The following is a 72,089-nucleotide window of genomic DNA, read 5'->3' as shown; positions in this document are numbered from 1 at the left end:
AAAAGCGGACCTTGAAACCCCCAAGGCCTCCAAAAAATAAATCTAAAACCTAAAAACAAATTCTAAACGGATGGAAATGCAAGGGAGGATGTTGTAGAATACCTGATGAGATGGCGTTCGATTTCGACGGTCGGATTCTCCGCAATCTCCACGGGAAGTTTCTTGCCAAAAGCCCTTTTTCTCTCCTCAACAGTAAAATGGTAAAAATGAAATGGTAAAAGCCCTTTTTATAGGTTTTTTGAGTAAATAAATGTCAAATTTGTTTATTTTCCACCATGAAAAGGTATTTTTCAAGTATTTTTAACTATCTTTAAACAGGTATGAGTAATGTGTTGGTTTTTGCGTAGAATAAAAGGATTTTCAGGGAAAAATCATTTTTCACAAACAAAAATATCAGAGTCATCTTTTAAGCCCTTTTCTGACTCCTAAAATATGAAAAGATTTCCAACCGTTTCTTTTACACTCGTTAAAACGGAATTAAAAGACAGTTCCCTTATAGCCCTTTTCTGACAGTAAAAACGGGAAAAGATTGTCGGATTTTTGTCGTTTCAAATTCGATACTGGAAATAAAACAACGTGTCCTTGATCGCTTTTTACTTTTCAGATCAAAGACACTAATCATGAAAGTACTCCTTGGTCGTAAGATCAAGCGGTTCTCTCAAGTATAATTTTATACTTTTTCGGGCTTGGGAGACATAACTTTACGAAAAAGTTCAACCTGGAGTCTTCTTAAGTTTTTTCGAACTCTCTAAAATTGAAAAACGCCGAGCTTCTCCTATACTGGACTCGTTAAAATTTCACAGTAAAGGACCTGTTCGATTACAAACAGGAACGGACCACTCCTTCTTAGGGTTCGAATCAAAACTAAGTTGGACTCATCCGAAGGATGAGCTTATAATCAAGCATATGTTATCCTCCTCAAGCTTGTAAAAAATAAAGAGGTACTTACTAGAAATGGTGGGAGAAAAGAGAGAAAAATGAGCCTATTTGTTATCCTTTGTCTCAGAAGAAGCCTTATCACCACTCTTGAACACGACACTTTGCATTCACCTGGGTTGGGAAATCCTTTGCCTCACAGTTGATCAAACCACATTGAAAGTCTTCAGCCGGGTATTAACTTTGGGTCAAATGTCACCAAGCCATCTTTTGTGTTGTTATGTGTTCAAGAGGTCTTTGCAAATAAACCATTCATCTGCAAAATACCCGTCATCCATCTCGACCATCCCTGAGTCAGTCCTTACAGCTACATTTCTTCAACTTGATCTATGATTTCGTGTTGTGGGCTTGCCTGCAACGGGTCTCTTTCTATCGACATCAGCACATTATCTAGAAAGATGACCTAGAAATCGTCAGTACCTTGAAGTCTGCATGCATCAATGGCAGGTTTCTCGCCTTTGACGACGGTTTACATCATTGACTTTCGATCGAAGGATTCCGTGAAATGTTCGACATCAACTCATTCGTTCACATCTCATGGATTGTACTCGGTACTTTGAGAACCATTGACATCACTGGTGGTCTCTCTCACACTTGTTAACAGTTTACATCATTGACTGGTAATCAAGTGGTTTCTACCATGTTCGACATCAACTCATTTATTCACATGGATAGAATCGTACCTTTTTGGGAAGTAGAAATGAAGACCCTGGATCTAGTTTCTACCATCCAGGCTGCAAGGAGTTTTTTATTCATTATACAGTAGACCAATCATAAACCGATGGCTGCGCCCATACTATGTCTACAAAAGTCTATGATTATGATGTACTGCGAAATCATTCCTGTATCAGAGCAGTAGATAGTTTGCTAGTTAAAGATTTCAATCTGAGTATGGGAATGCCTACCTCAGCGATGATATGATCTTATATATGTATTTTGCGTTGAATACTTGCAGGTTCCGACTGGGCTCTCCACAAGATAATGCTTGAAATGATAAAGTACTTCACCCTTCCTAGATGATATGAAACCCTTATCTACTACAAGCTTCGCACTTTAGGGGGCAATCTGTTACACTAAAAATTTTCACCATGACTATTTGCAGTTAGTATGGCTCCATCAACTGTCATACTATCCTCCTTGGCAAGTCTCATACCTCTGCTCTCCATGTCAAACTCCAAGAAAGAGAGAAAGTCTTCAAAAATCTATATATCTCTGGGTACGCAGTTTCTCTTAGCCTTACCTGCGTGTACGCACCCCAAGTTTACAATACCTGCGTACTTGTACGCTCTGTCTGTAAAGGGGAGGGTGCGTACTCCTGTAAAGGTCAAAAGGCGCAAGTTTCACTCTAAAAAAGTTACTTGTAGTCATTTATAGAGCATTCTAGAAGCTTGTTTGACGTGTATGGAGCGCCTCCAGATGGTTCATGTATCCCTATGAAAGAGGAACTTATCCCATCAAGAGGGGAGTTATCCCATCCAAAGAGGGGCTTATCCCATTGATGGTGGACCTGAATAACTTCCTCTAGAGCACTATAAATACAGGCATTGGGCCAGAGGGAGGGGAGGTTGAAAGCTGAACATTCCTAAGTGTAGATGCTGCTGGAATTATGACTCCCTTGTAAAGCTTGAGAGGAGAGATTCCCATCCTTTCCTAGCCTTATTTGGAAGTGGGTGAGCTGATCAAAGTAAAGGAAAACTCTTCCTGGACCCTAGGAGGGACCTGCACAACACCAAGGCTCAGGTTGTAATGGTTTCTTTTGTTTCCACTTAATACAAATGAACTCATTTTTCTCAGCAGATTGTTATTCATGATTTGTTTCATATACTCCTTGGTCTGTATGATGGATATGTGTTATTTTATAAGTTTATCAGGTGCTATTTAATCTTTTGGTTTGTTAGTGAATGCAGGTTTCGAAGAGAAGGAGGAGCTCATCCAGATCGGCGAGGCTGGACTACTACAAAGCGTTGGACTAAAGGTATGTTAAAATCACCTGATTACTTGTATTCTAAATGCATGTTTAGAGAAAGGTAGTGTTTATTTGTCTTGTTTGTCACTAGAAAGGCTTTTCTTCTAGGGAGGTCGGTTTTGTTCGCATTATCGACTCTTTCCGCATGACAAAATGGCAACTCCACTGGGGAAGCAAAATTTTTACGTCGATTCATTCCTAACTACGCCGAAATTACCAAGGGTTTTACCCTGTTGTTGAAACAAAATGCTCAATTTTCTTGGGATGAGATAGCACAGAAATCTTTTGATGCGCTTAAGCACGTGTTGACCCATGCACCGTCGCTGCATCCTCCCAACTACAATCGGGATTAATTTTTGTACCTCGCCGCCGCTCATTCCACCATTGGAATGGTCTTAGTACAGGAAGATGAATTCGGAACGGAACATGTGATCTATTACCTTAGTCGGACGTTAAATCCCACTGAGCTCAAATACTCACATGTGGAGAAATTGGCCTTGGCAGCTGTTCAAGCTGTCCAACATTTTCGTCACTACATTCTTCTCCGTAAAACTACAGTCATTTCGGATTGCAACCCTATGATATACATTTTGACTAAACAATTGCTAGGGGGCAAGTACTCTAAATGGATCGTTATCCTGCAGGAGTTCGACTTAGAATTTGAAAAGTCTAAGTCTAAGAAATCTTTAGTTTTTGCAGAGTTGATGTGTGATTTCCCGCGTGCTGACACAGAAACTGTGGCAGAGGAACCCATTGCGGACGAATCTCTGTTTCTCATCAGCACTTTAGATCCATGGTATGGGGATATAATTGCCAATCTCCAAACCCAATCCTTTCGGCCCGAAGTTTCAAAGTCAGAACGTCGGAAAATTCGATTCCAGTCCCAACAGTACAAAATTATTGGAGATACTCTTTATCGCCATGGGGCGGACTTGGTTTTTTGTCGTTGCTTAACTCATGAGGAAGCTCAAAGGGTTTTGAATGACTGTCACTCTGGAGCGTGTGGCGGTCATATTTCTGGGTATGCCACAGCCCAAAAGATATTGTGCACTGGCTACTTCTGGCCGTCTTTGTTTAAAGACTGTATTATTGCGGTCCGGAAATGCCACAACTGTCAAGTGTTTGATCGCAAGATGCGCGCACCACCTGCTCCTCTCCACCCTATAATTTCCGTTGGTCCTTTTGCTAAATGGGGTATCGATTTTATTACATGTAACCCTCACTCGGCCGGGGGGCATGCGTATATCATCCTTGCGGTTGATTATTTTACTAAGTGGGCCGAGGCGATGCCTACATTCGAGGCAAACGGCAAGACAGCTGCAATTTTCATATTCAATCACATTATTGCTAGGTTTGGTGTCCCACAAGCGATAATCACTGACCATGGGTGCCATTTTCGAAATGTTATGATGACAGAACTTACAGGCCAGCTTGGTTTGCGTCACGATAGCTCAACTCCTTATTATCCACAAGCCAATGGCCTGGTTGAGTATATCAACAAAGTTTTAGTTATCATGATTCGATGAATCATTGGTATTCATCGGTCGAATTGGCACAACATGTTATTTTCCGTGCTTTGGGCCTACCGAACCTCGGTGAAAACATCAACAGGGTTCACTCCTTTCCAACTAGTTTATGGTTTGGAAGCAGTGTTACGCATTGAATGCGAAATCCCGTCACTTCAAATGGCTGTCGAATTACTTCCAGCTACTTCCAAAGAGGAGAAACGTCTATTATACTTAGCTCAATTAGATGAGACTCGACGTGACGCTGCATTGGCAATCGAGACTCACGCAAAACAGATGAAAGCTCAGTATGATCGCAACGTGACCCCTCGAAATTTTTCGGAAGGAGACCTAGTGCTATTATATGATCAAGCTAACGATAAATTAGGTGCTGGAAAATTCGTTCCTATGTGGCATGGGCCCTACATTGTCAAGTGAAAGCTAGCAAAAGGGGCCTATGTGCTGGTAGATTTTGATGGGGACTCTTTGGGTAAGCCCAGAAATGGACTTTACCTAAAGAGGTATTATGCTTAAATGATGGGTATGGAGATTTAGTTAGATTAGTTTTTTCTTTCTAGCTGGTGTGTTTGTTAGTATAGACGGTGTGCTTAGCTTAGAGAGTGTGTTTTTCGTCGTTATTCTGGCTTATCTTGGTTTTACTCTTGATATTGCAGATGTCGACGCCTCTCCAAACGTACATTGGATTCGCTGATGGTGCTTGTCGTAGTACACGGAATATCTCTTCCGCAACTTGGGTTATCTATTCGCCCTCTGACGAGTTAGTTTCTATGCATGGGGTGAGCCTCGGTCAAACAACAAACAACATTGCACAATACAGTGCAGTGATTGAATTATTGTCTGAATCTATTTCGTTTGGGATTCAGAGTTTGATAGTGAGGTTAGATTCTGAACTCGTTGTATTACAGCTTAATAGAGTATATGCCATTAGAAATCCAGTGTTATTAAGGTTATTTTTGAGAGTGCGCCTCTTCGAACGTGAATTTGATTACATTGAATATCAGCATATTCCAAGGTCATTAAATACATTAGCAGATGCAATTGCTTCTCGAATGTTAGACAGACATTTGCGATAATCATACATGTAAATTTAAAAAACATTTCATCACACATGTTTAGCAAGATAAGCCGGTAATAATGATATATATAGATAGGAGTGTGTCAAAAAATACATCATCTTCGATCATAGGTGGAAAAACACCTTATGATCGGCAAAAATGATAAGTACAAAAACCAAAATGTCACATGTGTCTACAAAAGTGACCAGCCAGTCACTGGTGGTGCTCTCTATACGACACCACTGCACGTGCTACCCTACACAAGAACCTCCTAAAAGGTCTTGGGACTGCGACCACGTAGCGCTGAAGTCTGATAGGGATATCATCTATAGTCGTCTCGGGTATGTCTGCCGTAAGATGCTCTAGGTCCTATTCCAACTCGGCTAAGGTCTCTGTGGCCGCATCCTGTGGGGCCGGTGCTGGTGCAACTGGTACTCTCCTCTCGAAAGGCCGGAGATTGGCCGGACGCTGTGGACCTACATCTGCATTTTGAAAATTGTCACTGTTAGTTTTGAGACGATATAAAAACAAAAAAAAAGTAAATAATTTAAAAACTTGTGGAAAATGAAGTACCTGTGTCGTCCCACTGTTCTCCCGGTGGAAGAATCATGTCTGGATCTCCGCGAAAATCAACTCCGACATACGGAAAATCCTGAATCGAGAAGACCTGGTTCTCTAACCAGTGAAAATACTCCGGTCTAAATCGGACAACCTCCGTGCCCTCGTCAGGATGACGGACCATCACCGCAACCCATCCCATCAACTTAGGCTCTCGGGGAGGCCTAACCTCAACAGTAAGCTACTGTGGGATCAGCATCGGAACCCTCTCTAGCGAAAAACTCACAACTAAGGGCCCATAACCAAAAGTCTTCAGTTGTCCGTTTTTGGTCCTAGTCAGTTGGCCCTTTAAGTTGGCCAACACAGCATCGCACCAGTTGAAAAGGGTGCCCTGATAGCAATCAATCACCATCCGCATCTGGGATCCAGTAGCATTGTGTAAAGCGGCAGCCCCGTAAAGTCTGGTAACTGTAAAGGCAATTACCATAAGTTCAGGTCGGGATATCTTTTTGATTTCTATTCCCTTATCCTGGTTCTGGTTATTACACCACTCTATCCGGAGGCTAGCAATGGACTGGCCACCCGGCCTAGTCCCGGACAGAGTCAATTGTTCGCCCCTCTTGGTCAAACCAGTGAGAAAGTAAATATCAGAGGGCTCTATCTCAAGCTGGTGCCCTCCAATGTAGAAACACTGATCCTGAATGTTCCACCTTTCGACCAACCACTCTAGAAAGCGCACCTGGGCCCTCATGCCAGGTATGGCCCAGTATTTGTAAAGACTGCATGCCTTCAAAGCATCAATGGAAGGTTGGTGATTAATCGCGGCCAAATCAACATCTTCGTGCTCCCTCTCGCGCCAATCAAGCATGGTGGGCAATCTACACACCATAAAACATCTGTTAGAGTCCATAAATTTGAAAGTTTTTGGTTCATTTTGGAGAAATTGGAGTTTAAAAATCCACTCCGCGGTGTACGCAGCCAGCCCTTTAGAGACAGGGCATTTGTACGCAGGGTCTCTTTAGGCAAGCTGCGTACGCCCGGCATTTTCCCAACTGAGAAAATGTCGGGGTACGCAAGTCGCCCATGGGGCACCTGCGTACCCCGAAAAGTGGACCTTGAAACACCCAAGGCCTCCAAAAAATAAATCTAAAACCTAAAAACAAATTCTAAACAGATGGAAATGCAAGGGAGGATGTTGTAGAATACCTGATGAGACGGCGTTCGATTTCGACGGTCGGATTCTCCGCAATCTCCACGGGAAGTTTCTTGCCAAAAGCCCTTTTTCTCTCCTCAACAGTAAAATGGTAAAAATGAAATGGTAAAAGCCCTTTTTATAGGTTTTTTGAATAAATAAATGTCAAATTTGTTTATTTTCCACCATGAAAAGGTACTTTTCAAGTATTTTTATCTATCTTTAAATAGGTATGAGTAATGTGTTGGTTTTTGCGCAGGATAAAAGGATTTTCAGGGAAAAATCATTTTTCACAAACAAAAATATTAGAGTCATCTTTTAAGCCCTTTTCTGACTCCTAAAATATGAAAAGATTGCTGAGCATTTCTTTTACACTCGTTAAAACGGAATTAAAAGACGGTCCCCTTATAGCCCTTTTCTGACCGTAAAAACAGGAAAAGATTGCCAGAATTTTGTCGTTTCAAATTCGATACTGGAAATAAAACAACGTGTCCTTGGACCTTGATCGCTTTTTACTTTTCAGATCAAAGACACTAATCATGAAAGTACTCCTTGGTCGTAAGATCAAGCAGTTCTCTCAAGTATTATTTTATACTTTTTCGGGTTTGGGAGACACAACTTTACGAAAAAGTTCAACCTGGAGTCTTCTTAAGTTTTTCAGACTCTCTAAAATTGAAAAACGCCGATTTTCTCCTATACTAGACTCGTTAAAATTTCACAGTAAAGGACCTGTTTGATTACAAACAGGAACGGACCACTCCTTCTTAGGGTTCAAATCAAAACTAAGTTGGACTCATCCGAAGGATGAGCTTATAATCAAGCATATGTTATCCTCCTCAAGCTTGTAAAAAATAAAGAGGTACTTACCAGAAATGGTGGGGGAAAAGAGAGAAAAATGAGCCTATTTGTTATCCTTTGTCTCAGAAGAAGCCTTATCACCACTCTTGAACACGAAACTTTGCATTCACCTAGGTTGGGAAATCCTTTGCCTCATAGTTGATCAAACCACATTGAAAGTCTTCAGCCGGGTATTAACTTTGGGTCAAATGTCACCAAGCCATCTGTTGTGTCGTTATGTGTTCAAGAGGTCTCTGCAAATAAACCATTTATCTGTAAAATAATCATCATCCATCTTGACCATCCCTGAGTCAGTCCTTACAGCTACATTTCTTCAACTTGATCTATGATTTCGTGTTGTGGGCTTGCCTGCAACGGGTCGCTTTCTATCGACATCAGCACATTATCTAGAAAGATTACCTAGAAATCGTCAGTACCTTGAAGTCTGCATGCATCAATGGCAGGTTTCTCGCCTTTGACGACGGTTTACATCATTGACTTTCGATCGAAGGATTCCATGAAATGTTCGACATCAACTCATTCATTCACATCTCATGGATTGTACTGGGTACTTTGAGAACCATTGACATCACTGGTGGTCTCTCTCACACTTGTTAACAGTTTACATCATTGACTGGTAATCAAGTGGTTTCTACCATGTTCGACATCAACTCATTTATTCACATGGATAGAATCGTACCTTTTCGTGAAGTAGAAATGAAGACCCTGGATATAGTTTCTACCATCCAGGTTGCGAGGAGTTTTTCATTCATTATACAGTAGACCAATCATAAACAGATGGCTGCGCCCATACCGTGTCTACAAAATTCTATGATTATAATGTACTGCGAAATCATTCCTGTATCAGAGCAGTAGATAGTTTGTTAGTTAAAGTTTTCAATCTGAGTATGGGAATGCCTACCTCAGCGATGATATGATCTTATATATGTATTTTGTGTTGAATACTTGCAGGTTGCGACTGGGTTCTCCTCAAGATAATCCTTGAAATGATAAAGTACTTCACCCTTCCTAGATGATATGAAACCCTTATCTACTACAGGCTTCGTACTTTAGGGGGCAATCTGTTACACTAAAATTTGTCACCATGACTATTTGCAGTTAGTATGGCTCCATCAACTGTCATACTATCCTCCTTGGCAAGTCTCATACCTCTGCTCTCCATGTCAAACTCCAAGAAAGAGAGAAAGTTTTTAAAAATCTATATATCTCTGGGTACGCAGTTTCTCTTAGCCTTACCTGCGTGTACGCACCCCAATTTCACAATACCTGCATACTTGTACGCTCTGTCTGTAAAGGAGAGGGTGCGTACTCCTGTAAAGGTCAAAAGGCGCAAGTTTCACTCTAAAAAAGTTACTTGTAGTCATTTCTAGAGCATTCTATAAGCTTGTTTGATGTGTATGGAGCACCTCCAGATGGTTCATGTATCCCTATGAAAGAGGAACTTATCGCATCAAGAGGGGAGCTATCCCATCCAAAGAGGGGCTTATCCCATTGATGGTGGACTTGAATAACTTCCTCTACAGCACTATAAATACAGGCATTGGGCCAGAGGGAAAGGAGGTTGAAAGTTGAACATTCCTAAGGGTAGATGCTGCTGGAATTAGGACTCCCTTGTAAAGCTTGAGAGGAGAGATTCCCATCCTTTCCTAGCCTTATTTGGAAGTGGGTGAGTTGATCAAAGTAAAGGAAAACTCAGGTTCAGGTTGTAATGGTTTCTTTTGTTTCCACTTAATGCAAATGAACTCATTTTTCTCAACATATTGTTATTCATGATTTTTTTCATATACTCCTTGGTCTGTATGATGGATATGTGTTATTTTGTAAGTTTATCAGGTGCTATTTAATCTTTTGGCTTGTTAGTGAATGCAGGTTTCAAAGAGAAGGAGGAGCTCATCCGGATCGGCGAGGCTGGACTACTACAAAGCATTGGACTAAAGGTATGTTAAAATCACCTGATTACTTGTATTCTAAATGCACGTTTAGAGAAAGGTAGTGTTTATTTGTCTTGTTTGTCACTAGAAAGCCTTTGCTTCTAGGGAGGTTGGTTTTGTCCGCATTATCGACTCTTTCCGCATGACAGTCCAATGTGGCAATACCTTTGAATACAAAAGATAATCAGGCTCCACACCCAACACACTAGACCCCATGAAAAATTGTGCAAGGAAATAAGAGGCTCGGAACGTAGAGGAGAAGGTTTTTGAGAAGCCTTTGACTGTCTATGAGCAACAGAGGGATTGTATTGAAAGCACGATAGCTTGTGAGCTAATGCTTTGTGCAATCTAGACTATTTTCCACTTTATGATATTATAGAGATTGGGGTTTTAGGTTGAGGCTTTCCCTAGGATTATTGTTCTATGTTTCATGTGTATGCTTTCTCTTCATCTGTTATATGTGTTCCGTTTGGTATTGCTCATATTCAATTAAGCTTTTGCAAAGTTTGTTGTAGAAGTAGATCTATTATATTGCTTTAGTGCATTGAATTATCAGTTGATCTACAGGTGAATTATACATGGTATCAAAGAAAATGTGATCAAAGGAGAGAACTATATACAAGAAGGGAGAAGTTTGAAGTTTGAGGTTCCTGAATATAGAAATCGAGTTCTTATCACATCTCAATTTCACCAATTGCGTTCAACGGTTTAAGACTCGAGTATGCCCTTGATGGTAGCTCGAATTATATAGCATGTAAGGATTGCATGGAATCAGTATTAGAGGATAATGGACTAAAGGACTTCATTGATCAAAAGTCCCCAAGCCTGCAACGTCTAATGCTACAAAATTGGCGGAATGGAAGAAATGTGTGGCTAGAGCAAGGAGAATCCTTTTGGAGGGAGTTCGAGACCACATAATCTCAAGTCTCCATGGGAAGGAGACAACATTTTCGATGTGGGAAACATTGAAAGATCTATATCAGAACAACATTAATCAGAGGAAGTTGGTGCTAAAAGACAAGCTTGAGAAAATCAAGTGTGAAAAGCGTGACACGATCTCTACATTCCTGAACAAGCTCACGACCTGTGGGGATGAGCTTGGAAGTGTATGGATTATGACAGTTGATGATGACATGGTGTGTCTTGTGCTCAGTTTCCCTAAGAGCTACCATAGCTACCAAGACTCGTAAATGGAAAAAAAAACATCCAGATTGGGAATGACTTTAGTCAGATCTGATGCAGAAGGAGATAAGAAGAAGCACCATAGATGGTTCTTCATTCAAGGAGGATGAAGAAAATTGCACCTTAGCGAGTAAGGAGAAGAAAGGGAAGGAGAAGGTTTCTCATCCCAAATCGAGTTCTTCCCATGGTGGGAAGAAGTTTGACAAATCGAAAGCGTGATGCTTTTATTGTCATGAGGTGGGCCATTTTGCTACAAATTCTCCACTGAAGAAATCCAAGATGGGATCCAAGGAAGGATCTGAATATGAGGCATTGGCCTCACAATTCGAGTTGGATTTCACCCCCTTTGCATGCATGCTTTCATCGATGGTGGGACGTGGTTGGTTTCTTGTCAGTGGATCTTCTTTCCACATGATCGGCGACAAGAGTTTGTTCAGTACCTTGGAGGAGAAAGATCTCGAGATACTCATAGCGATGGGTAATGATGAAAAGTATAATGTCTCAGGTGTAGGCATGGTTGTTTTTCAGAGGGAGCATGGAACTCGCATTACCTTAACTGATGTCAAGTATGTACCAAGAGTGAGGAAAAATTTGGGTTGATCGCAATACTGGAAGACAAAGGCTATGATATAGTCTTGAGTAAGGGAAAGGTTTTCCTTCAACACATCACCGCGATACTGGTGAAGCAGATCGGTTCATGAGTCAAGAACCTGTATGATCTTGAGGTTAAACATGCATGCAAATCCTTGAGGAGCAAGGCAACTGTTGGAGACTTGGTGGTTGAGAGGGAGGGTACTCTACCTCTCAACATGCAGCCACAGGAGAAGTCTCAGACAATTGTGGAGGAGCCATGATTGGTGAAGTATCTTCAATAGGTTGTGGAGTAGCCACAACTAGAGAAGCCAAGCGGAGACTAAGTGGAGGCATCCAATCATGTAGAGACCTCCAATAGGGGGAAATTTTGAGCCAACTGGGCATAAGGATCACATGCATCCATATCTTCAGGTGTTAGGTGGGGCGATGTGAAGTGATAGTCCCAAGAAGGCTGAAATAGGGGCAAGATCCTTGAGGTGCCAAACCTCTTTGACTAGACCTTGCTACGGGAGCCCCGACGAGGAGTAGCGGGACTGGCTGAGTGGGTAGAGACAGATGCAGATGTAGCGACAAAGAGAGCTATAGTGCAGCAATCCCAACACTGTGCAGAGCTAGCAAGTTGTAGCAATGCGAGAGGCACAGGAGTGTTGCACTAGTGGAGGATGGCACAAAGAGGTGTGCAATGGTGCGAGATGCATGGAGTGTTACAGTAGCTCAGAGGTTAGAGTGGGATCACTTGTCAGTGAAAGAGGGAGCTTCAGCATCAGAGGGTGTTTCTAGCCCAACAGAGAGGTAAATTGGGAGTTCTTTTGTTTCTAGAGTTGTTGGAGCAACAACACTTGGGAGAAGTGTTGCATGTAGAACATTCCAAAGGTTTAGGATCAGGTTCGAGTTGAATGCCTTTCTTGTTGAGAGGGAGTGTTGAAAATGGAAACAAGAAATGCTAAAAATTACATTGCTATAAATAGCAGTTCGGGTACCAGTGTTGGACATCGCAACAAGGAATGAAAAATGGAAGTGCTAAAAATAACATTGCTATAAATAACATTTTAGGATGGATTCCACTTTAGGTTAGTCCTTGAACTAAAATTGAGAAGTAAAATTCTAATTTTTTCTTAACAACTGTTTGATTAACAATTAATTAATTCATCTTGAGTTAATTAGTTGTAGGAAATCAAACATCAAGTCTATGTGAAGACATGCAATAGTTTCTCCTTTGATTGAAGAAGTTATCCCTTGATTAAAGGAGATCAGAATGAGTTGTACTTTGAGTTGTAATTAGTTAGCAACGTTATATGAGTTAAGTCCAGTTAGATTAGTTCCAATAGTTTGTGGAATTAATTGTGAGTTTAGATAGTTAATGCATACATGCATGTACTGTTGCACTTTAAATAACTGAATATTCTCTCATAAATAACTCATGCACGTCAATTCAGTCAGAGACCTAGTTGAGATCAAAGGAAGCGACAATGTACTATTAGTTGGAGGATTTTTCCTATATAGGAAACTCATCCATGCAGAAGGAATTATCTCCTTCAGGATTGCGCAATTACTACTGAGCCAATTGAGCAGTGTGAGGTGGGAATTCACACAAGTGGAAGCACTCAACCCTAGGAAAAATTGTGCAAGGAAATATGAGGCTTGGAGGGCACAGGAGAAGGTTTGTGAGAAGCCTTTGATTGTCTATGAGTAGCAGAGGAATCATACTGGGAGTAGGATAGCTTGTGAGCTAATGCTTTGTGTAATCTAGACTACTTTCCACTTGTATGATATTACAGAGATCAGGGTTTTAGGTTGAGGCTTTCCCCAGGATTATTCTTTTGTGTTTCATGTGTATGCTTTCTCTTCATCTGTTATATGTGTTTCATTTTATCTTTCTCAAATTCAATTAAACTTCCGCAAAGTTTGTTGTAAGATTAGATCTAGTATATTGGTTTACTACATTGCATTATCAGTTGATCTACAGGTGGAATTATACATGGTATCAAAGAAAAGGTGATCAAAGGAGAGAATTATATGCAAGAAGGGATAAGTTTGAAGTTTGAGGTTCCTAAATATAGAAATCGAGTTCATATCACATCTCAATTTCACTAGTGGTGTTCAACAGTTTAAGACTCGAGTATGCCCTTGACGACAGCTCGAATTATATAGCATGGAAGGATCGCATTGAATCAATATTAGAGGATGACGGTCTAAAGGACTTCATTGATCAAGAATTCCCTAAGCCCGCAATGGCTAATGCCGCAAAATTGGCAGAATGGAAGAAGTGCGTGGCTAGAGCAAGGAGAATCCTTCTTGAGGGAGTTCGAGACCACATAGTCTTGTGTCTCCATGGGAAGGAGACACCATTTTCGATGTGGAAAAAATTGAAAGATCTGTATCAGAATAGCAGCGATCAGAGGAAGCTAGTGTTGAAAGACAAGCTTCAGAAAATCAAGTGTGAAAAGGGCGACACGATCTCTATGTTCCTAAACAAGCTCACCAACTGAAGGGATGAGCTTGGAAGTGTAGGGATCACGGCAGCCAATGATGAAATGGTGAGTCTTGCACTCCTCGATATTCCTAAGAGCTAGCATAGCTACCAAGACTCAATAAATGGAAGAGAAAAACTGCCAGATTGGGAACAACTTTGGTTGGATCTGATGCAGGAGGAGATAAGAAGAAGCACCAGAGATGGTTCTTCATCAAAGGAGGATGAAGAAGATTGCACCTTAGAGAGTAAGGCAAAGAAAGGAAAGGAGAAGGATTCTCATCTCAAATCGAGTTCTTCCCATGGTGGGAAGAAGTTTGAGAAATCGAAAGTGTGATGCTTTCATTGTCATGAGGTGGGCCATTTTGCTACAAGTTGTCCACTGAAGAAATCCAAGATGGTATCGAAGGAAGGATCTGAAGGTGAGGCATTGGCCTCACAGTTCGAATTGGATTTCACCCTCTTCACATGCATGGTTTCATCCATTGGAATGCGGTTGGTTTCTTGTTAATGGATCTTCTTTCCACGTGACCGACAAGAAGAGTTTGTTTAGTACCTTGGAGGAGAAAGATCTCCAGATACTCATAGTGATGGGTAATGATGAAAAGTATAATGTCTCGGGTGTAGGCATGGTTGTTTTTCATAGGGAGCATGGTTCTTGCATTACCTTGACTGATGTCAAGTATGTACTAGGACTGAGGAAAAAGTTGGTGTCAATTGCAATGCTGGAAGACAAAGGCTATGATGTAGTCTTCAGTAAGGGAAAGGTTTTCCTTTGACACATCACCACGAGACAGGTGAAGTAGATCGGTTCACGAGTCATGAACTTATATGCTCTTGAGGTTCAAGATGCATGTAAAGCCTTGAGTAGCAAGGAAACTGTTGGAGACTTGGTGGTTGAGAGGGAGAGTACACTACCTCTCAACATGTAGCCACAAGAGAAGTCTCAGACAATTGTGGAGGAGCCATGATTGGTGAAGCATCTTCAAGAGGTTGTGGAGTTGCCACAACTAGAGAAGCTGAGAGGAGACCGAGTGGAGGCATCCACTCATGTAGAGACCTCCAGTAGGGGGGAATTTCGAGCCAAGTGGGCAGAGGGATCACATGCATCCATACCTCCAGGTGTGAGGTGGGGCGATGTGAAGTGATAGTCCCGAGAAGGCTGAAATAGGGGGAAGATCCATGAGGTACCCAACCTCTTTGATTAGACCTTGCTATGAGAACCCTAATGAGGAGTAGCAAGACTGGCTATGTAGGTAGAGACAGATGCGGATGGAGCAACAGAGAGAGCTACAGTGCAGGAATCCCAAGAGGTGTGCAATGGTGCAAGATGCATGGACTGTTGTGCAGAGGTCAGAGTGGGAGCACGTGTCAATGGCAAAGGGAGCTTCAGCATCAGAGGGTGTTTCTAGCCCAACAGAGAGGTCAGTTGGGAGTTCTTTTGTTTCTAGAGTTGCTGGAGCAACAACACTTGGGAGAAGTGTTGCATGCAGAACATTCCAAAGGTTTAGGATCGAGTTCAAGTTGAATGCCTTTCTTATTGAGAGGGAATGTTGAAAATTGCAACAAGAAATGCTAAAAATTGAAATGCTAAAAATAACATTGCTATAGATAGTAGTTTGGGTACCAGTGTTGGACATAGCAACAAGGAATGGAAAATGGAAGTGCTATAAATAGCATCTCCGGATGGATTCCAATTTTAGTTATTCCCTGAACTAAAATTGAGAAGTAAAATTCGAATTAGTTCTTAACAGTCGTTTGATTAATAGTTAATTAATTCATCTTGAGTTATTTAGTTGTAGGAAATCAAACATGAAGTCTATTTGAAGACATGCAATAGTTTCTCCATTAACTGAGGAAGTTATCCCTTGATTGAAGGAGATCGGTATGAGTTGTACTTTGAGTTGTAATTAGTTAGCTCAGTTATTTGAGTTAAGTCCAATTAGATTAGTTCCAATAGTTTGTGGAATTAATTGTGAGTTGAGTTAGTTAATGCATGCATGCATGTAACTGCTACACTTTAGATAACTGAATATTCTCTCATAAAGAACTCATGCATGTCAGTTCAGTCAGAGACCGAGTTGAGATCAGAGGAAGGGACAATGTACTATCATTTGGAGGATTTTTCCTATATAGGAAACTCATCCATGCAAAAGGAATTATCTCCTTCAGGATTGGGCGGTTACTACTGAGCCAAGTGAGCAGTGTGAGGTGGGAATTCACATAAGTGGAAGCATGGGACCCCAGGAAAAACTGCGCAAGGAAATAGGAGGCTTGGAGGGTAGAGGAGAAGGTTGTTAGAAGCCTTTGGTTGTCTATGAGCAACAGAGGGATTGTACTGAGAGCAGGATAGCTTGTGAGCTAATGCTTTGTGTAATCTGGACTATTTTCCACTTGTATGATATTACAGAGGTTGGGGTTTGAGGTTGAGGATTTCCCCAGGATTATTCTTCTGTGTTTCATGTGTATGCTTTCTCTTCATCTTTTATATGTGTTCCATTTGATCTTGCTCATATTCGATTAAGCTTCCACAAAGTTTGTTGTAGAAGTAGATCTAGTATATTGCTTTAGTACATTGCATTATCAGTTAATCTACAAGTGGAATTTCTCCACATAAGGTAATAATTCACTATTTTTAAGATTATCTTGACAATTTACTTCATTTCTGTTTTATAAATCTATGATCGGTTTCTAATTTCAAATGTCACATCTTAACACACATTAACAAGATAGCGATAGAATCCCAATAGTGCCACTATCTGTGCACTCTACACACAATTTAGACAAAGCACGCAATTATTAAAGATTTGATGTTGACATGATGGAATTTCTTGTTGTTTAGGGGTGCTTTAAAACTTACATTGATCTCTAGTCTTAATGGAAATTTGTTCTAAATACATAGTGGTTAATGTGTTCACACACTAATAGTATTTCTCATGGTTCATTAGTTGTAATTACACACTTTGGAATGTTACAAATACATCATTTAGGTTAAATGGTGATAAATTGATGATAAATGGATGACATTTGAATGTACAAATGTGTAAGTGGTCCACATTCAACTTCGTTGTCTTCTTTTTCATTAGTAACAATGAAAAGTTTGAATATTTCCTTTATTTATCATTGCAAACACATAACTCTTTGACATCTCAAACATAGTTAATAATATTGGTGTATGATCTCTTGATGATGATAACAAGCTATCAATCTCCAATGCTTATGAATATGATGAATGAATGATCTAATGCCTTACTTGTATAGACACAATCTGTGATTCATTTTCTATTTTTATTGTGCCATTGTATATATATGCTTCACTAGCATCTCATGTTATATGGTTAATTGAGGAAGTTTTATTTTACATTTTTCAAGTATAATTTTATTGCATGAATAAGCATAGTCTTTTAATTAAAATCATTCAAAATTTGTTCATAATTCATGGTTTGTTTGACTATTCGCACACTTATCCCTAACCTTTTACCTTGAGAGTGAGTAGTGTCAAATCACTAGTCTTTGTTAAGGAACTTTCCTTCATTACTCAGTGACCTAGCTTAGCTCGATCTTTATGGATTCCCCCATTAGACAAGGATATCCTTCAGTGTAGTCTAAAGAGTGAGAGAAAGCCACCAATGTGACATTGGGTGGCTTTCTTGAGAGTTGTCCTTTAGGCATTCTAGGTGGGGTTAAGAACTTTTTTTTCTATGAGAGTGTTTGAGTGACGACACAAATTAGAAAATGCTTACAAGAAAATTAGTTTACCTTATTTCCATCACCTAAACTACCTCAAATAAAATCATCAGATTTTAATAACATCTAATTTGAATAAATAATTAATTCAATAAAATTAAAAATATATATATTATTATTATTATCATTGTTATTTTTTGAATATGGAAAAATAGACAACTATAGCAAGCTTGTACTTACAGTGATTGATTCTATCAACTACCACAATCACCTCCAAGCATACCCATATTACCTCACACATGGTACACTAAGCTAATCTAGTTTAAACCAAGAACATTATAAAAAATGCCTTAAAAACCCATTCGATCATCAACTAATCCACACCATGGAGAAAATTACAATTAACTTATAATATTAAAAAATATAGCCATTTTATTTTATTTGAAAATCAATTTTAACACAATCACCTCCAAGTATACCCGCAATACCTCACACGTGGTACACTAAGCTAGTTTAAGTTTAAACCAATAACATTATAAAAAATGCCTTAACAACCCATTCCATCATTAACAAATCCACAACATGGAGCAAATTAAAACTAACTTTTAATATTAAAAAATATAGCCATTTTATTTTATTTTTAAATCAATTTTAACACAATCACCTCCGAGTATACCCACATTACCTCACACGTGGTACACTAAGCTAATTTAAGTTTAAACCAATAACATTATAAAAAATGCCTTAACAACCCATTCCATCATCAACTAATCCACACCATGGAGCAAATTAAAACTAACTTTTAATATATTTTTTTCCTCTGCAAATACTAACTTCTATTAACTGAAAGGAAAAATATTTTTACATATTATTGAGGCATGACAGCACTCGACAGAACAGAACTGCCCCATTACAGACATAAGCTGGGGAAACCAGTTACTAAGTGCAAGAAACCAGATATCAAACATAGAGAGAGACATGTGTTGCTGAGAAGGAGAACTGAGCCAACACATAAACAACAGAAAACAATGCAACCCAGCATATAAAGTGTCACCAAATACCCATCTGGGAGCGAAAAAACAGTAGGACAATTGCATAGAAACTTGACCACGAGCCTGAAACAGAAGCCGAAACAAAAAGAGACAGTCCCAAGTGGCGCTACTTCTCCTTGGCTGGGTCACGGTCCTTCTTCTCATCTCGACCAATATCACCAATCTTCAAACCTTCATTACCGCTTAAATCGCTGTCAGGGATTGCTATGGCATGATCTACCTCGCCATGAGTCCTGTCCTCAGCTGCAGGTCCTGTATCTTCAAGGGGAGGAAGATTTTTGAGAAAAGGCTCCTGTTCAGCTTTCTCTTTTTCCCAATTCTCCATACTATCTTTGTCCAAGGAATTCTCACTGCTTGGAGAAGGATCAGTGGCGATGCAGGCCAGAGGGGAGACAAGGTTTTCCTCTTCCGAGAGAATAAGGGTGATGTGGGCAGTGACCAGCGGCCTATGCATATTACTTTGAAATTTAAAGTGTGTTGTTTGGAAAGCACTGTTCGGCAGAGGTTTATGACCAGAACCTACAGAAGGCCCGACTTCATGGATGGGGGAGGGATTGAAACGTTCCGGTGCCGTTTCCATGGCATGATCGACTGGAGGATGCAAGCGACTATCACGACGCCCCCCTGAACGATGCCTCTTGCCCGAGTGAACCATGATGACAGACATGATGTAGGACAGAAATGGGTTATGGACGACATGACCAATAGAACGGAGTCGAATGAGGCAAGAGGGATGCCCAACAGAGCTTGTGACCGACACCATAGTATAACAGAGCTTATATACAACCACAAAACTTGTAGACAACAACAGAGAGCATGAATCCATAACAGGGGAGAAATTACCCTTGAGAGAGATGGCTTGGAGCTCGCGGCAGTGAACCAAATTTAAACCATCACCCACAACCTCCTCAAACTAGGTTCCATAACCGCGCGATTGAGCACAAGGCTTGGTGAGAGAACAATGGAGCAGCATGATTATAACAGAAGGAATGTTGCGTCGATCAACGCAGAACATAAATGCAAATCCGCCACCCGATCTCACATTAATACTCTTTCCCTGCTCGCACGAGCTTACATCCCGGGAGGCCACGCTGCTCTGTAGCTGGCAGTATTGGGCCTTAACTTCTTGCATGGAGAACTGTGGAGTCGGTGATGCCACCCGGATCCGGGAGAAACTAACTTTTAATATTAAAAGATATAGCTATTTTTTTTATTTGAAAATCATTTTTAACACAATCACCTCCAAGTATACCCACATTACCTCATACCTGATACACTAAGCTAATCTAAGTTTGAACCAATAACATTATAAAAAATGCCTGAAGTACCCATTCCATCATCAACTAATCCACACCATGGAGCAAATTAAAACTAACTTTTAATATCAAAAAATATAGCCATTTTATTTTATTTATAAATCAATTTTAATATCTGATTTTAGGAAACTCGGCAAAATAAATTTTTATGTGAAAAGTGTAAGCAAATAAAATTTAGTGCGTGAAATGCTATGAAAATAATTTATTATAATCCACTAGCTTATTATAAATTATTTAGGCTCGTGTACACAAATCGGCTCAAATAAAATGCTTTTGCAAGTGAAAAGAGTATTATGAGAATTCTTCGATTTAAATCACATGATAGTACATTTGTCGACGCATTTCGAACTAACAAGTGTGGTTCATCGTTAGGACAAGTTGAAACACAGGGTTAGATTATATATTGTAAGATATTTAAATAGCTAATTTATGTTCTAATAAATTTATCTTAATTAGTTACCCATCCCTTAACTTAATTCTATATAACTATAATAAATCCTTACAATTACTAATTTCCCTAAAACTAGTAACTGAGGTTCCTAATAGATTACTAAGAAATTGATACCCTAACCATTGATAGTAAGATACATTATCATATTGAATTTTACTTTTAATACCAATAGTAATAATATTAATATAATAATAATTGTGATAGCAATACGAATCTGAATGATATATTACAAGATCATTTTAGTTAATATTAATAATATCCAAAAATTTATTTAAATTTAGTTTAAGTAGTTACACAAGTCATTAAAAATAAGGTTAACACATTAAATTCATTAGAATAATAGTATATTAATTATTATTAGTTATTATTAAATCCTTTCAATTATTGTCCCTAGATATATTATTTCTAGCAATTTTCACCTAATTCTATTATTATCTTTTCACATAAATTACATATGATAAGTATTATAATAATATTTTAGCATAATAATATTATATAATTAAACAATTTGAATGTCAAATCTAGCCGTTTATCAAAATCTGACCTAATATAGCCATTTTTTAGTCAAACCTAGCCGTTGGATGATCTGCTCTCCCTATTTAATATGCAGCCATGATCTGGTTCTTCAACTTGTCCTGACGATGAACCACACTTGTTGGTTCGAAACACGTTGACAAATGTACTATCATGTGATTTAAGCCGAAGAATTCTCATAATCTAAATATAAATATTAATAAATTAGAGGTATGGTAAATAAATAAAACAGTTTTTTATATGTACTTCATAACTCACTTTATATTTATGAACACTCAAAAAATAGGTTTTATTTAGGTGAACCCTATTGGCCAAATACCATGGGCCAAATAATTATTTAAACCATGCAAAAAAAATTGTTAATCCTAATATTAATATTAATAAAAATAAAGATGGCACATGGTATTGATCCATGGTATTGACACAAGGTATTAGCATGGAATGTAGCCTATTTAAAGGGGGAATTAAACCAACATAGATCCATCTTTACTCTGATCTACTAAGAGTATAGACTGAAAAATTATTTGATCCCTATCGGGACTTGTTAGATCAAAAGTAAACATGGATCTATGCTAGTTTACTTATTACTATTTATTTTTACTTATTTTCTATATTTAAATTTTAAAACATGTGGTATAAATTACATATTTATTTTAAGATTTTTTAATTTTAAAATATGTTGTATAAATTACGTACTTCACATTGTTCATATCTTCAAATATTTATGCATGTTTCATAAATTGTATCTTTTAATTAGATTATAGTTGTCATTTAAGCCATAATATACATGCCCTCATTTGAGGCTAATAATGGATGATTGTAATGACAACTTTGAAGGTTATGATTTTAATTTAGAATTGGGTCGTTATATAAGAAGAATTATTTTTGTGATGAAAAATGTGAGGCTAATCATATTGATTATAGTCCATGATATTAGGATCTTAAATTAGAAATTTAGTGGGATATGATGAGCAATTCCTTAAAATTCATTATGCAAGATGCACCTTAATATTTGACTATAGGAGTTATCGTTAAATTTTGATCTCTATTTGACTTTATGACATCAAGTTGTCTATGATGATCATTGCAAGAAACATGTACCAAGAATGAGAATGAGAAATTCCAGTTACCAAGAACATTGTTCTAGGTAAGCAATGTTGGCAAGGAATGTGAAATCTCAATGTCATTTCCATGTTCATTGGTTTGACCATGAATATCAAGTTGCATGCATGCTTACAGAAGCTCTATTCTCACTGTGCTTAAGCTCTCAGATCGAGGGTAATGTATAGTAAGAGGGTAGAAGATGTGTAGGATTTCATCGAATAAGGAAATTCCTGTACCAATGAGGAGCATATGTTGATACATGACATCGTTTCGACTGTTGTGGCCAATGAAAATTCCATTGGAGGAAACAATGCTCCATTATTCTTTTTTATCATCTCCTATTTCTGAGTTAGCATGCTTCTATTTTACCATTTCATTATGCCTATGCTATGTAAAGATCAAGTTGAGTTAATTTTACATTTGATTTCCAATATATTCAACAACTGAATATATTTTCTTTCCCTATGTAGGTTCAATGATGGGATGACATACTCAGAAATAGGGTCAACGTAAAAGCAACACTCCCAAGACAAAGAGGATGAAAATAACAGTTGCTTATTTAATTCAATCGCTAGAACTACGAGTTACTTTGTTACCCGATCTTTCGAATGCATGTTGAAAGGTTCTACGAGAAATAAGTATGGAAATATTAAAAAGGCTCTTAGATCATGCTTGGGTTGGTATTTGGTCCTCCTTTAAGTTCTTAAAAATACTCTTCTTACTGGTAACATATTGTTTATTCAATGGTATTAGTGTCCATATGTATTTCACTCTTAATTTCTCAGTATGTTTATTAAAACTATATCTGATTTTCCATTTAAAGGGTGTAATATGTTGTTGAATTTTACTAAATACAGGTGGCATATTGCAGATAGTCCTAAAAGGAGTATACAAAATTCTTCAAAGCTTGTATACAAACATTGGGAGAGTTTGTGCCACTAAGGATTTTTTTGTAAGTTGTTTGAGATCAGTGTTATATCTTGTTTCAATTATTTTTTAAGTGAAAAAATTAAAAATTATTTGAGCATAGGTTGTCCATCGATGTTTTTAATGTTGTGATTCTTTCACCTCATGGTTATTTTGGGTAAGAAAATGTTTTAGAAATGTCTAACAATGCATCAATTGATAGGTAAATTTTTTTTTTTTTTAATTGCAATGTACATTCCATGATATACTATCTTTATTGTTTGATTATATTTTAAGCGTCACTTTTGATTTTTCTTTGTATATTAACTATGAAATTGAAAATACTTGGTATCATGTCCATTTAAACAACAACCAAAGCTTGAAGATGAAACTAGTATTACACGATATTGATTGAAATTATGTTAATTGTTTTGTGTTGAAATATTTTCATGACTATTAGAAAAGTTTACTTTCATGTTGTTATTTGATCACATGTTGTTTATATACTTGACCAAGTTCATGTGTTAGAGAATGAGATGTTGAAAATAAAACAACAAATATTAGACATCACACCTCAATTTATTTGTTTTCAAAAGTTATTTATAGCTTGAGATTTTTAGAATGTATCTTAGTTAGCATGATTGTGCCTAAGCTTTCCCTGAAGGTTGAATACTAAGTTATTAAGGTGTTATTTTCTATGGCGGAATTTTATTTTCTTTCTTTATATAGGTCATCTAACCACATAGTGGCCACTATCTCTCAATGAAAGAAATCTTGTTCGAGCTTCTTGCTTTTATGGGGGAAAATGACTTTAACATTGTTGATGTTGAGGTATATATCATATAAATCCTTTATACTCTACTTTAGTTTATATTCAAGTGTTCATCGTATTTCATGTATTACATTTTGCACTATATGTTCTTTTGTTTTTAGAAAAGGAACTCAATATTGATGGTCAGCAGCAGGATTTGAAGAAAGAGGAAAACAATAACACTTGGGCGAAAAATGAAAAAAGAGAGAGAAGAGAACCAGTCTAGTGATACCCTTAAAGCCAATATCCTGCATAAGACACACACATAGAGATTGATGGTAAAGTCTTCAGAGTTGGTGAATTCACTTGCAATTCTTTGGCAACATAATGAAAATGTTTTGTAGTGATGAAACAACATTTCATGTGTAAATTGTAGTCTAGCCAATATTAAGTTGTAAACTCATTTTGTAATACTTGACATTTCATATAATATAATTTATGTGCTTGAAATTATTTATGTTTGTTCAACCAGGAGGTAACTCCTCAAATCAAAACTCTATATTAGTCATTCAGGTTGTTCATTATTATATACAAGAGGGAGTGACAGTTTGATTCATCTCCTGATGACTCTCTATCTTCTCTATTATTTATTTACATTAATTATATTTGTTCACCCAATCCCTATGATTAGGTGTCAAAAATGGTATGCTCCATGATGTTTTTCAAAAATGTAAAATTGATGTTTTGGACTGATGCAGTTCTATGTGTTGTGTATGTAGAGAATAGATGTCCATCTAATGCTATTAGAAACAAAACTCCTTATGAAATTTGGTATGGGCACATTACTTCGGTAAAGCATCTTAGGGTCTTTGGTTCCACATGTTATGCCTTGATACCAAAGGTACATAGAAACAAACTTGGTGCAAGAAGTCGTAAGTGTATCTTCTTAGGGTATTAAAACACCTCCAAAGCATACTATCTCTATGATGAAGTTAATAAAAATTTATTGTATCTAGAGATGTAATCTTTCTTGAATCATCCAAAACTTACAATGTTGTTGAGCGGAAACTTGATCGCTTGGATAGATTCACAGATGCAAAAACATTTCAAGAATTTGATAATCAGATTCCACATCTTGAAGGGGGGATTCCTATACTAGATCAACCTGTGGAATCTTCTTCTGAAGCACTCTCTCCCCTGCATGAAACTCCAACAATGAATGATAATTTAAGTGATGTGATTGATAGAATTGGGAGACTCAATCTTGATTTAGTCCCAACTCAATCAACGGAGCAGTCTGGGCCATCTGAGAAAGGTCCCCCAAAAGTGGTTGACAAAGACACTTGAAAGTGTTCATCCTGATGAGTTTGGAAAGATAGGAACTAGAAATTCAAACCAGAAAAATGGAGGTGATGTAGATGAATCTGATTCACCTGTTGATATGGATGTTTCTTATGATTGTGAATTGAATTTGTTTGCAGATTTTGAACCAAGTTCCTTCAAAGAAGTGGCTTCTCATGATGAATGGAAAGAAGTGATGCAAAAGGAGTATGATGTCCTGATAAAGAATGGCACTTGGAAGCTAGTTGATCCTCCATTGGGAACCAAACCAATTGGTTGCAAGTGGGTCTACAAGAACAAGTATAAAGCTGATGGCTCACTTGACAAGCACAAAGCCAGGCTTGTGGCAAAAGGTTTTTCACAGAAGGATGGGGTCGATTATGAGGAGACTTTTGCCCCCACAGAAAAATGGGCTACCATCTAGACACTCTTTGCCCTAGCAACTCAAAACGGTTGGAAAGTCCATCAAATGGATGTAAAAACTCCTTTCTTGAATGGAGATCTAAAAGAGAATGTTTTTATGTCCTAGCCTGAAGGATTTGTTGTGAAAGGAAATGAACATAAAGTATGCAAACTTTTGAAATCCTTGTATGGCCTCAAACAAGCACCATGAGCCTGGTATGAAAAAATAATTGATCATCTTCTGAAACTCAATTTCAAACATTATGATCTTGATGATGCAACTTTTTTTGTTAAGAAGGTTCCCAATATAGTTGTATATCTTGTTGTATATGTAGATGATCTTTTGATCACAGGGAACAATGAAAGGTACATTGCATCCATAAAGAAGGAATTGAGAAAAGGTTTTGAAATCCCTGATTTGGGCTATGTTCATTACTATCTTGGTATTGAAGTAACTTAACATCCGAAGTCCATATTACTTTCTCAAAAGAAGTACATTGTAGATATGTTGAACAGGTTTGGCATGACTGAATGCAATCCTCTGACTACTCCAATGGAACTAAATTTAAAGCCCACATCCATTGAAGGAAAATAATTTGAGGATGCAACAAAGTATAGACAGCTTGTAGGAAGTCTCAACTACCTAACTACTACCAGACCAGACTTTTCGTTTGTTGTTGGAATCCTCTCCAAGTTTATGAAAAAGCCTTGTGAGGGACATTGGTCTGCTACAAAAAGAGTTCTAAAGTACTTGAGGGGAGCTTAAGACTTTGGAATCAAGTATAAACAGGTGGGCGACTTCATCTTGATTGGATACTCTGATTCAAACTTTGATGGAGACAAAGAAACTGGGGTATCTACTTCAGGTTATGCTATGAGTCTTGGATCAGGAGCTATCTCCTAGATATCATGCAAACAATCAGTTCCAGTAGATTCCACAACAGAGGCAGAATATGTCGCAGCAGCTGAGGAAACAAAAGGAATTGTTCGGCTTAGGAAAATTCTTGAAGATTTGCAAGTAAAACAAATGCAATCGACTCCACTCATGATTGATAATACCTCTACAATAAAGTTGGCCAAGAACCCAAAGTTCCATGATCAAACAAAGCACATCGATACTAGATATCATATGATTCGACATCATGTTGAGGCCAAAACAATCCATCTCCACCATTGTTCCACTAATGAGCAAATTGCAGACATCTTCACCAAAGCACCTGGAAGAGAAAAGCTTGAAATATTCAGAATGATGCTTGGACTCACCAACATCCCTTAAAATTAAGGCGGGGAATGTTGAAACCTAATCATAGGGATTGGGTGAACAACTGTAATTAATGTAAATAAATAATAGAGAAGATAGAGAGTCATCAGGAGATGAACCAAATAGTCACTCCCTCTTGCATATACTAATGAACAACCTGAATGACTAATATAGAGTTCTGATTTGAGGAGTTACCTCCTGGTTTGACAACTTTTGCACTTGATATTGTTTAGTGTTGTAATTAATATATGCAACTTTTCATTTTCATATAAGATGAATCAGTGAACATTGTATAACATATTTTTAATTTAGTCAGAAAATAATACTAAGTAATTTGTCTTGATTAATAATGAACATATAAAATCAATCGAAAACCATTAAATTAGTAGTTTATATTGATTAATTATGAACACAAACAAAATGAATATACAACTAAATTAGTCGTTTACAATAATTATTAATGAAAATAAATGAAATGAATATAAACTACTAAATTAGTCACGAATATAAAATTACTGAAAAGAGATAAATGACTAGTGCAAATGTTAAATTTGTGATTCTAAATGACAACTAAATTTTGTAGATATATGACTATTAGTAGCTAATTTACAATATCTTATAACACGACCAAAATTTAGTTGTATTTCTTTGGTCATTAATTGGTTTCAAATGATGACTAAATTTTTCATACATATGACTGTTAGTAGCTAATTTACAATATCTTATAACACCACAAACATTTTGGTCATATTTATTTGGTCATTAATTGGTTTTTTTGGGTGACCATATAGTAATATATTTTGTTGTATATTTGGTCAATAATTGTGGTAATTAATGACTAAGTCAATGACTAAATTAATGACCAAATTTATGACTAAATATACTACTAGACAATGAAATTGAGACAACCAATTAATGACTAAGCTAAAAATGACTAAAAGTTGGTTGCGTTATAAGGTACTATAAATTAGCTACTACTGGTCATCGATTGAAAAATGGTCATTGATATGCAAATTTTAGTCATTTTTTTAGTAACTAATTAGCTATTTTGTACTACTGTATATATATATATATATATATATATATATATATATATATATATATATATATATATATATATATATCCCTTGGAAAAATCTAGGCATATCAACCCCAAAGGGAATCTTTCAAAGCCCTTCGGCTAGACTAGCAGGGCCTAACCATAAGGGTGTCAAGGAGAAATGACCCTGTGACATCCCGATCGACGAGGTACTTAACAACAGGGACTCAACCAATTGAGCTAACCCTTGGGGCTTATATATATATATATATATATATATATCTTTGTGTGTGTCTGTTTGGTACAAATCCATCGCTCACATGGTTTTGCAAACGGTTATGGCTATAACCACCATAACACAGAGTTTGGAAATATTTTGATTTTTAATGTTGTTGTGTATCATGGTCCAAAGTTCAAACTCGTGGGCCCTTATCTATATATATGTATATATATATATATATATATATATATATATATATATATATATATATATATATATATATATATATATATATATATAGATATACATATATGTATATATATATATACATATATGTATATATATATACATATATGTATATGTATATATATATATATATATATATACACACACACACACACTCGTATTTACATAAGTACTGGCCTCCACATTATAATTTATGACTTGTGGTGTTGGCATAATGGTGTGATGTCTGATTTTCTCTGCTAAGTCTTGGGGTTTAATTTTTTTTTATAATAGGGTAAACCCATCTAGTCATCTGTAGGGTGCCACATGGTTCCCAATAATTAGGCCACATGACACTTATAGATTGCTCCACCTCAATTCCCAATCAGACTTGTGTCCTTCAATGTGAACCACCACTGGGATGACATGTCATGCAACATGGTGCATCTGGTGGGTGGGTGACCCGTGATACCTTATTTTTGGTGCCATGTGGTGCTTTACGGTGAGAACATGTGGCACTATTAGTGCACAAATTTTTATTGTTTTCCAAAAACTTCATATGAGAATAACTTTGTCATACAAACTTTGTTTGAGGTATCGTTCATGCCATTGGAATCATCTAGATAAGATCTATGACTTGATGTCAATTTTCTGGAGAACTGAGGACTTCAACTTTTGATCCATTTTGGATCCTCCTAAATCAATCCTCCTCATAGAGAATCCTTTGGGCCTGAAAAATACTTATCAATAAATAGGTAAGTGAATGGATTTGTCCCTCACTTTCTCATTTTTAATCCATCATGCCTTTCTAGGATGCATTGCTTTGAAACCCACTTGAAGGTACTCCACATCTCCCCATCGTGAATTCTTGGTTCTTTTGTCCAGTATTATGTCTTCTAGTATATTTTCCAAATACTTTGGAGAAAGACCATTCACTGATGGAACTTAACCACTCTCATCTAGATCCATGATCCTGATAGGTTCATAATGTTTCGAGTTCTCTATGTTGATTGCATAATAAGTTTTCATATAAGATGAAAGATCAAGGTGGAAATAATTTCTACCAATATTTTCTAAGATGGTCAATGCAGCATATTTGATTGGTTTCAACTTTTTCCTTCACCATTCATCCTCCCCTTCTCGATGTTAATCCATACTCAGTCTCCAACCTGGAATTGATGATCAACCCTATGTTTTCCATATCAGGCTATATATCGTTCCCAACTCTTCTCTAAATTTTCTTTCATTGCTTCATATATCATTCGAATCCTATTAATGAACTTAAGAGCCCTATCTTCATCACTTCATTAATTTGAATGATCATCTTTCCTAAAGACCAAATGTAAGGGTGAATTTGGCGAGTACCCAAAGCATGTATTAAATGGTGAAATTCTGGTGGAAGAGCACAAATTATATTGGTTGTATGCATGTTGAACATAATGTATTTGTTAATCCCACAACTTAGGATGATTTCTACAATACCCTCAAAGAAAATGAAATAGTATTATGTTGACGAACTCTGTTTGCCCATCGGTCTGTGGATGGGAAGTCATACTCCTCTTTCGCTTGGTATCCATCATTCTACACAAGGTTGTTCAAAACTCTTTAAGAAATATATAATCTCGATTTGAGACAATGGATGTGGGTAGTACAAAATGGTCCCATACATGTTGAAAGGAAAGATGAGTAGCTTTCTAAGGAGTAATCTTTTTTTTTACATGGCATCAAGACACACATCTTGCTAAACCTATCTACTATTACATACAAGTAGCCATGACCCATTTTTGACAAAGGAAACCCCATACAAAAGCCATGGTGACACTCTTCCAAGGATGAGAAGAAATAGGCAGTGGTCTGTACATCCTTAATTTTCTATCAATGGGCTTATAAGTAAAACACCTCACACACCCCTTTACATACTTAGTTACAATTTCTTTCATCTGAGGCCAACAAAAAAACCTCTACAAATGATCCAAAGTATTTCCTTCCCAAAAATTCCTAGACACATGAGAAGTGTGAGCTTATTGAATCACATGGACTCTTTCGCTTCTAGGAATACATAACTTTCCAAGATGGCAGATTAACTTTCCTTGCAAATGATATTTCTCCACTTGTGATCCATCAATTATCCTCTCATAAATACCTTTAAAATATTCATCGATAGTGAACTATTCAACATAGCTATCATGAGATAAAGAAGCATTCTTCAAAACAATAGATGTAGAAACAAGAGGTCTAGAAAGAATATCTACCATTTGTTCACTTATACCCTTCTTGTTCTTGCTTATCAAATAGAATTGTTGAAGGTTCCCATCCAAGTGAAGTGATGAGATTGTTGTAACTTGGTCTATGAAAAGAGGTACTATAAGTGATACTGATATGTATGTATGATAATATCCTTACCTATCAAGTAATGCTTCCATTTTTGGAAACTTTGAACTAAGGCATACAACTCTTTTTCAAGTGGGATAGTTAACAATAGCTTGAGAGAAAGTCTTAGAGTGGTAATAAATAGGCTTACGATGTTGCATCAATACTGCACACATGGCATATCCACTACCATCCATCTCGATCTCGAATGGCTGTTTAAGGTATGGAAATACTAGTACTGGGATTGTGGTTATATTTTCCTTCAAACGTTTGAAAGCCTTATGTTACTTTCAACCCCACTGAAATGGATTCTTTACATTAGTCAGGGAATGAAAAGGATATGGGATGAAAAGAAAGATAGTTATGAATCTTCTCCAGTAATGAGCTTCTTTGAAGAAGCTTCCCACTTCTGTTGCATTTAGAGGTTTAGGCCATTTTACAATTACATTAACTTTGGCAGGATCAATCTTCAGTGGACCTCCTCCAACAATAATACCCAAATACACCAAATAATTTTTTCCAAATTGACATTCTTAAAACTTAATATACAATTTCTCCCTCTATGAAGTATCTAGTGTTGCTTAACATGTTTGCCACCATCATCCTAAGTTCTACTAAAGACAAATATATCATCTAAGTATACAAGCACAAAATCATCTAAGGATAGTCAAAATACATAAATCATTACATGAATGAATGTAACCGAGGAATTGGCAATCCCAAATGGCATCACCAACCACTCAAATAGTCCTTTCTTGGTCTTCAATGTGGTTTTTGACACATCATTTTCTACAAGCTTGATTTTAAGGTAACCACTCCATAAATCTAACTTAGTGAAATAAACAACATTATTTCATTGATAAATCAAATCATATATACATGGGAGAGTATATCATTTTTTTTACCATGATCTTGTTGAGGTCCTGATAATTGACATACAGTATCCGTGTGCTATCGTTATTTGGCACCAACACAACTGGAGAACCACATGGGGATGAGCTTGGTTTGATGACTCCTTTTCCAACAACTCTTGCACCTACTTCTTTATTTCTTTCATTTCCGAAATTGACATCCTGCACATGCCCACATTTGGAATGGGAGAGTCTTGTTGAATATGGATCTCATGCTAAATTTCCCTCTTGAGAGGAAATCCACTTAGTTCCTAAAAAATCTTATCATAGTTAGAAACAATATCAAACATTTCTCTCATATGAGAAGGATTGCAACCTTTGAAAGCATCATATACCTCAACATATTTTTTCCCTCACAACCTTGAGTGTACACTTATTACTAGAGTTTATTCGTATATTCGTTTGTCCTCCATTGACGAGAGTTGAATTGACTTTCATGTGGTGAGATTTGACAATATATTTCACCCCATCTTTTGTAAGATGATACTTGTTCTCATGATTGCAACAGACTGTCTTCCTATCATATATGGACTCCCTAAGACTATTCCACAAATGACAAGTGGGACAATATCAAAATGAACCTAATATATTAACTTTGAAGCAATAACAAATTTGACCCTACATTGCATGGTGACATTGAGTTTTGCATTGTCACATGATACCCAACCAAGAGGGTAGGGTTTCAAATGAGGTATCATCTCCAAGCCCATCTTATTAATAATTGGTTCTAAGATAAATTTAACTTGAGAACTCAGATCAAATAGTGGAACTATTTTTGTCTGCTTATATACAACTCTTATATGAAATAATTCACTTCGTTTTCTTTCATCATCATGAGATTTATTTTCAAAACGTGAACTAGCATCAAAAGGAAATTTTACCTTGTACCCCAATGAATATGATCTCCATCTCATCACCAGAATGAGAACCTAAGCCATGTTTCATTGTAACAATCATCTTTTGCTTCCCTTTTCCACCAAACCTCTGAGGCTTTAACTATGGATGTGTTTTCCAGCAATGCTCCTCATTGTGCCCATATTTCTTGCAATGAGTGCAAGCAGTATTTTCTTCCTCTCTCTTTCTTTTTGTTGTCTTCTTTCCCTTTCCTTTCCCTTCATACTTCTTGTTATAGGGCTTGGATGGAGGCTTCTTTGGGTGATATTTCTGGCCTTTCTTTCCCCTATTTTCAAGATGAATTTATTTCACACTTGCTTCATCTATATTAGTGGTATCAAACAACAAAAATGAGTTATGAAGATAACTATGTAAAGCACCAATGTATTTCATCAAATTTTCTTGTGAGTGTAAAGGAATATTAAATGCCAATTCTTTTCTCCTAAAGCCTATTATAAAACCTTGAACATTTTGAACTTTACCATGTCTCACATTTTTCCACTCCATCATGGATTTCTTCCTTTAAACTAATAGGTAAAATTGGCGTTCTAATGTAAAACCAAATTGAGACCATGATAAAAGGATCTTATCAATATGCTTACTACTTTTTCGAATTTTTCCCTCTCACCTTACAAGATTTTTTGCCCCAAGCTGAAGCGATGCCAACTAAATATTTTCTTTTTCCTATTCCATCTGTTGTATGCAACAGTAGGCATCAATTTTTCTAATCCAATTGTTTGGATTATTTGCATTCACTTCCACATTAAACATGGGGAAATCAAATTTCACATCTATTTTTAACAATGGATTTTTAGAACCATTTTTATATGACTATTTGAATTATGTGAATGAGGGGAAGAGGAAGAGCTTGAACTTTAATATGGAGATTTAGAGGGTTCTCCTCCACCTCCTTGGTGTATTAAAGAATTTTCTTATGATGGTGCTCCCTATTTCTTGCCCTCTTTTTCCATTCTCCTTTTGTAATCTTATGACACCTTTACCACCCTATCTACCATCTCGTCCAAAGGCCTTCTAGAAAGCATGCTCATTCTTTGTGTGCATGTCATCATCCTCCATTTTCTTTCTTTGAGTTACATGTCTAATCTCAAGGTTAAAAGACTTTATTTTTCCTTCACTCCCTTTAAGTATGGACCTAGTAAGCATCCACACTCACAATTCACATCAAATCAGACCACTCTGATACCAAAATGATTTATGATCTTTCCTTTGGTGATGTTAAATATAACTGTTTAAAGAGCATAAAAATACCATAAATTCAATATCCATGCAGAAGAAGCACAAAAACAAGAAAATATAGACAATTCACCAAAAATTGTTAATGAAGTTTACTCACAATATGTGAGCTACATCTCTAGACCTAGCTTCAAAGTGGAGAGGCCTCCCTATAATCTCAGCAAAATAATGGAAAATATACGGTAAAATACATGGAAATACCCCACTTTTCGAGATGACCCAAAAGTCCCCTTTTCATATTCTAATTCTTACTATACCAATGGATTGATCTTTGAATTTGCTGAAAAATGATTGTAAACTTCATAATGTTTTGTCACCTTCGTCTTTGGACCCCTCAAGGAATTTTCAAGACTACCACCATATGAGAATATTCCTTGGAATATGCTCCAAAATATTCTTCGAATTATTTCTTACTTGATTGCAGGTTCCCTCTTGGCTTGTATGCTAAGTTTTGCTACACCCAACCTCTACGTCGTCATCCCCATATGAGTGAAACAAAACATGCATGTGTGTTTATTTGTGTGTGTGTGTGTCACCCTTCGGTCACTTGGTTTTGCAAATGGTTATGATTATAACCACTATAAAATATAGTTCAAACATATTTTTATTTTTAACGTTGGTAGGTATGGGCATACCAGGGTCAAACACATGGACCCATATATATATATATATATATATATATATATATATATATATATATATATGTATGTATGTATGTATGTATGTATGTATGTATGTATGTATGTATGTATGTATGTATGTATGTATGTATGTATGTATGTATATATACACACACACACATATTGCCATATGTATTGGCCTCCCCCTTCTCATTTTCACCTTGTGGTGTTGACATAATAGTGCAGTGTCATATTTGTTCTATTGAGGTATAGGGTTCAACCCTCGACCATTACAATATTATCTTATAATAGGGTGAACCCATCTAGCCATCCACGGAGTGCTACAAGGCACCTAGTGATTGGGCCACATGGCTCTTGTAGATTGGTCCACCTTAATGCCTAGTCATCCCTATGTCCTACCATGTTAACTTCCATTGGGATGCCACATCATGCCACAGGGCGTGTCTAGTGGGTGGCATGTGGCGTCCTATGGCTAGTGTCACATGGTGCCTTCTGGTGATGCCACATCACACTACCAATGCTAAAAAAAATTACTTCTTTACAAAAACTTCATATGAGCATAAATTTGTCATACGGGCTTGGTTTTAGGTTTTTTTCACGTTGTTGGATTCATCTCAATGAGATATACCACTCGGTGTGGTTTTTCTAAGATTTGAGAAATTCAAATTTTGAGCCTTTTTGGATCCCTGTCGATCATTACCCCCATTCGGTGGAATTCTTTCACACTTTATAATAAAACTTCTCATGAAGAGATAACTTGAATAATTTATTTAAATGACAATGATTGGCTATTATGTTACATCTCTATTACTCTTTATGTAATATTTGATAATGCTTATTTAACCATATTTTCTATATACATATTAACTAAAAAAACAGAAATTTGACATTTCACATTAGAACTAAGGAAAACTAATATACAAATCAAATCAACATCTATTCATTTTGTAGCATATTTGATCATATTAGTGAAAACAACCTCACGAAAGATAACATAAATAAAACTAACGTTGTATAATGTGTTGCATGCTAGTTGCTTACCTGAGCACTTAATCCTCCATGTTCTCAATAATGTTTTTAGAGACTGACCAATTTGTCTCTCTTAAGAATACAACAATTTGATAGAAACCATATTTTTTTATTTTCATCTACTTTATTCCAATTCTTGTGGTTTTCATGAATGCATAGCTTACTAGCTTATTGGGGTCTCTTTTGGGTTTATAGATGTAGATTTTCTTAATATAAGAGGGCATGTGGCATTCCAAATCGCTAATATCTTTTTTCTTCACAGACAATCTAGCACGAGACTTTGAAATCATGGGAATACATTAAACAAATCCCTAATATGTTTAAATAACTCTATGAGCTTCTTGAGAACCATACGAAACTCACCAAAGTTATAAATGCTTCAACCATCATTCCTCAACCCTAATTTATAGCCTAGCATATCACTCTCTATTTGTTAAAGTACTTTGACATAATCCATAGTAATTAAAACCCTAACTTTGGAGATACTTAAATAAGTAAATTTTTGGCCAATGGAATCATAGGAGAGGCATGCCCCTAGCTACAAGTTCACACCTATAGTAAAAAAAAAAATCTATAGTTCACCCATCCATTTCCTATTTGAAGTTTTACAATGAGTTACAACATGTCTCCAAGAGCCATTTAGGAACACATTTTGAATTACGTATGATGTTTTAAAAATAAAACTCAATAGCATAACTGAGTTTCATCACATGTGCTTTGATAAGGCCCACGTGAACACTTTACCCACAATGACACATGCCATTTTTTTTCAAAATCTACTCCCTTATACAAAATTCACATTGGCCTTTGCCAAGCATGTAGATCCAAAGACTCTAAGATAAACTATCTATGGAGTCCTAGGAGGGAGGTTTCCGTAGTTGAAACTTAGAGCAAAGGCCACAATGGAATCAACAATGCTCCCTTAAAATTCCTAGTTTGAGTTTTAGGGAAATTCCTTTCATTCCCTGGAGTTGTTCGTGGGCATGTACTTACTTGTATTTGGGGGTATAGAAACCAAACCAAGCATGAAAAATGAGATTCATAGGCTATGGAAAATCTTTTTGGAAATTCCCATGTGAGCATGCTACCCACAATCACTCAAGACAATATCTTACGAAATCCAACCAGTTTTGTGAAGTTTCCTTTGACCTTTATTCAACAAAACCATAGCTATGATTTTCCTAAAGTGGGTCATTTTCCATAGAATGGTAATGTCCCTAGGTACAACTTAGTGCTTGGAATCCAGATATATCAATGGATTTCCCATTCAAGTCCTAGTTTGATTTTTATGGTGAGTTACAACTCATTGCCAAGAGTCATTAAAGAACACACTGTGAATTTGTTCTAGGGCTATAAAAACCAATCCAAGTCGCATAAATGAGTTTTGTAAGCTTCAACATGTGTGTTTTGGATAGGTACCAGGTAACCACACTACTTAAAATTACTGAAGTGTAGGTTATTTAAAATCCACCCCCTTTTGTAAAATATGCATTGGTCTTTATTAAGTGAAATCGTAGCTTCAAATATTCTCAACAAATTAGTTTTATACCTATGGATTCCAAGGATGGTAGTGTCCCTAGCTATATCTTATGTTTGGATTCTAATGGAATCAATGATTTGTCCATCAGAGTCCCAGTCTAAGTATTATGGCAAGTTGCAACTCATTTTTGTTGGGTTGTGTTATATTCTTTCCACAACTAACCCACGTAGTTAACCGGGGGGTTAGAAGGGGGGAAGAAGCCCCCCCTTCGTTGCACTGATTTCTTAGAAGGGGGACTCACGGGGGGTTTGAGGGGTGTAGGTAACCCCACTCTATGGGGTCTGGGGCAGCGCCCCAGAAAATTTTGGTTTTGGACCCTATATTAGGTTGGGCAGACCTACCTATGGTTTTGTGCATGTTTTTCGCACATGGTTTTGGACGCGATGGTTTTCGGTCCATGGTTTTGGACGTGATGGTTTTCGGTGCATGGTATTGGATGCTTCGGCATATATAAATATGTATCGTAACATTGAAAGGAACATAATGAAAAATCAAGTTGGTAGTCCCAGTTTTGTGATCCAGGGAAAATCTCTGTGTATATGTGTTTTGTGCTCTTGCATTGTTTATTTTTTGTGTTTTAGAATTCGTATGCAGGTAATTTCTGTATGGGGTTAAAACCTACAATTTGTTCGATCCACTCAAGGACATACTGTGAAATTTGTTCGATGGTATAAAAACCAAACCGAGTAGAAAATTTTAGTTGCATAGGCAATAGAAAGTGTTTTTTTGCCAAGGCCCATATGAGCATAGTTACCCACAATTACTCAAGCTATGGTTTTTTGAAATTTTTTCCCTTGTGAAAAAATTGCATGGGTCTTTATTGAGGAAAAATCTATATCCAAATATCCTCAAATAAGTCAATTTTCATCTTATGGAGTCCTAGGAGGGGTGTGTCCGTAGTTATAACCAAATGTCAAGAATCTAACAGAATTGATAGTTCACCCATCCAAGTCTCAATTTGCATTTTATGGCTTAGATGCATCTTGCTTCCTGGAGCCATCCAAGGGAATGTCTTAAATATTTTATGGCGGTATATAAACGAAAACAAAAATATAGAGAAAATATATGTCATCTAAGGGAACAACTAATATGCTACAAAGACACTAACGTGGATGATAAGTGATGTGAGGACACTAATAAATAAACTAATCATTAATGAAAATGATGTATAATAAATCTAAAGAATGCATACTAATCAAAACTAAGATGCATCATTTCTCTTCAAGCCTCTCTTGATTATTTGGATTTCACAAAAGCTTTTCCTAATTTATTCTGATTTTAACATGCAAAGAATTATTACAAAAGTGATAAAATGGTAATTAAAACAATAAGAAAAAAAAGTGTAGTATGTATGACATTGAATCAACACTTTTGTGCTTGCAATATTGAATTCTACTTTGCATACATATGGCTTTTTATATCATAGTTAAAATAAGTGTGAAAATTTTGCATAAAGGTGGAAGACCTCATTTGCATATAAATTGTATGATGCTATTGGAAAACCTCATTTTCTCTTAGGAAGTGAACATACACTTTCTTTTATGCATGTTCCTTGGTATTTTATATTTGTTCATTGTATTTGTGAATGTTATGAACTAATGAAATGTTATATGAACATAGTTAACCATCAATGCACTCAAGTAATGAACACAATCCATGATACACCATATTAGGTGTCACATATAAGTGATGCACCATCAACACATATTTATTTATGCATATATATGATGCACCATAAGTGACACATAATATAAATTGACCAATGTACATAGTGGTTACAATATATGAAAGGATATGTAAGGAAAATTTACATTCTATTAACCAATCACCACTTTTGACAAGAGGTTGATGTCTATCTTATGAAAAAATGTAGTATAAATGTGAAGATGAGTAGGTGGAGTGAATAGTATGTAGACTGCCAAGAGTTGGGTACTAAAACTCCAACATAGTGAATTGAAATTTGAGTGCATAAGTAAACAACGTAAGTAGACACACAATAATGACATAATATCACAAGTTAGTAATGTCCGTCGATGAATATTTAAGTGGGAAATGTAATTGGTGGCAATGGCTAAGTGTCAAAACCTAACTGTTGATAAGATAAGGGTGGAACACCTCACTTTGTCTTAAGAAGTGAACAAAAGATAGATTCTAATATAGATATGTAAGTCATAAAATCAATATTTAGAAATATGTGTTAATGTATATTGAAGTGGAAATTGGAAAACCCTAGTTTTGTGGAATTTGAAAAATTAGTAGTTTTGTGGAAACTTGAAAACCCTGGTAATTTGAAAATTGAAAATATTAGTTGGTGGCTAAGGTTTGTTATTTTTGTGGATTCCTATCAAGGGTTTGGAGAGTCTCACTCGTCCTGTCTTGTACTAAAATATGGGAACTAAAGATGAGAATAAGAAGGAAGAATAACACTAACTTGAAAAATTGAAGAGAGAGGAAAATGTTGTAGAGATTATGGCTAATTATAAGTGTGGAAAACCATAGTTTCACTAACATAAGAGAAACTAATTTGTGTATGAGAAGGAACATGTAAATGAAAAAATTGTGGATAATTTGAATGAATTGTATAAGGAGAAATTGATAACCAATGAAGAATACATTGTAGGAAAACTACAAAAGGGTTTCCTTAAGTAGATTGGTTGCACATTCCCAATAATATGAACACATGTGAATTCCTAGTAGTAGAGCCACACATGCATTTCTAACACTAGAAATGTGTTTGATTTTAATGTTACAAATGCACATGCAGTTTTTTTAATTTAAATTTTGACGCAATGGCAAAATTTAGTTGCATATTGATTTGGTTTCTTTGGATATAGGTTTGGAATCACAAATATAGTAGTTTGTTTGGCATACCTAGTTCCATCAATAACTTACAGAGGTTATGGGGTACCCATATTTTTCTTTTTCTTTTTACTACCTTGTTAATAACATTTGTTACCACTTTGTAACATAACCCTTCTAAATTTATTAGAACAACTTGTAACACCCTCTTCCCTCATCTACCTAAGTAACTAGCCAACTGGGGTAACCATGTGACTAAGAGTGTGATATGATTCAACCTCCTAGATCACCTTAACGAAGTTGAATTGATGCAAGGAAACCTTACTAGCCTTCCTTAGGAGCTACACAACCCACAAAAGCTAAACCACCCCTCCGAGCGCCCAAGCCCTTTGTCAAGTTCCATTTTCTCTAAGAAACCCCCATTCGCTGCCATCACATGGGCCTACATGTGATAGCAGCCCTCTTGCCATTCCCATAATTCCTATAAGGGGGAGACTATGGTCTTTTTCAGCCATTCTTCCACCAGAGACTGCGATATTTAAGCTACTTTTTTATGGCTATCCTCCACCCACTACCCGAAACGTGATGAGACTTTCCAGGATAATAGATTACACCAAGAGAAAGCTTCTAACAAAAAAATATGAAATCTACAGGTCATGATAACATATTTGACCATAGGGGTCTCATACTTATCTGAGAATCGCTAAGAAGAATTGATGCCTTATAATGTTAGCTTCATTATAATATATTAGGTCACATATTAATTATTCATTCATTCACACATCAAAACATGATGAGATCCATACATCATCACTATCATAAAGCATGCTTATAATCAACAAATAAACATAGATATATCAATGAGGAAATAACCATTAAAGCCACATAGCATAAAGTACCTTTACTCATAAATATACGAAGGGAAGAAGCTCTTATTAACATATGCATAATGAAACTAGGTCTGGGACTTCCACATTCCACCCAACCATAGATTAGATGAACCAAATCTCTCTTCATCCAATCCATTCCATAGTCCAAGAATGAATGTGGGACCTCATGAGACAAATCCATCAATACTGAACCAGGGCTTCCAGAGGCAAAACCACCTTAACCCTCAACCAGTGATTCCACCACACAGTCAGACATCACTATCCATCACCAGATTGGTCTCTACCTAAGCTGTTCAAGGCTCTAGAGTGTTTGTTCCAACCTGGGTTCTAGGACTAGTAACTCAGCACACAGTCGTTGTCAGGCTCCAGAGCATTTCTCCAACCAAGGCTCCAAGACTAGTAGCTTAACCCACAACTGATTCCGGGCTCCAGACCATTTTTCCAACCAAGGCGCCAAGACTAGTAACTCAACCCAGCAAGGGCTCTAGAGCATTTTTCTAGCCAAGACTCCATGACTAGTAACTCAACCCAAATTGTTACAGGGATTCTAGAGCATTTATCCAACTAAGGTTCCTAAACTAGTAAATCAAACCAAAACGTTACAAGGCTTCCAAAGTGTTTGTCCAACCAAGGCTACAACAACTAATAACTCAACCCACAACCAAAGGAACATGAGAACCAAATAGAAAGAAAAAGTAAAATCCACAACACCATGGTTATCCAGGAAATGGAAAGGCTAGGAAAATCCACCGTCAGTTCAGACATTCCTCCATGCCCATGATAGATCATAACCAAGAAACCACATGCATGCCAAAACTAGCAAAGAAATCATACCTACAACTCAATACATATAAACAAAACCTGTTGTCGTTGTTGATCCCAATGTCCTCTTACAATTTCCTTCTTTTCCTTTGCCTTCTTGCTCCAAATTCCAAGTATGACACAGTACTCCAAGATTTCTCCAAGAAAATTCTAAGAGTCCAAGAGTATCAAAGAGAGAGAGAGAATAGAAGAGAACTCCACCGAAACCTGTCAAAACGTTTCCAATTGATCCTAGAAATGAGGCCTCTAATTTCTCCAATTTTCAATTATTTTCCTTCAATTTCCTCCTAACCTACAACATGTGACCTTTCACCTTCCTTTTCTCCTAATTTCCTTTATTTTCTTAAATAAATTGCCAATTAATGCTTCATGCCTTTTCAAAGACTCCACCTTTGCTAATTTCCTTAGCTATAATAAGCCAAATGAACACCCTCTAAGATTTTTTTCCCACCATTCAACTTGGAATACGTGACCTGTGACCAAAGTCTTATATATTTTCCATGATTTTTTCTAACCAAGGTTGTTACATGCTACTTGAAAAAAATTCATTTTCATCTCTCATACACTTTGTCAAACACTTTACATGTGAACATTTCTTCAAATAATTTGTATAAAACCAATTGAGTAGTTTTCTTTCTTTTAGACATTTTTTTAAACATTTCGTATGAAAATAAGAAACATTTCTCTGATTCCACTTGTAACACATTAATTGAAATATATCACTCAATCATGCAACCTTTTATTTCTATCTTTGAGGTATTTTATCAAATAGTTTGCATGAAAATTGTAATAAAACACATTTAACACATTTCTTCAAATTATTTGCATGTAGATAAGAATAGATCATCTACAACATTACATTCTTTCCATAATGCTAATTTATAGCAATATTATCCTCATCCACAAAAAAATTCATTTTCATTGGTGCAATTCATCAAATAGTCTACATGTATCATTAAACCATTTATGCATTTCTTCAAACACTTTGCAAAAAAGAACTAATATATTAGATTCCTCATGGAACATCTTCTAATTTATATAATTCCAATTTTTGAAAATTGGACCAAATGATAAATGGGAGTTCCGCTCACCATGTTCCAAGTTTAAGCCTCTGGAACCTCCCATATGAAATGTTATAGAAACAATTCCAACATGGCTTGTTTGATGCATGATTTAAGGATCATATAGGAATCTTGAATTCCTCTGATCATATCTCCTAAAATATCATGACCCAATATTTGAAAGTTAGACTAGATAATCAATGAGATTCCCCTCACTATGTTCCAAGTTTCAGTTTTGGGAACCTTCCAGGAAAAATGTTATATCATAAATTCCATCATGACTTGTTTAATGCATGATTTTAGGAGCATCCGTGAAGCTAAAATTCCTTTGATCATATATCCTAAAATATTGCGACCCAAAATCTAAAAGTTAGACCAATTATTAGCAGGATTTCCCCTCACTATGATCTAAGTTTTAAGCTTCTAGAACGTGCCATATGAAAAGTTATATCAAAAATTCCAACATGACCTATTAAAGATGAATTTTGGGAGCCAAACTTACTTTGATCATATTTCCTAAAATTTTGTGATTGAAGATCTCAAAGTTGGACCAATGAATCCATGGTAGTTCCCCACATTATGATCCAAGTCTCAACTTCTAGAACCTCCCAGCTAGAAATTTATATCTAAAATGCCAACATGACCTATTTAATGAAGAATTTAGAAATCCTATCTTCCTCAATCAGTGTTATTACAAAAGATAATACATATAAAAAGATACAACCAAATAGTATAATAGCTACAACCATGATAAATTTTCTAACGGATAAATGCATGTACATGTAAATTGGTTGTAAAGAGAAAGTAAATAATCATGCATGTCAATAAAACATCTATGCCAAAAATATCATTAACTCAAAAATAAATATAAATCTATTGAAACAAAAAAATACTAGAAACTGAAGTACTGTGAGCCACATTCCACCCAAACATAGGCTCAAATATTTGACAATTTTTCTCACAGTTGGCTATCCCCATGCAAGATCTTGATGCCTTGTGGAGAGCTTAACTCAAGGGTACACTCGTATTCATACCATATTTTAAGACTAGAAGTGAAGGCCATTGTACTTGATACACACATAGAAAAACTCACTGATCAATCTTCCAATATTTATTTAGGCTCACATTCACAAAAACACCATGCAAGTCTGCATATCACAAGGCAGTCATTTTATTATCTCTACAATCCCTCGTCCATCCCCTATTTAGTGTTACATGTGCCACACACAAAAATGACCATTCCCAATCCTCAAAGCCATCTAGTCCAAGGAATAACCATTGCAACAAATTCATATTTTGTGACATAAGTTGTCACTCACATCTCTTAACCAGTCATTAGGTCCAAATCTCTCTAGTATCTATTACCAATCCTTTTTCCAATTTGAATTTTCTTTCAGAGGGAGAGAGATTTATGAGATAGTAATATAAGAGAGCAAATTAGAAGCTAAAAAACCAAGAACAAGAACCCCTTGATCACTCCTCCCTCTTAATTTTATAATCAGACTTTAACTTTCCATCTTCCCAACCTTTGAGATTCTTTGGAAGACTAATGATCACATCAAGGGAAATATTCAACCGAGGTATATTTTTCCTGTTGATTCAAATTTCCCCCTCCCCGAGGAATCATAATCTATTGGTTGTCCCCTTTCTTCAACTCTTGCGTTTTTATAAATAAAAATGAATTTACATCATATAATATAGTCTCACATTGTAGATCAATTTTGGCACCCCAAAATTACATGTTCTTAATTACATTACAAAATTTGGGGTAATGAAAAGGATGTCACAATCCTCTCCCCCTTTCAGGAACATTGTCCTCGATGTTCTACTATATGTAGAACCATTCTATGTAAAACAAAGGATATGCCACTTTCATATCAACAACATTTTCCATGTGCTTAGTTTCCACTTCAAGCAACGTAATGATTTTTCTTCGACTATTTACCTCTATCCCTCCTAGAATTCCAACACATTCATGCATGGTTGTTCATTACTTCACAAGGCTTCCATGGGGAACAATATCAACGCATTGTTTTCTTAGACACACCCAATCCATTCATGATACCAATAAGTATGTACATGAATATTTGAAAAAAAAATTATTCAAGTCTCCCCTTCCTTGCAGTCATACACCTTCCAAGTTCATGCATACCCCTCTTTTCCTCCATAGTTCCTTGGTATATCTATTCCTTCATAAAACATCCTTGCACAAGAAATGTCTCGAGACTTATGGAGTCATATATCCAAGGCATCCCTCTAGATTTTCTCTAAATAACAGAACACATTTTTCATAACATAGGTCATGGTGATCAGTGTATGAAATAGGTAACTGGTGCCACCACAATGGACTCGTCCTTTTGAATTTCAACTTTAAACTATCATATATCCTTCCTAGATGTATCATCATCTCACCTATATCACAAGCATACAATTTCCATGAGATTAATCATAATATTTTAAATCAAATATGCTTTGGTTTTCTTTTCTTTTCCAAACTTGCTTCATATAGAATCAAATTTCATAATATGATATTCTTCTCATGATGTTTGGATTTTGCATATGGTAGTACTAAACCTTAATTACCATAAGAAAATTCATTTCCACTGAAATCTATACTTTCAATCAGCCAAACAGTGGTAAGATCTCATACACAAAATATTTTCATTGCAGGATTTATAACATCCCTTGAAGTGATCTTAGAATTATTATACAAATAATAATTCAATCACTTTCAATTGATTTAAAATAAATTGAAATGAAGCTATCATTTGATTGTTTATTTTCTTCACAATGATTCCAATCTACATTCCATAATGCATTAAAAAATTTATTCCAACAACTAAAGGGTAAAAACTAAAATATGCATTTCTTTAAATTCATGACTAATTGGCTTCCACTTTTCTTTGCAGGATGAGGGATTCATGTCTCTCATTCCACTACTCAACAATTCCTCAAAATTATTAGAATTTATTTATTTTCATGACATTCAATCATGCATGCACTCAATCCACCATGTATATGTACCATAACAATTCATAATATGAGTTTCATGGCCAAATCATGCCATAGAAACTCATGGACACATCACAAGTATTCTACCATTATTTCCAAATGGAAGGCCTCTTTCCTTTGTTAACACCCACTAGGTGCTAATGAAAAACTTTCTTTCATATATCAATAATTCCATACAATTTTCACATTAAATGGGAAAAATAAACCCTTCAATTTACATGATCCTTATGAAAAATCTCAACATTTTATGATAGAATCACTTGTCTCAGTATTAGAACCGATTCCTCCAAATACCCATGGACTCATGCATGCAATTTCATATTGTACATTTCCTTCATACATCCCACATTTTAAGTCATTCTCTAAGTGCATTACTAAACATATTTTATCTCATCAATGTATTATTCATTCATTTAATCTTTTCTCAACATGGAAAATCAATGCATGCACACATTATTAATATTTTACTAAATATTTTTGTGTTTACAATTTTATGCCTTAACCATACACCTTGTTTGGAATCCATGCGACATATACATTAATTTTTAAAAAATAAGATATCAAAGTCAACTAAAAGGAATTCTTACCCAATTCCTTTACCTTTCTACCTTTGTTTTCTACTTTCCCTACTTAATTGGTTGTCATCAAATGCAATCTCAACTAATATATTTTTAAGAAATTCAACTAAATTCTTAGCATACTTGATGTTACAACATTTAGCAACCCATTAAATGATCTCAATCTCACATATTATTGACAACCCTATCGTTTCATTTGATTACATAAAATTTTCAATGAATATTCATAAAGGGAATCTGAATTATGTATCCAATTTACAAATTCAAACAATGCATTCAATGATGCACCCAAACATGTGTATATACACCTTGTCATGCACATGGAATACTTGCACATATTGCATGCTATTCAAGCACATACATTTTTAAATTTAATTCTCAACCTCTCCTGTTTCAAATCATTCACATGAGAAGTCTTATAAGCATAAGCACACTACTTTATTTCATGTGGTAGTTAATAACAGGAGATCCCTCTTACACATTTTCCATATGGACATTCCATGTGACATGGAACTCATTATGTAACCTTAATATATTACCCAAAACATAACCAATATTAGCTTTTATTTGCGTACCATTCACACATTCATATTATGTTCATAAATAAAATATATGATCCAAACCGTTAAGCGAAACTCCCTTCTTAAGCCATTTTCACAAATTTGACTTCATTATCCATCTAGCTCATATTGACCCATTCAAGTCCTCCTTTACTGGTCATTTATCCACATATTCCCTCCAATAAAACTCTTCAAGGTGGGATTTCAAGATCATTAGGAATTTCATCACATGAATAAACATAACAATTTTATTAAACAAATAAATATTTTTTCTCAACTTCTTATCAAGTTCACATCCCAAATTTCTTCCTCGTGACAACTATGTGGTCCCTCCCCGTTGCACTCCTATGCATATCAACTATCTCAACACACATTATGTTAGTATAATGTCTTAAAACATGATCATTGATTCATGAAATCTCACAAGACTATACTCATATCATGCACTTAATAAAATATTTAAACAATTAACTAAGTGTGAATAAAATTCAAGAGTCATAATTAATAATTTTCATAGCACATATCTAGAGAGAACCACTAACCAGAAGCACACATGTCCTGTTCTCTTAACCATAGGCTATGTTGCTATTGTCTTGTTCAACATTGGTTCATTCTTAGGTTGGGCCATGACTCCAGAAATAAAAGATGATACATATCCAATATTAACACACATAAGGTTAAGGCACTAACCCTCATAACCTCCGAAGAATAGTCTAGCATCCCTCCATTAGTCCACTCAACTTAAGGTAGTGCATAACCCTTCTCTAATCAAAACAATCCCTCGTGTTGTGCCACTATACTTCTAGGGTCTCCAACATGGGTTGATCAGGGATGTCTCAAATCCCTATGGCTTATAAGACTTCCATCAACCTTTGGGGCTTTAGGTACTCTCTAGATCCTACAAAATAATACTTCTCCCTATACTCCTCCCTCTAGGGCACCAAGCGTCCACAATGAAACCCAACGAGAAGTGCACTCACAACACTTTCACCACATGAATACGTTCCACTTGTACCATTCTCTCATCAACACCTTATCTCCCATATCCTTGATTCCAAAATAATACTTGCCACACATTCATTGGGTTCCCAACAAGGAAAATTTTAGGAACCACCCTAAATTTATATCTATAATAAATGGTCTAATCCCCATGATACATAGGAAAAATGGGAGGCAATTTTATCAATAATATAATATGTAATATATTTTTTTTGGCAAATCTCTCACTAGATAACTTTATATTATAAAGTCATGGAGAATCTTTCACTGAATAATAAAACATTGTGAAGTGTCAGCGAATGTTTTGTTAAAGTATGAAACCATATATGATAATAGGAAAATGTATTCATTAAAATTTAATATAGTAACATACATGTTTGGAAAAAAGAAACATAATTTTCTCTTCCTACAAACAATGTTGCATGTTACAATGGCTATGAACTTCCCAATCATGATATCAACCCATTCCTTGTTACATGTTCACCATTAACCACTATTAGTCATTTCAATCATGTTATGAAAACATAGTAGTCTGAGTCTTTATCCATGTAGATCCATTGGTGTATGCACTTGACATATCTTAATGCATATAGCATATCATTATTTAATATCTATTCCAATGACAAGAAACCTCGAACTATTTCACCTCTTGCATTTTTATCATGACTATGCTATTATTTATCACCATATGGCAACTTATCAAAACATTAAAGAAAATTATTAAAATTGGCAAGAGATATGTTAAGTGATTCCCCCTAATAGTTATGGTTGCTTCACTAAGCCATAAACTCTAACAATTATGTTGGGATTCTCTTGCGAATATTGTTAGCATCCTACATGTTTATCTAATTGCATTAAACTTAAGTTAGTATTCAATTTAAATCATCGTATTCACATATACAACGAAAAAATTTCACATAAGTACACATGCATGCATAGATATTAATTTAAAACTTAAATTGTTTCCTATACTTGAGCCTATCCAAGTTCACTACTGAACCTTAGCTCTAACACCACTTTATAACATAGTATCAGAGCTCCCACTTAATATGTTCTTGAGCCCATCCAATTCTAGTATTGAACCATTCTCTAATACCACTTTTTCGCATCCCCAGTTCCCTCAATGACTTATGGAGGTTACGAGGTACCCATTTTTTTTTCTTCTCACTACATTGAAAAAATGATATGATACCAGTTTTTCACACACCCCTACTAAATGTATCCTATCCACAATTGCAAAAACTTGATTTTTATCTCTCATAGATTTTGTTAACACTTTACATGCAAACCTTTGTTCAAATACTTTGTATACAACAAATGAAGTAGTATTTTCTTGTAGACATTTTGTCAGAAAAATTGTATGAAATCAAATAAGAAACACTGATTCGATTCCACTTGTAACACACTAACTAAAATGACGAGGGCTTCCCTCAATGAACCTACAACATATCACGTGCGTTCATGGCATACTAAACAATACCCATAACTTAACCACATATTGGAAAATACCCCTAAAAATCACATTATTGAACAATATACCAATATGAACCCAATACACCTTCTCAATTTAAAAAACCCCTACTTTCACTAGATATTATAGGTATCCAATAGTTTATTAAGATTTTTTATACCCATTTATATTTTTTCATTAACTTTGAGCTCTATTTTTTTATACCTATCAATATAAAAACCCTTTACCCCATACTACATGCTCAATATATTATATGATTTTTTCCTCACTATATATCCCAAAATATGAATGCACTTGGTATGGTATTACTACCCTCGTGAAGCCACTGTGAGTAAAATATACCACTCAGTCATGCAACTTTTGATTTATTTCTTTGATATATTTTATCAAATAGTTTGTATGCAAATTGTAATAAAACACCTTAACACATTTCTTCAAATTCTTTGCATTCAAATAATCATCTATAAACTCTGATATTACAAGCATACAACAATACTATCACCATCCACAAAATAAAATTTTCATCAGGACATTTAATCAAACAGTTTTTTATGCAATGATTCATTAAAGAATTTAGACATTTCTTCAAACGCTTTGCATGAAAACTAATATAGAAGAATCCCTAGGGAATATCTTCTAATTTATAGAATTAAAAATTATGGGATTTGAACCAAATGACCACTGTGAGTTCCCCTAAAATATTACTACACAAGATAGGAAATTTGGACAAGATGTTCAACAATATTTCTTCTCACTGTGGTCTACATTTTAGCTTCTGAAACCTTAGGAAAATGAAGTTATAACATACATTCCAACATGATTTCTTTTATGTGTGATTTTAGGAGCATTAAGGGAGATCAACTTCCCTTGACCATATCTCCTAAAATATTGAAACACAATATTTGAAAGTTGGACCAAATTATTAGTAGGATTTCCCATCACTATGATCCAATTTTTAGCTTCTAAAACCTCCCTAAAGAAATGTTATATCAGAAATACGAACATGACCCATTTAAAAATGCATTTAAAAATAACAACTACCTCTAGTTCTATTTGTTACAATTTCACAACCCAAGATCTGAAAATTGGATCATAGGATCAACAAGATTTCCCCTCACTATGGTATAAGTTTTAGTTTTTGGAACTTCTCAAAAGAAAAGTTATAGTATAAATTCCAACATGACCTATTTAAGGAAGAATTTAGGATGATTATCTTCTTCAACTAGTGTTGTTGAAAAATTTATTACATATAGAAATCTAGATCCAAATATTATAACAACTACAATCATGATAAATTTGTTGAAGGGTAAATGCATGTACACATAAACTTTCCAAAAATAAAAATTGAATAATATTGCATGTTACTAAACCATATATGCCATAAATATTTGATTAACACAAAATAAATATTTATCTACTGCAACCAAAAAAATACTTGAAGCTAAAGTAGGGTGAGCCACATTCCACCCCACCATAGGCTTAGCTCTACTACAATATTTCTCAGTTAGTGACCTCCATGCTAGACGTTGATTCCTTGAGGAGAACTTAACTCAAGGGTATTTCACACACTTAGATTTAGGTCATATTCTAACACTAGAGGTGAAGGTCATTCTCCTTTAAACACACATAGGAAAACTCAATGATCATCCTTTCCATATTTTACAAGGCTCGCATTCACAAAAATACCATGCATGTATGCATAACACAAGGGAGCCATTCTCTAATCTTTGTAGTCCCTCGTCCCTCCCCTCTTCAGTTCTCAAAGAAATCTAGTTTGGAGAAAAAGTGTTGCAACACATTCATTTCCTATCACATAATATGTCACTCATAACTGTTAACTAGTCATAAGGTCTCAACCTATCTGGGTTTTTTCAGCAATCCTTTTGCTAATTCATTTTTCTAAGTGAGAGAAAGATGTATGAGAAAGTAATAGAAAAGAGAAAAACTAGAAGCTTAAGAACTAGACCCTTCATCTTGGCTCTTATTTTTACATTCACATTTTGACGCTTCATCTTCCCAACCTGTCAACTTCTTGGGAAGACTAACCATCACATAAAAGTCAAATATTCGCCCAACATATATTTTTCCTCTTAAGTCAATTTCCCCCCCTTCCAAAGGAGTCATAATATGTTGTTTGTCCCCTTTCTTCATCTCTAGAATTTTTATTAATAAAATTATACATTACATCACATAATAGAGTTTTACATCATAGCAGCAATGTCGAAACTCCAACATTACATGTTCTTATTTACATTGAAAATTTTGGGGTAATGAAAGTGGTGTCACAATTTGGCCTACAAATACATGAAAGCATCAACTTTTCAGAAAATATATATATCTCTTTATTTTGACAATATTTTTCTATACGCTAGACAAAGTAATTATCCATGAAACTATAGACATATAGATTCATCCATGCGTATTTCAAATATATAATTTTAAAAATGGTGTTTACTATTTTTAATACACTTTTATCATAGGATTTATCAAAACGTTAAGTTGCATCCCTCATATATTTCCTTTTTTTGGGTTTAACAATTTGGGCAAAAAAATAGCGTGGTGCAGTAGAGGACATGAGACTTGAAATCTAGAAAAATGGGTTGTTAGATAATGTTAAGACCCTTTTAGGTTGCACTAACAGAATTCCTTGTAGTTTCAAGGATATAATGACTTTCACATACACACAATAGTTGTGCATAAGAATAATCTATTGTCTACAATATTTTATAGCAAGATCCATTATTTAGATCCTCAAACCTTGAAATAACATAAACATATTCATTATATTTTGCATAAAAAATAACATACTAGTGTTATGAAAACTCAATATTCACACAAGCACATTTTTATAAATGAAAATTATATATCTAGAAAGTTAATTCATTTTCCTAGATTTCACCTATTTAGATCATTTTCAAATTGAGACTGCAAGTACCTCTAATCATCCCTTCAATTTAAGATATTGTTGTTTTTTCGAGTTTGAATTGCTACTAACTCATCATGATAGCCCATCATTACCTTGCACCCACCTGTTAACATTTATTTAACCCTAGAGAAAGTGTTATAGATATTCAACTTAGTGCATTCATATATTTATGAGCGTATAGATGCCATCTTCATTGTTCATTCTTAATACTCTACCACTTTTAGAAATGGAAATTTTAGCAGAGAGACATGGATTGTGATTATGATTATGAAAACTATGATATTTACAATCCTTCATTATCTGAATGTAATCATAGACATAAACTGATGTAGAATTGATTAGCCATTGATAAATTGAATGTAGCCAAAAGTACAAAAATCGAGGAAAACTGCTTGAGAAGAAGACTTCACAATAGCTGATTAAACACAATTAGGATGCATAACAGAACTGAAAACAATAAAAGAATAGTGATACCAGACATCGATATTGATGACGGAGTTCATCCCTAAAGGACTGCGTTTTCGGGTCCGCTTTCAAGATGGGAGATCATTTTTATTAGGAATGAAAAGAAGGAGTTCATCACATAGATATTTGATGAGTCTGAATGTGCATGCAGGAACTTCTAATCACTGTCAATAGATAGCCCTTTGAACCATCTTTCCAATGCCTATCATGGTTCCCAATTACGACTCTGGATGCTCTTGTTACATTGAAAACAAAACTATTTATGACCTCCAGAATCTGCATACAAAAACCAAAAACTACTCTTCTCCATCGATGAAGCAACACTGCCTTTTAAAGGCCTGTGGATATATTGAAACATCCTTGGGCTGATTACAATATGAATTGGTTGAGTCTGGATAGGATTAAAAGTTCAGTCTAGTTTTTTTTTCCACTTAGGATAAGTTGTTCACCGCATTATTTTTAAATCAAATTGAATAATAAAAGCCCATAAATAACCATAGGATAAGTGATAACCACAAGTGGTTAGGCTAACTGGGCAGATGCTAACGGTCTCATGTGAACACCGGTGGTCTAACCAGAAGATGCCACCTAGTGGCTTATCCTCAGTAGTTTCAGCGACGGTTTCACTAACCGCCCGCATGTGAAAATTACCTAGTGGTTCACGAAGACCTCGCGGTTATGTCTTAACTCCACTTTAACGTTAACTATTCCATGTGCCTACAATTTCCACTACGGTCTGCTAACCCTCCGCGGTTTTGGACTACGGTTAAAAAACCCCAACTATGACTGTTCACATGTGATTGTATCTACTGACGGTTCCGAAGCAGTTTCTAGCTGAAAGTTTAGTGACTGCGGTTTTCTCCACCTCCAGCTTGTTCACATGGTTAAAAGTCCCACTGTGGTTGCGGTTAGGGACTGTGTATTACATTATTTGTAATGTTTTGAATGTTTTACCATATAACATGGCTGAGAGTTTGAATGGCTAGGGTTTTAGGACTTAGAACTTTAGGGTTAGGTTTATGTATTAAGAATGTGATGTTTTGGATTAGGTCTTAGGTTTTAGAGTTAGGTTTTGTTACATAGGCATAGGTTTTTTAATACATATTGCAATGTATTGTGGGTGGTTAGGGTTGCAACTTAGGTGATAGATTTGATAGTGCATTTGGTAGATTAGGATTAGGGTTTACATTTTTGTTTGTAAAAACCCATGTACAACATATTGTCACTATGTGACGCAACCTAATACATATTGTTGACCAATATATAGTTGCGAAGACAACCGTGACAAAATATCGAACCTCTGCCATGGACGACACCCATGTCGACACCAAAACCCAAGAAGACGAATGAAAAAACACATGTTGTCGACTAATCCTGGCAGAACCGTCAAAGAACAAAAGTCGACAGCCAGGTACATACCCATATCAACTCAACGCCATGAAAACAATAACATTACCTGAACAACCTGAGGCATATCCAATACTATCGAAACTAGTGACACCAAACTGAATTGACAACGACTCTGAATCACTAACAACATCACTTGAACACCTGTGCAACTGAATCAATGGAATCCTCCTAGATCATTCCTCTCCATTTGAAAGCTTTTGGACCAGAAACATTTGACTAAATAAATAGTAAATGAGGGTAGAACTCCCTCTCTTTCCACCTTGACCCGACGATGTACCAATACATTCGATCAATCACATGCAAGTGACGACCCTGATGATGCTGACCGTGGCACATTCTGAGTCGATGACCTGTTCAATCCATCTGCAGTATGAACAACTTGTGACGATGGGCAAACAACCTATTATGAACATGGAAATTGATGTCTTTCCATGAAAAACCTTGAGTTAGTGATTCAGAATCTTTGAAAACAGACTCTACTGGATGTTGTTTACTACCATCAACATGTATAAACAATCTATTTTGCGGAATAACAGAGACAATCAAAGATACTTTTGACATCGATCTAGCTACTTGATTAAACATACTTTCATGCTTCTTGTTTACTAAGTGAACTTGTTGCAATGAACCTATCCAACTATAAGGTGAAATTCACTGCAACTTAGTTTTCCTTTGAAAGTATTGACTTAGCTGTTGATTTGTTTGAATCAATTTTTCTTCATTTATTACATGATGTTTCCATTGATTAGTGCTTTACATTGATGTGTAAGTTTCCCTTAGACATTTTAACATTGCTTTAGAAAAGTTTTTGATATGAAAACAAATAGGTTTCCCCTCTGCTTGAAAAGAGGTTTCCAAATTGTTCGAGAAATGACATGATGACACAATACAAGAGATATTGAACACTAATTTTCCCCAATACTATCATGTATCCCTAAAACTGTTAAGTTTCAAACTTAAACTGAATTGATTCATTTTCATATTAGGAAGAGGAGCTTTAGGCACAAACTGTAATTCATGTTGTATTCCCTGCTAATGATTAAGATGTTTTGTTTTACATAGAACTAACATAGTTTCTATATCTTTAAACAAACCATCTTTAAGTTGAGTCTCATAACTTAAGTAATCATCATGTCGATTGTTATGTTTTCCTTTCATACAAATGATTACAAATCTCTAGTTTGAACTTATTAATCGCTTCATCTGATTAACATTAACAGAATCCAAGTGATTTTTGTTTTGATGTGCCCTGACAATAAATTCAATCCCATCTTTCTTTAGGTGATATCTATGTTCTCTCCTATAAAATACTACATCACGATCATAAAGATAAGGACTTCCTAAGACAACTCCACATATGTCTACTGGAACCACATCTAATTCCACTTCATCAATGTAATTAGTTGTTATGGAAAATCTTAATCGACACTGTTTGGTGACTGTTATCTGAGTTGATTTATTTAGCCATCCTAATGGGTAAGGTCTTGGATGATTCCGTGTTTCCAAACCCAAAATTTTAACTAAATATTTAGAGATTAAATTCACCTGTGATCCACTGTCAAACATTGTATCTATATTTGTATGCTTAGAATTTATCATTATGTTAAATAATTCAACTCTTTTATCCCCATGTGAAGGATTTATGTTTGAAGAAGATGTAATAGTTTTCAAACTTGAACCAGTGTCAGAAGTTTTACCTGTCGTAACCATGGTGGTTATCCTCCTTTCATCACCTGAATCTAAACCTAGATCCTGCTGGACTGCTGCAATGACCTTCTTTTCATCCTTCTTCTTAAGGAACCTTTTTGGCTTAAGTTCTCAATGAAGTTTCAAGCACTTTGATTCATCATGACCGACTCTCTGGCAATAAGAACAAGTAGGTCTTTCCTTCTGAATGGTCGCTAATTTCTTTCTCTTCGAAACGTTCTTCCCCTTACTGTTACTAGAACCTTTGGTTTCCAACTCTTTGGATGACTGTGATGAAAACTTGAATGGTCTACCACCTGATTCAATATGTATGGCCTGAACACACACCTCATCAAAATAATCATGATTAAACATCAATAAAGTATGCTGCAAATATGAATGTAAATTGTCGATGTATTTTAACAAAGTTTCACGTGTATCCAAAGAAATACCAAATGCCAAAGCTTTCTTTCTGAATTCCTGAGTAAACTCCTGAACACTCTTCCCTTTACCTTGCCTCAGATGCTGCCAATCAATAACAACTTGTTGCATGTATCCTAAAGGATAGAACTGTTTCCTAAGAGCTTTTAAAAACTTTGACCATCACGAGATGACTTTTCCTTTACGCTTTACATCTATCTGAGTTTTACTTTCCCACCAGATTAAAATTTGTTCCTCCCATCCTAAGTGTAGCTAACTAAATTTTAGTTTTATCGCTAGAAATGTTTTGAATGCGAAAATACACTTCTAACTGCTTAATCCATTTTTCTATCCTTTCAGGATTCATTTCACCATCATAAATAGGTAACTCAAATTTCACATCAAGTTTCAAAAGAGATGTTTTCTTAGGTTTCTTTTGTGTTTCAGATTCTTCACTGGAAGAAGAAGAAGAAGACGATTATGATGGAGATGATGGTGGTTTATCAGCCTTACCTTTACCTTTTTCCTTCTTCGATGTCTTTGAAGAAGAAGCTCCATCTCTCGCCTTCTTGTCTTCGTAAATTTCTCCTAACATTTGTTGCATAGTCAAGGATGCTTGCTAAAATGGTTCTTCACTCATCTTAGTTTTAGTGTTTTCACCTACATCAGATCCTGACATGGTTGATTTATGAACGACTCGTCACTTTCCAATCTTTGGATCGATCTGCACAAGGATTTGTTCTCCTCATTGCGACTTTTGCCTGGTTAACATTCAATGGAAAATTTTACAAACACAACCAACTCTGATACCAAATTATATGATCTGAATGTGATCATAGACTTAAACTGATGTAGAATCGATTAGCCATTAATGAATTGAATGTTAGCTCAAAGCACGGAAATTGAGAAAAACGGGTTGAGAAGAAGACTTTACCACAACTAATTAAACAACATTAGGATGCATAACAGAAGTGAAAATAGTAAAAACATAATGATACCAGATAGCAAGATTGATGATGGAGTTCGTCCCTCATGGACTACGTCTTCAGGTCTGCTTTCAAGATAAGCGATCATTTTTATTAGGAATGAAAAGAAGGAGTTGATTACATAGATATTTGATTTTTTTTTTTGGAGTGTGACTCACCTGAGAAATGAGGGGAGAAAAAAAAGCTAGGGTTTGACATAGGAAGTAACAGAAGTAACCTGGTAGCCATGGAAGGAAAAGGAGGAGGGACGTCCACTCCCTCCTACAGTAATGTTGTTTCGAACAAAGTCAGAGCAGTGAATAGAAACAAGTCTCAAAACTCCATGGAGAATAAGACAAAAAATTCTAACACCCAGAAGGCGGAAGGCAGCAAACCCCATGAAAAGGAAGGGACCCACGAGCAAGTCTGACAGGAGGAGAAAGCAGAAGACAGTGGTCAGGGATGTGAGAATAAAGCTAAGTTGGGGCCCTGCAAACCAAAGTCTAACATTAAACTGCGGGTAATCCTAAATGATGCATCTTTACAAGAGCACAGAGATCATATGACAACCTATGCAATCATATGCAAGTTTATGGGCATCTCGCCGACAGAGAAAGCTGTGTAAACTTGGATTAAAAACACCTGGAAACCAAAAGGAGAGTTAAATATACATCTTGGATCCAAAGGGCTTTTTTACTGTGGTATTAATGAACCTAGAGGACAACGACGGAATTTTTGAAGGAGGACCATATTTCTAAGCAGTTGCTGGTCTCTATATGCGACCATGGATGATGAACTTTGTTTAAGGGTGAGAAATGTTCACATTGGTCCTGGTTTGGATTAGACTATACTCCTTACCTTTAGATTATTGAATGCCAGAATCTTTAAAAGCTATAGGTAATAAATTAGGTCATTTTGTAAAGATTTCAGAGGCGACTCTGCGAGGAAAATATACCTCCTTTGCTTGCATATGTGTTGAGATGGACATATCAGGAGCACTTTCAGATGAAGTCATCCTAGAAGTTTATGATGAGGAATGGGTTCAGGCAGTTGACTATGAACACATACCATTCAGATGCCACAAATGTCATGAACATGGACACCTATTCAAAGACTGCCCACTTAATAAAAGGGAGGAACACCAGAAAACCAACAAAGGGAAAGACCCTACAGGTTTTACTAAAGTGGGAGGAAAAGGGAAAGGAGGGGGGAAAATACCCAAAAGAAACCTAGTGAAAGCAAAGCACTAAGTCACAACAATTTTGAAATTTTAGAAGAAGAAGTAGAAGAGGAAGGAATACAAAAGAAACCAGAGAACTAGCAAAGCGAGAAAGGAAAAGAAACTAGAATGTAGATCACTCAGGAACAAAATGAACACAAAATAGACCTACTGAGTACCATGGATCTATAAAGGGACCATGATATGACCCAGAGTGAAAGTGGCACGGAGGACCAAGACTTACAGTAGATCCTTGAGAGGAAGAACCTTGAACTAGAAAAGTTTCTAGAACAAGGAAGCAACAGAGGAATTAACTCTCTACCATAGGAAGAAGTTGATAGGGTGCAACAACTATTCCTCAACGAGTCACATCAAAAATCACTAGGAGTCAAAATAGGCCACGACAATCAGGAAAACGGAGGGGTTAAATCAATGGGATTAATAAAAGGAAAAGCCACCAAAAACCCAGGTAGGAAAAGAGGAAGGAAGAGATAGAAACAATTGCTGTTAGAATGTGGAAAACACATGATTGACTCTGGAAAGACGAAAGATCTATCCAATTACTCCTTCACAAACCCCCCTCAATGAATCTCACAACCTGGAACATTAGAGGACTAGGGAGTAGAAGAAAACAAAGAAATCTAAGTAACAGAATCGAAGAGGAAAAACTAGACATAGTGTTCATACAGGAAACCAAATGCTCAGTAGAGAAGATTAAAGAAAAGCATAGCAAATGGTTAACTATGAGTATCTTGAAGTCAAAGCAACAAAATCAGCTGGAGGAATTCTCACTTTATGGAATCCTCAACAATTTGGTATTCTTGATGCGGACGCGTCCAGGCACCACCTTTCTTTGATCGTTCAACCTGTGGGGGAAAGGGAGTGTTACATGATCAATAATGTCTATGGCCCTCAAATTGTGGAAGATAAATTCAGTCTCCTCACCTCTCTGGAGCAAATGAAGAAAAGACACCTAGCAATACCCTAGATTTTGGGGCAGACTTCAATATGATTAAATCTCTCACAGAAAAAAAAGGGGGAACTAGATCACCTAGTATAGATTCAGTTGCCTTCCAGGACTTCCTCACCAATATGAGACTGCTGGATATGGACACAAGCAATGGCATTTTCACCTGGAATAAAAAAAGATGGGGCACTACCCCAGTAGCCTAAAGATTAGATCAATTCATAATCTCAGAAGAGCTTCTGCTCACTGGACGAAGCCTGACATCATTCGTCCTCCCTTTTGGAGGCTCAAACCACTGGTCCATCCAACTGGAAGCTTCCTTAATTGGTAAACCGAGAAACAGACCCTTCAGGTTTGAGAATGTCTAGCTCACTCACTCTGATTTCCTCACAAACATTGAGAAGTGGTGGAAAGAAGAGTTACACTTTCAAGGCACGAAAATGTTCCTTCTACATCTTAGGCTCAAACACATCAAGAGTAAACTCAAAGAATGGAATAAAAATGAGTTTGGAAATATCTTCAAAGCCAAAGGTGAAGTGGGAAAGAAATTGTAGGAAATTAACCAAATTCTCATCACAGAAGGCTTCACAGAGGAAAGAAAAGAGCTAGCAAACTCACTTCAACGAGAATGGGACAACAGATGTCTACAAGAGGAAATCTTCTAGAGACATAAATACAAAGTACAATGGATTAAGGAAGGGGAGAGAAACACAAAATTCTTTCACAAATCCAATATACCATATAGAAATAACAATAGAATTTTGAAACTCACAGATCCTCAAGGAATAGAGAAAAATACTCATGAGGAAATGGAAGATGTACTAGTCTAGCATTTTCAAAGAATTGTTGAGGAAACCATAGCAGACAAATCCCAATTCACGAAGAGATTTACTCAGCACATTCCTAAGCTAGTTTCTAGGGAAGACAATCATAATTTCAATAGACCAGTAACAGAGGAAGAGGTCAATGAAGTTATCAAAGAAATGCATAATGGAAAATCTCCAAGCCCAGAAGGTTTCAATGTGGACTTCTTCAAAATATGTTGGAAAATTGTCAAACAAGACATTCCAAAGTAGTGGAGGACTCGAGAAACTCTAAATCAATTTTGAGGGCACTCAATGAATCCTTCATTGCCTTAATCCCTAACCATGAAAAAGCCACCTCTCCTAACAAATTCAGACCCATAGCATTATGCAATGTGGTGTACAAAATCATTTCCAAAGTCATTGCCAAAAGGCTAAAACCCCTCCTCCCAACTCTGGTGTCAGAGGAGCAAATGGGCTATGTGGAAGGGAGACAAATTCTCAATAACATCATTCAAGGTCATGAAGTACAAGTTTTACATGCAATGTATCCTAGGAAAAATTGTGAAATGGTAAGAAATGAGTTGTACTGTCAGCCGCCTCCCAATCCTCAACTGTACGATGTCCCTAAATTGGACACATCATATTCCCTTTTTTTGGGGAAACTTTTCTTTCCTTTTAAATTGCCATTTCCCTACCTCCTCTCCCTTGAATCCATTTAAATTTCTCTTCTCGGTGGTTACAACATTCATCATAGTTGTCCCTCTGCCTTCCTTGCGAGAGTTTCAGTTTTAGTGATTTCTCTACACTAGTCTTTCCAGACTCGACCAACTACAGAACATTTGTATCATGTTTTTTCCTCGAAATTATATGTAATGGTTTAATCCATCAGTATTAAACTTTTAGAGAATTTAGATTCCAGATTACTAGTGTTTGGAGAACTGTCTTATAAGTTGCTCAGATTTCTGTTCAGAATATGACTAGTGAGGGAGGCGAATTTCTTATGTCACAAGCAGAGCTGGGGAAAAGCGCCTCTGCAAAATGGAGTGTGAGTTTGGTGCTTATGACTGGAGTGATCATTATATTCACCATCCCCATCACTTTGCTTCTCGCATTCCCCAGTCGTGTCCATCCAACGACAAAATTTGTTTTGCTGGTTGTTGCTCCCGAGCTTTGCAATTCTGTGTCCAGTTGGATCACTGTTCATTCCCGGTACATTCTGTGGAGGTTTGCTGTTACATCAAAACCCACAGGTGTTGGTAAACACTCCAAACCAGTAACTAGGATCCCCAGTGTAGAAATTACGAATTCCATAGAGGTGTGGTGATTTTTCCAACACCCCCCCCAAATGCAACTCAGGGGAATCGAACCTAGGTCCAAGCTCTGATACCATGTGGAGGTTTGTCGTTACACCAAAACCCGCAGTGTTGGTAAACATTCCTGTTATCACCCCAAGAAACTCTCCTAGACTGTATATCAGAGATGCTCGGGAACATTACAAACTCAAAAAAAATGTTGGAAAATGGTGGATGAATGGAAGGAATGATGCATATTCAAGCCAGATAACCACTTCTACTATGCTTAACCCCAGACATGGGTGAACACCCCCAGACTACAAGGCTTTAGACCACCAATTACTCACAGTTTGAGGAACAGGTGAAGATGGAGAATACTAATCACACCAGCAGATGCACAGGACCCTGTGATGGCCGGCTGCAACCAGTAAGAAGGTCTGCAAATCTATTTCCTAATGCATAGACAGGATGATAGCTCTTTGGCATCAAAATAATAGAAACCTGCATACAAATTCAATGATACATACTAGATACTAACATAGAGGTGGGATGAAAGCCCCTCTAATGCTAAACATCAAGAACACATGAAAAATGCATAACAGGCACAGCCTGGAACAAAAAAGAAGTGGAAAGTGAGCAATTAACAACAAAAGAATCTTGCATTAGCTGAAAATGAAGACCAGACGTTGTAGGTATCACAGTAGTTACAGTCTCCAGAAGTTGAACTTTTAATCAGAATAACATTCATCAACCCTCATGACATCTTTCTTTTGGGTATATATGGAGTTTGTTTACAAAATTGCTCTGTTTTTCTATGCGTGGAGGGGTCATAACTAACCACCAACCACATTAACTGCTTGATATGGGTCTCTGATACAATCTGACTATTTAAATGAACAAAATGACCCTTTTTGGTACTCTGTTGTCCTTCTCTGAGCAGATGGAGTGTAATGTGTATAAGGCTCCATGACTGATTAATACCTTTAACTGCTCTTTCCTGTATTTTTTCTTCTCGGCCATATTGTTCCTTGATTGCAGTGATTGAAGAATTAATACAAACAGTACCGGTACTGGTAGCCGGAGACCTTCGTTTCTCGGGAGCACAAAGCAGACTGTGGGCGTAAACAGAATGGTGGAGGCAGACTGAGCGAAGGGACGAAGCTCAGCCGTCAAATCACACAAATCAATGGCGGAGATCATTTGACGAGGGGTATCAAGAGGTAGCGCGGACGGGTGAATTTGGGCCGTCGGATCGCGGTCGGGCAGATCCGATGGCTATTGGGCAGTGGAGGTGAGTGAGGGTTAATGCGCGATAGGATGTACGAGAGGGCGGTAAGCAGTTTCCCCGCACCGCTTCGGGATGGTAGGCAATCTCCATATGTGGGGGCGCGATGCAGTAACATTGCGACACATGGCAGAAACTACGGTGAGGAAACCACTTTTCCCACAGGCTAACGGGCGTGCAGTTTACAGGAGCGGGAGTAGCATATACCATTGGATCCCGAGGTGGCGGATTGGGCGGCAAGGCTAAAAGCACGTGCTTATTGTTTGATGTGACAGGGAAGGGCCTCGCCGATAGCACTTTTTATATGTGTGCGGTCATATAATCCACAGACTCGTAGGCTTAACAATGCACCTGGGACCCGAGGGAAATAGGATTTATACATGGTTTATGGAGAAATTTAGAGAAAAACAGAGGAAAATAGGGGTGGCAGTAGTTATAAGGGTATAAGGCAAATGAACGGGGAAGGATAAAATAAACTTACTGCGAGCTCCTTTGCAAGCAAAATCAACACTGCCAAACCTGTTTTTATCCATCAAAAGTTGAAGAACATGGCAGAGCTAACAGTGGCTCCTTCTGGGGATGAGATCTCACTGTGAGGTCTTAAGAACCTGTAGATCAATGCCTTTCCAGCTAAAGACAAATTAGCCAAAATTCCTAGTGTTCCATTGGGCATGGAGTCTGACTAAAACTGATAAAAAACAAAATATTTACAACTTTTAAGGCCAAAGACCTTAAACAACATAATTTTTTAGAAAATGCCCATTGACTGGGCCATCAAAAACTGCCTCTCCCCCCATACTTTTCAGTATGAAGGTGTTGTTCCCTTGAATTTTTGAAATGATGAAAGGCCCTGTCTAGAAAGCATCAAACTTCCCATGATTGCCTTTCTTTTCATTTAGTGCATCCCACTTCAAGACCAAGTCGCCAACCTGAAAATTATCTGTTTTTGCCTTCCTTTCAAAGGCTTCCTTGATCTTTCTCTGATGTGCTGCAACCTTTTCAACCAGCTGATCTCTAATCTGATGTACCTTTGCTAAATCAGTGATCCTCTTTGCCATTTCTTCTTCCTCATTCTACTCTTATTGAAGGAATTTTGCCACAGGGAGAGTTAACTGAATTGGGAATACAACTTCAGTGCCATATACTAGCTTGAAAGGAGAATCGCCTGTGGATTTCTTAATGGTCACTCTGTCAGCCCACAGTGCATACTCGAGCTTAGAATCCCAATTCCTTTTGTTGTCCTCTAACAGCTTCTTAATTATCCTTATCAGGCTTTTATTAGAGGATTCTGCCAGACCATTTCCTTGTGGATAATATGAGGTGGAATGAACCAGTTTAGTACCCATTGAATCACACATTTCCACCAATTCTTTTTCCCTGAAGGCTACTGCATTATCTATGACCAGTTTATGTGGGCAACCGGACCTGGTAAAGATATTTTCAACTAAAAACTTCATAACCACCTTATGATTAGCCTTTCTGGTAGGGACTGCTTCAATCCACCTAGTGAAATAATCAGTGGCTACTAATATCCATTTGTGCTGGCCACTGGAATGTGGGTTGATTTCTCCAATGAAATCTAAGCCCCACTACTGAAAAGGTCCTTTTTCCTGTATTGGTTTTAGGGGCAGGTACATCAACTGCTGCTTTCCTTCAAATCTTTGGCACCTGTCACAAGATTTAACAAATGAAAATACATTAGAAAATAAGGAGGGCAAGTAATACCCAACTCTGAGAATCTTATGGGCTGTAGTTTTCCAATAATGGTGCCCTCCACACATGCTGGAGTGAAACTGCTGCATGACTTCTACTGACTATTCATTATCCAAACACCTCAAAAGCAGTCTAGATGGATCCCTCTAGTAGAGCAGATTTTCATTAATGCAATATTTGGCTCCCCTAATCTTTATAGTTCTTGCTTGACTTTGAGTAAATCCTGAAGGGATTTCTAGCTTCAACAAGAAATTAATTATTGCAGAATACCAATCACAAGAAGCTAGACTTTCTACTATTGATTGCTTTCCGTCTATTTCAGTTGCTTCCTCTTCTTCATCTGTCTGACCAATTTCTGCAATCGTGCACAGGAAATCAATATCTAATGATCTGCAATTTTCTTCATCCAATAACTTGGCAAGACCCTAACCTCTGACCAACTTGGCGGGTTTAAGTTCTATATTAGATTCTATCATCTTTCCAATCCATTTAACCCTTCTTCCATCAGCATCAGGTTGTGTTAAGACATATTTTATTGCAGCAGAAGGTACATATGCAATTATTTTGGAATGCAGAATATAAACTCTGAAAGCTTTCAAGGATTTGATAAGAGCATATGCTTGTTTTTCAATAATATCATACCTCAGTTCAGCATCCCTCAAGTTCTTGTTGAAAAATGCTACTAGATGTTCTGAACCTTCTTCATCTACTTGCAATAGAACTGCTACAATGGTTTCTTCAGAGGCAAAAGAAAATATATGGAACTCCTTGTTGTAATCTGGACTGATCAAAGTGGGAGCCTTCATAATAGCTTTCTTGATGGAATCAAATGATTTTCTTGCTGTATTAGTCCATCTGACCTCTGACCCTTTTTTCAACATGGAGGTAACATGCTTAGCTAGTTCTGCAAAATTTGGTATAAACCTCCTTACAAAATTTATTTTGCCCAGAAAGGACTGAATATCTTTCTTTGATCTAGTGACAAACAACGTCTGTATTACTTTTACTCTTTTTGGGTCAATTCGGACACCTGCAGCAGAAACAGCATGTTCTAACAGCTTGCCTTCATCTAGAGCAAATTGAGATTTATTAGGATTGACTGAAATTCCAAACCTCCTACACTTCAGAAACACGTTTTTCAAATGCTGCAAATGATCTTGATGGCTGCGGGAGTATACTGTTATGTCATCAAGGTATATGAGGACAAATTTATCCTTCTCTCCCACAAATGCTATATCCATAGCCCTCTGAAAGGTTGCTCCAACATTCATCAATCCAAAAGGCATCTTAGCATACATAAAAGTGCCCCAAGGAGTGGTAAATACAGTCTTCTCTTGGTCATCTGGATGCACAGCAATCTGATTAAACCCTGAAAAACCATCCAAGAAAGACATTACTTTAGCTCCTAAGACCTTTTGCAGCAAATGCTCCATCTTCGGTAGGGGATAATTGTCTTTCTTTGAGCACTTGTTCAAGTTTCTGAAATCAACACATAGTCTGATTTCTCCACTTTTCTTCATCACCACTACTTGGTTGGCCACCCATTTGGAATATCTGAGAGTGACTATGATTTTGGCAGCCAACAACTTTTTAATTTCTTTTTCAATCATAGGGAGGAGCATAGGATTTGTTGGTCTCAGCTTCTATTTGAAACGAATGGTGTCTTTCTCCAGAGGGATTTTATGCTGGATTATCTTCTTATAATGAGTTTTCAGGTCACTATCCTCCCAGGCAAACACATCAGTAAATTGCTTTATTAATTTGCAGTCTTCAGAACTTTGGTCAGCAGACAGACGAGAAGACAGATTTATGTATCTAGGTTGGCCTAAAATTCCTATATCATGCCCATAGACTGCAGATTGGTATTCTTTTTGGGCAGCCTTATAAGGCACATCATTCTGGTCAAACGGTCTTTCAAGAGGAATTAAACCCTTAGGAATATGATTACTGGGAAGCTGGACAATGCTTTCTTTACCAATTTTATTTCTAAGCTGAGATTGGGGGCTTTCTTGCAAAGCATCATTCTTGGTCAATTTTCATTTCAGAAAACTCATCAATGACTTGAAGGAACCTATTTATTTCATCATCATCTTCAAAAACCTTTCAATGCTGGACATTATCCGGCAAGGATGGTCTGTACTTCATTTGGACTTCATAAACTAGTATGGGAGGCATCAGAGGGATAAATAGACTAGCAGAAACAGCAAGGGAATCAGCAAGATGATTTTTGTCTCTAGGGATATATGAAATACAGAAATAATAAAAATAATCTCTGATTCTCCATACCTCATCTCTGTATGCTTTTAGCCTTGGGTGCTTTGCCTGAAATGTTTTATTTACATGCTGAATGATCAAATCAACATCTCCAAACACCTTTATGTTCTTGATTCCTCTGTCTTTTGCTGCATTAAGGCCCAACAGCAGAGCCTCATATTCTGCTATGTTGTTAGTGACTTGAAAAACCAGCTTAAAAGATAGCTGAATTCCTTCTTTCTTTGGCGATACTAGCACCACCCCTGCTCCTGCAGTCTCCCTGGAACATGCTCCATCAAAGAACATCTCCGAAAGCTAACTTGCTTGCTCTTCTTCGGCCTGAACTGGTTTCCTGATCTGCATTGAGGCCTTCTGAGATTCTTCTATTTGAAGAATACATGCTCCAAAATCAGTGTCCACAGCATATATGGGATGATTGATAGGATTCTTCTCATCATTGATGTTATATGCCAACTGTGCTTATCTGTACAATCTCCTGCTTTCTCCTCCAAAAACTGGGATAGTGGCGTAAGATAGATCATTATGTAATCTGCCACCTAGTCTCTTAATCCATCCTCTAGATAGTAGCATGCCAAACTTAGGAGGGACATCTGCTACCACAATTGTTGTGGGGAAAAATTCCTATGCAGGACGATCCTATCCACCTAAGGTGTGACAGTGCCTTAGCAACAAACAAGTACAGCTACACAGGTTTCTTCCTTTATGAAATGTGAAAGAAGAGAGATCAATAGACTTACCGGTGTCTTCCGTTTGTCCCTCGATCCGGTCTCTCTTCTCTTTGGGTGTTCACAACTACTTGCCTTCTTGCTTATCCAGCTTCAACTTCCTGCAAGATCACAAGAGAACAGCTACTTGCGACAAGAGAACAACTACTTGAGACAAGAGAAGAACACTACACAAAGACAGATGTTCACATTCATAACTAGTTTAGGATTAGAAATAAACCAAATACACTAATACATTCATACATCAAAATACATCAGCATATAGGAGAAACCAAGATAGCTTTATTGATGAATAACAAGGTTCAAGAAGAGATACAACCCAGAGGGCTCCAATCCAGCATCTCCTTCCCAGCAAATGGAATTCCTATCTTCAGCCCCTTTCAAAGCATTAAGCACCCAATGATTCCAGTCTCAAACCAACAGCAATTCTTTGCAATAACAAAATTCCAGCCTCTAGATCTCATGGAGGAGAGATCCATATATAAATGTTTGGAGAGAGGATGAGTCAGCTTGAGATCTGACTAGTGTCCTCTCCCTCTGTCAGTTCTTGAGTCCACTTGGAGGTTCTTGCTTCCACTTGGAGATTTGGAACCTCTTACTCATCACCAGTCGAATTCCCTGAGGCAAGTGTTATTTTGGAAGCTTCCTGGGTTTTGACACCTTGAGAAATGAGCCTGCCACTTGTCCATTCTCGTTCAGCACAGGTAGCTAGTGTTCCAGTTGACATTCAACGCAGGTAGCCAGTGTTGGCTTTGACATTCAGCGCAAACAGCTAGTGTAGCCACTGAAATGATCCTGAATTGACTTGTTTTTGAGCAGTTTCTGGTGGAGAACTTTTGTGAATTTCTATGGTTTGTTAGCCTTGTTCCTCTAGGGGTAGGAACAACATGTTTAGGGACTTTGGATCCCTTAGATTATGGACATTTCATGCTCAATGCTGTAAGGCACAAAAATGTCTATAACAGTTGCCCCCTAAAGTATGAGGCTGTTTATCGGGCGAAATGCTTTATCAGGGGGATCCGAAGTTCATCCAATGCTGGGAGGAGACCTGTAATAAGATACAATACAATACATTATTTTTCATACTGCTTTCATGATCTAGCTGAGGCGGGCATTCCCATGCTCAACTTTATAAATTCATTTTTCTGTACATAGAACAGACAATCGTCTGATGGTAGACTGATAATTTTGATGAAATTATCATCCTTTGAGTAGGATGATTATCTGCTGCAATGATGTACATGTCAATGTCTTCATTTTTCCTGAATATATATCACAGCCCAGATGGATGAAACTAGATCCGAGGTCTTCAAACTCGTTCGATCTTCACTCTAAGTACAAGTCGATCCATGTGAGAAATGTTCTGAAGTCGAACATGGAAAGACATCGCTTGATTACCGGTCAATGATGTAAACCGTTAACAAGCGCGAGAGGAATCACCGATAATGATAATGACCCTCAAGGTACTACAGTAAAATTCACGTGGTGTGAATAAAGGACTTGCGACGAACACCACTCAAAATCTTTCGGTCGAAGGTCATTGATGTATACCTGTCGCCGGAAGTGAGAAACTTGCCATTGTGGCATGCAAGCTTCAAAGTACTGAAGGGGTTGTTCCTAGATCAACTTCTTGGATAATGAGCTGATGTCAACAAGAATCGATCCGTCAAAGGAGGGCCTTGATGAATCCCACATCAGTGACACGGAACGGAGCTAATGATTTTAATGGAGGTGAAAACGATCTGTGACATATGATTCAGGGTGGCGGTCATGAAAGGATGAAGGATAATGTATGGCAGTGGATGGGACATGGTTGACTTTTCTGAACGACTTCTCTTGAACATATGGTGACACTGATGCGATGGATTGGTAGCATTACCCCAAATATGGATGGTATGGCGAGACCATGGATGTGACCGGTGAATGAAACAACCCAACCCGATTGTGGTACGGAGGAAAAGTGTCATGTTCAAGAGCGACTTGCTACCATCAAAGTTTTCTTTAGTTTCTCCTAATTTTTCCCCAGTCATTGCTGACCAGTACCTCTTTATTTTTGTCAAGCTTGAGGAGGATAACATATGCTTGTTCTATAACCTGCCCTTTGGGCAAGCCCATCGCTATGTTTTAACGAGCCTAGCGATAGTGAAACTCGTTCTCGTCTAAAGACAAGTTTGTCGCTATTTAATTATTTTAACGAGTCTAACGACAAGGATAACTCGGACCTTTTCATTTTTAGAGAGTCTGAAAAGGTACATAAAGTTAACTCTAAAAGTCCTTTTTCGTCATCTAATCCCTTAAGTCAAAAAAGGTATAAAACAGTACAGAAGGGATGAGTTTTCGATAGTTTTAACGAGCCGAATAAAACAAGCGCTCGATCTTTTTGTGCAATAATCCCTCAGGTCCAAAAAGATTAAAATCTAGAGGAGGGATAGCTCTTCCTGTCCCTTTAACGAGATGGAAGGCCAAGGACTCGGCAATCTTTTCATATTTTACGAGTCAGCTGAAAAGAGCTTAAAGAAGACTCGTCTTTTGAGGAACGAGTGATAAACAGGGTTAGCAGCTGATTCCAGGTACAGGTTGGAATTTTCCAATCACGGCAGTGTCACAAGGATGGCTAGGTGAAATCACTCTTCGCAGCTGTTCCTCAAAATGGGTAAACAATCATATGGAGGTGAACGATCGGCCAATGGAAAAGTGGAGGTGACGGTGCAAACACGACCAAGGCTTTAATGGCTGATGATATTACATTCACAGTGGTTATTTACCGGGATACTTCATTTTTTAACGAGCTTAAACGCGGGTGGAAACATTTGCTCGATCTTATGTTTATTTTTTAACGAGCATGAACTATGTGCTAAAACTGCTCGGATCTTGCGTTTATTTTTTAACGAGCATGAACTTTGTGCTAAAACTGCTCGATATTATATGGTCAAATTTTCGATTTTTACCATAACTAGCTTTGCCCTTTTCAAAGATAGTATTGTATCCTCAATTGCTGCATCAAACTAGTTAGAAATGAATAACATTTTCATGAAAATGAGATTAGAACCCTAATATTTCTCTTTGAACTACGTAAAAAGCAATTAAAAGGTGTTTTTTACCTCTCATTTTACCATTTCATTTGAACTTGGTTTGTTGGAGCTTTGGAGGTGCCTCTTCCCCCTTGATTTTCACCAGCTGATTCCGGGAGATTCTGCGGACGATTTTCGGCGCCGTCTGGACCAGGTAGGAGCTAAACTCTAGCTCTTTCTTTTCATGGTTTCCTTTTTCCATTCTGTGCCTGTTTTCCTGTTCCCATGAGCCCCTGGGGTTTCGCTAGGGCGCTCTGCCATCAGCACAGGCAGTCCATTCGAAACCTGCATTGAATGTCAAGCTGCATGAAGGCAGTTTGACCTTCAACGCAAGTGGGACACCAGCCAGTTGCGTTGATCATAGAAAAGCAGTTCTATTGCACAGTTTTTGATGAAATTTTGCCAGTTTTTCATCAAATCCAGGATCTTACTCTTTCTCTTGTTTGTTTTGCAGGGACTTTTTAGCAAAATGACCCTCACATGGCGAGAACGAGAACATGAAGAAGAGGACATGATTTCCCTCCATGACCCTGTCACGGTGAACGCGCTGCGGAACTGTGGCCTGCTGAAGTTTTTCCGTATCTCTAGTATGAGAGCACAGATCTCTTTACTGCAGTATATGCTTGATGCTTGGGATCCTATTAACCAAGTATTTCAGATCAGGAGCAAATCCATCCCTTTGAACGTGGTAGACATTTACTTCTTGATTGGTTTGTCGAGGCAGGGTGTCCCCATTTCTTTGTCTGGTTCGGCCCGAGGGAATGACTCCGTGAGAGATTATGTCTGCCAGTATTGCAGGGAGGGATCCCAGCCGAGCAGAGATGGCAAGGTTGTTATCCGTGAGATTACTGAGATTACTGACAAGGTGTCAAAACCCAGGAAGCTTCCAAAATGACACTTGCCTCAGGGAATTCGACTGGTGATGAGTAAGAGGTTCCAAATCTCCAAGTGGAAGCAAGAACCTCCAAGTGGACTCAAGAACTGACAGAGGGAGAGGACACTAGTCAGATCTCAAGCTGACTCATCCTCTCTCCAAACATCTATATATGGATCTCTCCTCCATGAGATCTAGAGGCTGGAATTTTGTTATTGCAAAGAATTACTGTTGGTTTGAGACTGGAATCATTGGGTGCTTAATGCTTTGAAAGGGGCTGAAGATAGGAATTCCATTTGCTGGGAAGGAGATGCTGGATTGGAGCCCTCTGGGTTGTATCTCTTCCTGAACCTTGTTATTCATCAATAAAGCTATCTTGGTTTCTCCTATATGCTGATGTATTTTGATGTATGAATGTATTAGTGTATTTGGTTTATTTCTAATCCTAAACTAGTTATGAATGTGAACATTTGTCTTTGTGTAGTGTTCTTCTCTTGTCTCAAGTAGCTGTTCTCTTGTCACAAGTAGCTGTTCTCTTGTGATCTTGCAGGAAGTTGAACCTGGATAAGCAGGAAGGCAAGTAGCTGTGAACACCCAAAGAGA

The sequence above is a fragment of the Pinus tabuliformis genome, chromosome 4_2 (genome assembly GCF_031772625.1).
Source record: "Pinus tabuliformis cultivar Carrire ecotype Pingquan chromosome 4_2, CPIR1, whole genome shotgun sequence".
NCBI lineage: Eukaryota > Viridiplantae > Streptophyta > Pinopsida > Pinales > Pinaceae > Pinus > Pinus tabuliformis.
The sequence above is the reverse complement of the archived record's forward strand: the minus strand, read 5'-3'. Positions refer to the sequence as shown.